Genomic DNA, 72,089 nt, shown 5'->3' with positions numbered 1-72,089 from the left:
AAACATCATTTCTTTTGAATTGATTCAGTTCATCATGCATGGCCATTATCCAGAATTCATCTTTTAATGCATGTTCCACACATAATGGTTCAATTTGAGAAACAAATGCCATATCATCACTTAGAAGATTAAAAGAGTGTCTAGTAGAAACTCCCTTATTTATATCTCCAAGAATGTTATCCAGAGATAGATCTTTGGGTTTCCTCCATTCTTTGGGTAGTGATGTGTCTTCAGATGGTGTTTTCTGCTGTAGTTCCAGTTTTTCTTCTTCTTGTGTAATACTGTCACCTATCTCATCTTCATCATTAAGAGATTTTCCTTTTTCAAGGATGTTAGTTTCATCAAAAGTAACATGTATAGATTCTTCAACAGATAAGGTACTTTTGTTAAAGACTCTATATGCTTTGCTAATTGCAGAATATCCAATAAAAACTCCTTCATCAGCCTTAGCATCAAATTTTCCAAGAGTGTCTTTTCCATTATTCAGAACAAAACACTTACAGCCAAACACTTTAAAATGTGAAATGTCAGGCTTTCTTCCTTTGTAAAGCTCATATGGTGTTTTCTTTAACATAGGTCTAATCAAGATTCTATTTAGAACATAGCATGCAGTGCTTACTGCATCAGCCCAAAAGTATTTTGGTAAACCATTTTCATTTAACATGGCTCTTGCTAGCTCTATTAGAGATCTATTTTTCCTCTCTACAACTCCATTTTGTTGAGGAGTTCTAGGGACAAAAAAATTGTGATTAATACCATTTTCTTCACAAAAAGTTTGAAAAGATTCATTTTGAAATTCACCACCATGATCACTTCGCAAAGATTTAATTTTCAAGTCCTTTTCATTCTGAATTCTTTTTGAAATGATTCTAAAGGCTTTAAAAGCATTGTCTTTATGGGATATAAATGCAACCCATGTGAATCTGGAGTAGTCATCAATGAGAACTAAAGCATAAGTGTTTCCACCTAGACTTTTGGTTCTTGATGGTCCAAAGAGATCCATGTGCAAAAGTTCCAGCGGTCTAGAGGTTGACATAACTTTCTTTGATTTAAAAGAAGCTCTAGTCTGCTTTCCCTTTTGACATGCATCACAAAGTCCTTGTTTAGAGAACTTGATCTTTGGAAGACCACTAACAAGATCTTTAGATGCAAGTCTATTTAACTGATCTGCATTTATATGTGCAATGCGTCTATGCCATAACCATGTTATATTATCATGTGATGTGAGACAAGAATTGGATGATGAATGCTCTAAGTCTAAGATGTATATGTTATTGACTCTTTTTCCTATAAGCAGGACTTCATTTGATTCCTTATCACAAACCATACATCATTGATTATTAAAAGAGATATTGTAATTTTTGTCACAAAGCTGGCTAATACTAAGCAGGTTATATTTGAGACCTTCTACATACAGGACATTTTCAATGAGAGTATTGGAATTGTTACCAACACTGCCTGAGCCTAGTATTCTGCCTTTGTTGTTATCTCCATATGTTACAGATCCTCCTTCTTTTTCCTGTAATGAGATAAATTTGCTTTTATCTCCTGTCATGTGTCTTGAGCAGCCGCTGTCTAAGTACCACATTGATTGCTTTGCTCTCAAGCACACCTGCAACACAAGTTATTCAATTTGATTTTGGTACCCAATGGATCTTGGGTCCTGGAGAATCAGTGAGTACATAATCTAATTTCTTAATCCATTTATATTTTCCACTAGGAATGCCAAATTTCCTTATCATGCATCTGTAGTAGTTATGACCAGATTTCATACAATAGTTACATGAGTGGGAATTAATGGATTTCATAACATTAACATTCTGTTTTTCTTTATCCTTTGCTTTTAATGCAGCATACAATGTTTCACAGTTCTCACATGGTGACTTTAGTTTAGAGATATCTGAAAGTAGTTTCCTGTTATCATTCTCTAAATCAGAAATTTTATCTCTCATGTGTGTCATTTTCTTTTTGTAAACATTATTTGATTTTTCTAATTTCTTTGCTTCAGCATACAGTTCAGCAAATGCATTTTGCAATTCATCATACGAGTCAATAGATGAGTCAGAATCATATACCTCATAATCTGAATTATGTTTGGTCATGAGACAGAGATTTGCTTCCTGATCCTCATCACTATCACTTGAAGTTGTTGAGGCATTCTCTTCCCATGCTATGTATGCTTTCTTTTTCTTTGATCTGAACTTTTGTTTCGTCTCCTCATTCTTTTTCAGGCTTGGACAGTCAGCTCTCATGTGTCCAGCTTTTCCACATTCAAAACATTTGAACTTTGGAGATGAGTTTTCATTCTTCTTGAAGGATTTCTTCTGACTGGAGAATCTCTTATTGTTGTTCTTCCTTCTCATGAATTTTCTGAAATTCTTCACCATTAGATTTAATTCTTCTTGTTCAGAACTTTCATTGCTGCTATCCTCTTCATCACTTGAGGATTCTTTTACCTTTAAGGCCAGACCTTTTGCCTTTTTATCTTTTTGTTCTTCATCAGCAATCCTTGACAGATCCATCTCATATTCTCTTAGCTTTCCAAATAACTCAGCACTTGTCATCTGAGCTAAGTTCTTTGACTCTGTAATTGCTGTGACAGTTGGTTGCCATCTTCTGTTTAGTGACTTCAGGATTTTGACATTTACTTCTTCTTCCACGAAGTCTTTCCCTAATCCTTTTAGGTGATTTATTATGTGAATGAACCTCTTTTGCATATCCATGACAGTTTCACCTTGATTCATTCTGAAGGTTTCATATTCCTGAATGAGTGTGTTCTTTCTAGCTCTTCTCACTTCTGGAGTTCCTTCATGTGTTACTTGGATTAAATCCCAAGCTTCCTTTGCTGTAGAACAAGCTGAAATTCTAAAAAATTCATCAGAATTTAGTGCAGAATGTATGATATTTAAAGCTTTTGCATCATTCTCTGCTCTTCTAATTTCACTTTGATCCCAGCTATCATATGGTTTCTCAATTTCTTTTCCTCCCTCTATCTTAGTGGGTATTTTGTAATCTGTGATTACAGCCTGCCAAATATTTCTATGAACAGATTCCATGAAAATTTTCATTCTAACTTTCCAAAAGGGATAGTTATCTCCACAAAACAATGGGGGTCTGTTTATAGAAGCACCTTCAGCAAACGGTAATTGATTACCAGCCATCTAACCTTTCTAAAGATCTAGTCTTGAATGTTTTACAAGATACAGCTCTGGTACCAATTGTTGGTCCCTACGGTTAGAATCTAGAAGGGGGGGGGGTTGAATAGATTCTATGTTAGTTTTCCTTTTCTTGTTTGCTTTCTAAATCTTTACCAAACAAATCTTGATTTAAAACAAACCTTTAAACATAAAAAGTAATTCAGAGTTATATATGCACAGCTTATCCAACAAGATTTGAATAACACAATTAATACAAGATATGTAAAGATTGAATTTATCAATTACCAAGAATCTTTAAAGTTCAGTTTCTGCAGATAATGTTTTTCTTCATACAACATTAATCAAGAAACTTATACAGAATGTAAAGAGTGTAAGAGTTAAGAAAATCATGCACCAAGATATATACTGGTTCAGCCATCCAAAGGCCTACATCCAGTTTCAGATTTAGATACACCTCTAAATCCAGTCAAATCCACTATTGATATTCTTTACATGCACCCTGCACAAGCAATATCCAATCAATGAATTTAACAAGCAAATCTTGACACCCACAAGATTAACAAACCATTTCTTGACTCCACAAGAAACATATAACCCAAGAATATTGATCCCACAATATCCTACTTGAGAAAAACCTATCTCAAGATTTCTCTTTACACAACTCTTCCAGAGATTCTCTAATCTCAAGAGTTAAAACCATTCAAACAATAACAAAAGATCAGAAACGAGTACACCTGTTCGTGTAGATATGATCTTCAACAACGTAAACCAGTTTAGAATGAATTTTCTATATGAACTTCATCTTCTTGAATTGATCTTGCACACTTCTTTTTCCAAAAGTTGATTTTCAGCAGATATGTTCTTTTTTTCTTTTTCAGAAAATCTTTTTCTCTTTTGCAGTAATGTGTATTCAAAAAAAAAGTCTCTCTTGTTCGTGTAAGTATTTCTCTTCTTTCCGTGTGTGAAAATTCTCTTTTAAAAGCTTCAGTTTTAATCTTATTTAAAGACAATTTTCATGTGCAAGGAAACAGTTATTTCAGTTATATTCATAACGGAGATAATCTATTACCTGTGATGGTAATCTATTACCACGAGTTAGAATAACTGAACTAATTATTTCAGCTCCTGTTTTAATCTATTACCTAACATGGTAACCGATTAACACGATGCCAAAATAACACAAAACTCACATTTGGAACAGAGGTAATCGATTACTTTAAAGAGATAATCGATTAACACGATCCTTTTTCCTCTTGAAATCATCAGAATCAGTTTGGTAATCTATTACCACACATGGTAATCGATTATTCCAGTATCAATCAGTTTTTCAACATGAGTCAGGTAATCTATTACCAGTTCAGGTAATTTATTCCTTAACTCAGAAAATTTCTGATGTTTTCAAGTTTTCATTTAAAGTCTCAAACACTCAGTAAATTAATACTTCATGTTCTCAACAATGAATGAAATAAGAAAAATGAGTATTATGATATTTTCACCTTCATGTTAATTACTAATTTTTAACACATAACAAACAAACACATACAAGCCTAATCTTTTAAACAATCAATACATTATCCTTTTGACATAGGCTTAAAATAAAAAGCAACATGAGCAAAACATCAAAACTAAAACTTCTAGGGAACATCTTCCAGATGTAGATTCTTCAATCTTCAACACATTAACCCTCACAGACATGGATGGAGAAGAACTTCGATACCCAGTCAATGCTGACGTGGTAAAGAAGTATTATGCTTGAAGACGTTGCTTGCATAAGCCCGCTAGGATGAAAACCCGAAAAGGGCGTCCTAGGCAAAAATTAGGGAAAAATAAAAGCCCGCCAGTACAAGGGTACTAGGAAAAACAAAGGCGAATCTATCCCCGCTAGGATACGTCCTAGGCAAAAGTTAGGGGCAAAAGAATAAGATACAAAAACAAAGCAAGTAACGATCACTTGAGTCGAAAACCGAAAGGCGGTTCAAGTGATTATCTTCTAGAAGCAAGCGTCTTGCAGCATCTACGCTCCTGGCTCAGACATCTCACCCGAAGCAATTAGGGGAGCGTAAAGAGCAACAATTACAGATATAATTGTTAAGCCCAATGTATATAGCCTACCCTGGCCAGCCATTCTTCAGAAATTCCTTCTGTATATCTTTCTGTAAAAACACTTGTGAATATCAATAAAATATCTATTCACTTTCTCTTCTCTCTTAACCATGTGATTATGCCTCTAAAATTGGTATTTCATAAAAATTGTACGAAATTCTTTTAATAATCAGTCAATAAAGAAAATTGGAGGGGTTCCTATAAAATCCATAATCTCCTGCATAAAAGGCTCACAAAAATATTCCCTCTCGTCGATGACAGAAATTCCTCCAAGAAAAGGAGGATAGGGAGAGCCATTCATTTTTCTAAAAAACATTAAATAATAAAACTTGCATTTGTGCATCACACACACATTAGTTGCACATTCAAAGACCTTATCATGAGGCAATCGCATAAAATAAAAAAATAGAAAAATTGCTTGTGTATGACAGCAGTCAACAAAAGCCGAAAAACGACAAAAAAGGCAAAAATACAGAAAAAGTCAAAATTCGACAAAAAAAGACAAAGATTCCGCATCATACAGAATAATTGAGCCTGGAGAGGCTTGCCGAAATAATACTCTCTCACAGAATAACTGAGCCTGGAGAGGCTTGCCGAAATAATACTCTCACAGAATAATTGAGCCTGGAGAGGCTTGCCGAAATAATACTCCCACAGAATAATTGAGCCTGGAGAGGCTTGCCGAAATAATACTCTCTCAGAATAACTGAGCCTGGAGAGGCTTGCCGAAATAATACTCCCTCATCAAAATAATTAAGCCTGGAGAGGCTCGCCGAAATAATACTCCCCAGAGATATTTCAAGCTTGCACTCACGGGCCAAATTCCCCAGTGAAAGCTATCAGAATACGATCAGCAAGATTCCCCAAAGGAGGTCTGATCATCCAAACAGAATATCCAAGTCGAAAGGATTTAAACTTCCTCATGGGAGATAGCTTTCCAACTCAAGCAGTGAAGCTAAGCCTGAAGAGGCTTTCTAAATAATACTCTGGGATACATAAGAACTTCAAATCCCCTGTCGCCTACCAAGAGGCACCCTTTCAAAAAAGCAAAATCACAAAAGATCAATAAAACATTCCCCAAGTGGAATTCGGCTCTCAGCCAAACGTCAAGCATCAAGATGATCTACCTAACAGAAGAGGCCAATCAAAATCAACATCCAGAATCCCCAGCGGATAACAGCCTACACAGAGGCAGCAAAAATCAGAAAATCCAAAAGAGATACCCGAATAAGGATAACCGGGATACTCCACCAACGTCAAAGGACGTCAGCCAAACATAAGGCATCGCTCAATTCAAGAAGAGCATCTGTGTCTACACCCCAAGGAGTCAGAAATTCCCCATGGGTACCAACTATGCAAATGCAAGTTGGGGCACAAGAACCTATGAATGACTGCACATCCCCTAGACGGATCCCTGCGTTATCCAGCCCTCAGTGGCACAAAATCAGAAAAACCATCGAAGCAGCATAGTGGACTGTGGAGACAAAAAATCATCTCAGATCCCTGGAGAGGGTAAACTCGCATTGCCGAAGTGATCAGAAGACACGGACGCAGACCCTGGAGAGGGCAAACTCAGTTGCCTAGGTCGTCAGAGACAACCGAAGCAAAGTCTGGAGAGACGGTACTCAAAGTCTGGAGAGACGGTACTCAAAGTCTGGAGAGACGGTACTCAAAGTCTGGAGAGACGGTACTCAGAGTCTGGAGAGACGGTACTCAGAGTCTGGAGAGACGATACTCAAAGTCTGGAGAGACGGTACTCAGAGTCTGGAGAGACGGTACTCAAAGTCTGGAGAGATGGTACTCAGAGTTTGGAGAGACGGTACTCAGAGTCTGGAGAGACGGTACTCAAAGTCTGGAGAGACGGTACTCAGAGTCTGGAGAGACGGTACTCAGAGTCTGGAGAGACGGTACTCAGAGTCTGGAGAGACGGTACTCAGAGTCTGGAGAGACGGTACTCAGAGTCTGGAGAGACGGTACTCAGAGTCTGGAGAGACGGTACTCAGAGTCTAGAGAGACGGTACTCAGAGTCTGGAGAGACGGTACTCAGAGTCTGGAGAGACGGTACTCAAAGTCTGGAGAGACGGTACTCAAAGTCTGGAGAGACGGTACTCAAAGTCTGGAGAGACGGTACTCAGAGTCTGGAGAGACGGTACTCAGAGTCTGGAGAGACGGTACTCAGAGTCTGGAGAGACGGTACTCAGAGTCTGGAGAGACGGTACTCAGAGTCTGGAGAGACGGTACTCAGAGTCTGGAGAGACGGTACTCAAAGTCTGGAGAGACAGTACTCAAAGTCTGGAGAGACGGTACTCAAAGTCTGGAGAGACGGTACTCAAAGTCTGGAGAAACGGTACTCAAAGTCTGGAGAGACGGTACTCAGAGTCTGGAGAGACGGTACTCAAAGTCTGGAGAGACGGTACTCAGAGTCTGGAGAGACGGTACTCAGAGTCTGGAGAGACGGTACTCAGAGTCTGGAGAGACGGTACTCAGAGTCTGGAGAGACGGTACTCAAGGTCTGGAGAGACGGTACTCAAAGTCTGGAGAGACGGTACTCAAGGTCTGGAGAGACAGTACTCAACCATCAGCGTCGTCAGAGGCACGTTGGTGTTCAACTTCCGGCTCGGGCGTCGAGTGAAGTTGACCCTGGAGAGGGTAAACTTAGCTACCAAGGTTGTCAGAAGCGCCGAGGTATGCAACAACCTGGAGAGGCTACTCAACAATTTTCCACCAGAAGACGCTACAAGTCAGAAGGTTGGCACATCACCCGGACAATTGGGTCAACTCCTTTACTTGTCAGCCGGTACACCAAAAGGTCGTCCGACTAAGTAAAGGGGGGGCAGCTGTAGACCCCTAAAATTGTCCGGGTCGAAAATAAAGCTTGAAGACTCTTGAGGACTAAAGGAAAGTCAGCCAGAAGGACTCATGGAAGGCCCTAGGAGGATTCTCTGTAGGTCTAGAGGTCTTGTAATAAGCTCAAAATAAGGAAGTGGAGGGAATGAAGCCCAATACGGCCTCCCAAAAGTTCAGTACGGCCGTATTGAACATTTTGAACTACAATACGGCCGCACTGAACTCAATACGGCCGGATTGAAGTTTCTGAACTTCACTACGGCCGCACTGAACTCAATACGGCCGGATTGAAGTTTCTGAACTTCACTACGACCGCACTGAACTCAATACGGCCGTATTGAGGTTTTTTGAACTTCAATACGGCCGTACTGAATTCAATACGGCCGTATTGTAGTTCAAAAACTCAATACGGGCCGTATTGACCCCCAGAGGCCGTACTGCGCCTCATCCCTATAAATATGACGTCAATTGGACGTCATTTGACACTTTTAGACTGAGTTTTAACCCTCTTCTTGAGTATTCTGGGTTTTTTTGAGCAGTGCTCTGCCTAGAAATCACTCGGAGAGTTGATCCGACAAAGTTCTCGAGTTCTGAGCTTTTTGCTTGAGTATCGAACTGAGTCGAAGGGAAATCCTCCGGATTTCCATAGTTAAAATTTTCTAGGAGGGAGCGAGCGGGCTTGTAGAGCGAGGGAACGCCACAAAGCTTCCCAGTTTTACTTGAATATAAAAGCACGCTTCAAAGGTTTCTTCTTAAGACCTTCCTTTTACTGCTTTCTGTGTGTATATTTAACTGTCATCATGTAGATAGTTAAGTTATAATTGTTTAGAATAAATAAGGGTAATTTAGTAATTTTGCACTATTATTTTTAGAAATAATCTGTCATAGGGAACCCGAAAGGGGCGCTGTGGGGTGCTAACACCTTCCCCACGCGTAACCGACTCCCTTACCCGACTCTGGTTGTCATGGCCGAAGTCGATTTTTGAATCGATTGCCTTAAACTTCTTTTTCCAATGTTTTGAGTAAAACATTGGTGGCGACTCCATGAACCCTTCCTTTTTATGAAAACCGCTAATCCATGGAGGGTCCCGCTTGGGATTAACATGGATTGGTGAGCCTTTTAATAAAATTGCTCGTTTGACAAGGTCTCAGTTTGAGAATAAGTCATTCTAGCAATCCATATTTTTAAACAAATAAAAGAGTCCAACCATCCTTCGCGAATGCCGAAAGCCCGTTTCGGGCCGGTGGCGACAGTAATCATAAAAAAGAAATAGATGAATCTCTAAGAGAAATTTGATACTAGGATAAATAACATCACAAAGCGAGACCATACATATCAAAACCATAACTTTGAGTAGAGCATTCCATACATCAAAACAATAACTTTGGATGAAAAATGTTTATTGAATTGAATTGAATTAGAAATGTATACCCCCTTAAGATCATGACTTTCTTTGTGGAGTTCTTAATGATTAGGAGACTCCTCAACAACCAACCAAGTGGTACTCTATCACAAAGGGAGAACATTTTTCATACTAGATGCAATGTTTCAAATAATGCATGTTCTCTCATTGTTGATAGTGGATCATGGTGCAATTGCTTCAGCACTAGGTTGGTTGAGAAGTTGGCCCTAACTACTAGTCTTCATCCTAAACCTTATCAACTTCATTGGCTTAAAGAGGATGGTGACTTAGTAGTTGACCAACAAGTAAAGGTCAAGCTTTCCATTGGGAAATATGAGGATGAGGTGCTATGTGATGTAGTACCAATGGAAGCTTGTCATATCTTATTAGGAAGGCCATGAAAATTTGATAAGAAAACCATGCATAATGGCTTTACTAATGAGATATCCTTTACTCATAAAGAAAAGAAATTTGTGTTTCATCCTCTTTCTCCTCAACAAGTGGCAGGGGACCAAGCACAAATGAAACTCAAAAGAGAAAGTGAGAAAAGACTTCAAAAAAAAAAAGAAATAGAGAAGAAAAAAAAAGTCCTTGAAAATTAGGAAAAAAGAGAAATCTAGGGAGAAAGGAGTCCCCTCCCTGTAGACACCCAATTTCGTCTGGGGGCATACAAACAACGAAATGGAATTTCATTATCAAAGAAATGGAGCTCCCAAGCGTGGAAATAACAGGACATGACATTAGAAGGCCTAAAAGCCCAAATAAGCTGGTTTTAGTAGCTAAGAATGGGCTGTTGCAAAACTGGAATGGGCCATTCCAAGTTCCTAAAAAGGCCTAAAACACTACTAATTTGGAACGGGCCGTTCCTAAACTGGAACGGCCGTTCCAAGTTCCTACAAAAGGGCTAAAACCTCAGTTTGGAACGGGTCGTTCTAAATTGGAACGGGTCATTCTAAGTTATTAAAAAGTCCTAGAAACCCTTGTTTGGAATGGTTGTTCCAGCGTAATCAGTTATGTGTTAAACTCATCTCTGGAATGGGCAATTCTAGATTAAGAACGGGTCGTTCCAGTTACAAAATTAACATGTAACGGTCAGATCCAGAACGGGCCGTTCTGATTTTGGAACGGGCCGTTCTGGCCACTTTCTGATGTTTATAAATAGCAGACTCAGTCATTATTTTCAGGACAAAATTTCGTCCAAGACTCCTTAGAGCTCAAAATTTCTCCCTTTCTCTCTCTTTTTGTATTTCTTGAGATTTTTTGTGAGGCATATTGTAGTGTGAAAGGTTTCCACACAGCACTTAAAAGATCTCCATATTTGAAGATTCAGTAAAGCTCGTTTAAGAAGTATTTCACTCAATTCTCTTCTCTTTTCTCTATTCCCTCATCTTAAATATCGTTATAATAAAAGCAACCATGTAGACATTTTAGGATCAATCGCGTAATTTAAATTTATAGCATGTAAATAAATATTAATAAAGGGGATTAACATTTAATTTATTAATTCTTATCACGTTAACTTCATCATAGGGTATCGATTAAGGGCGTTGTAGGGGTGTTTAATACCTTCCCTATACATAACTGACCCCGAACCCAATTCCAGTTATCAAGGCCATTATTAAATTTTTAAAAAACTTTTCTTTTTCCAATGTTTTGAGTAAAACATTGGTGGCGACTCCATGAACTCATTTTTAGAAACCATTAATTAAGGATTAGTCTGGTGTCCGGGCATTACTTAATTGATGAGATCTTTAAAAGGATGTCTAAACCATAGGTCATGAGATCGGAAATTTTTGGATTGTGACACTCCCTAAAAGTTGTTGATCAAGGAAAAGAAATTTCAAAACAAAATCTCTTGATCAAACAACCCTCTTTTATCCTATTGTGCACAGGGACTCTCACTTGCACTACCACATCTAGTGGACATGAGACTCTACCAAAGGGGGTCAAAATTCTTTTAAAGGAATTTGATGATCTATTTCCTCCCGAGGGTCCAATGGGCCTTCCTCCTTTAAGAGGAATAAAACATCAAATTGATTTGGTGCCTAGGGCTAGCCTACCCAATAGGCCAACCTATAGGACCTACCCGAATTGATGATCTATCAAGGCCATTATTGGATTTTTAAAAACCTTTTCTTTTTCTAATGTTTTGAGTAAAACATTGGTGGCGACTCCATGAACTCATTTTTAAAAACCATTAATTAAGGATTAGTCTGGTGTCCGAGCATTCCTTAATTGATGAGATCTTTAAAAGGATATCTAAACCATAGGTCGTGAGATCGGAAATTTTCAGGTTGCGACAAATAGTGACTCCATTGGGGAAGTTTAAAGAGGGTCAGGCCCAAATGTATGATGAAATTAGCATAATAACAATTATATTTTAAATATCTTATCCCCTTCACTTCTTTTTTTTACTTGTATGGCTTTAATATCTGTATGTTTGTTTAAATTTTTCATTTGTTTGAAATAACAATTGTACACAAACCATAGCACACAACAATCCCCCTAAACCTAGGGGCATCAGGGTATTAAACATAGGGAGTGGTTGATGTACGACCGGCCCAAGTTTGGCCTTGGAGCTTGCGAGCCTTGTCAAAAATCACACTCAAGGTAATAACTGGTTACTCCAGCCTGAAATACTACGACAGGCCTTAGAATTTTCCAGGTGATGGCGATAGAGATACTAGGTCCCTATAATAGGGGCACCTTGGGGGTCTTAAGACTAGTGAGATTACAACTATCCTATACAATGCACTTTTCTTAACAGGGACCACAGACCAAGGATTTGGACGTGACTGTTCATGGGTTACTTTGTATGAGCATATGTTTGTTTCATTTTGTTTATTTAAACCATTCATTTTTATTTTTTTTTATATAATTCCCCTGATGGAGGAGGCCCATGGGCCAAAGGCCCAACTACTAGGGCTATGGCCAAGAGGATACATGAAGAATGGGCCCATGCTCAAGAGAAGCCCATAGTACTCTTCAGTTGGGCTTTGACTCAAGCCCAAGTAGATTAGGTTGTAGAATAGGTTTAGGCCTTTGGGCTTGTATTGTATTTTTGGGCCTTGTATTTCGGCCACCTAGGTTAGGATTTTCATTTCATGGCAATGTGAATTTAGGGTTAATCTAGGTTAGCATGTGCATGTTCATTTGCATGTAACTAGTATGCCATTTAGTATGCATTTCGGCCATGGGCACACATGCACATGGTGTTACCGAAATGATGCTCAAATGGATACCAAATTACATCCAAATGAGAGGCGCACATGGTGGTGACCGGTTGGCACCAAAATTTGAATTTAAACATTCAAATTTTGGCGCCTAAGGTTAAGTTAAACCATACCATGGTTTAAGTTAACCTTGGGTCAAGCCAAACTTGTTCATCACACTAGCATCCCTATATATTCACTTTGGTCGGATTGTGTAGCCACTTTTGGATGATATATGAGAATTTCCTTCTTGTGCAAATTCTCCACCGAAAGTCACTCTCATAGCCTCTCTTCCTCTCTACTTGAGCTTCTCTCTTTGTAGAGTTAGGAACCCTAGCCTTCTATCTGGAATTGGAAGGTTAACCTTGGCTACTCTTGCTTCTTCTCCTAGCTTCAAGTCCTTGCATCCATCTCAAGGATCCGAGAAGAAGTTTCTTGTGAAGCATCATGGAGTTTTCACCATTGAAGACTTCATCAAGTGGTATCTAGAGCTGGTTCTTCAAGAGATAAGTCTCTTATCTTTTGATTGATTGTGTTGATTCGTTTAATTTTTGTGTCATTGTCTTGATTGAGTTTCTTCCTTCCTAGATCTAATTTTTGTGCCTTAAAATTGATAGATCTAGTTTTCGGTTGCTTGAATGATTCATAAAATGCTTTTTGATTGTGTTGCTATCCTATGAATCATGTTCTAAAATGTGCCTTAGGAATTTCAGCTTATGTGCTTTTATTTCTTTGAGTCTTGAGTCAAATTATTTTTCGGTCATACGCTTGTTTGAGTCTTTTAATTTTTGAATCCTATGTCTAGAGTAATGTTTAGTCCTTTGTATGTTTTAACTTCTTAGCTATGCTTGTTTTACTATTTTGTGTCAATTGATTTGAATTTGTGGACTTGGCCGAATCCATTTGATTTTAATTGTGCTTCATAATTTTTTGATTTTCATTTGAGTTCATGAACTACTACTAGATCATTAGCAGTTTTCTTAGCTTTAGGTTTCATTTGAGTCAATTTGTCTTCTAAAATTTTTTCTTGTGTCAATCCGTGAGTTTAATTTTTGGAAATCATAAATTGGTTGCTGGAAAATTGTCTGGATAATTTGAATTCAAATTTTAGAGATAAAATCGTGACATGTGAAGTAAGGAAAACAAATGGAAAAAGCATGTGCAAGTGCATCACATTTTGACCTAATTTGAATTTCATTTGTTTTCAAATTTTAAACCGGTTTTGGTGCAACTTGTGGAAGTGGCTGAGAGTTATTTGATTTCAAAATTCAAAAGATAAAAGGCATCTCCTAGTTAAAAAAAAATCAAATCAAAAAAATCAAAAGAAAATTCAAAAAGAAATTTGATATAAATATATATATATATATATATATATATATATATATATATGCAAACCTAATTTCAAGTAAAAGCCAAAAAGGAGATTGTATTATTTGTTAGTGCTTCTCAATTTCCTATGTGTAATATGAAGTGAGTGACATGATTTTCAGCTTTAATTCTTGAGTCATTTTTTATTTGTCATTCTAAATCTAGAACCTATCTAGGAGCATTCTTTCTTGTGCTAGCCTTATTGTCTTCATTGTTCATCTAACTCTTCTACTCTTCTACTCTATTCTTTGTCTTGGAGTTCACTAAAGTGTCTTGGCTGTTTGTGCTTGACATTGAATTCAAAGTGTGTCCTAGTGTTGACCTAACAAATTTCTTTGAAGCTAGTTCTACAAGGGTCATCAAAAGAGAACTAAGATAGAGTTGAGGAAAGGTGACAAGTGGAGGAAGCTTTTGGTTGGCTACTAAACAAATCATCAAACACTTCAAACACCTGGAAATTTGTGGCTGCTGCACCTTACTCAAAGTTGTGGAGTTCAACTTGGAAGAGCTTCAAAATTGTGTTGTTTTAAAAAAAAAAAAAAAAACAGGGCACTAGAGACGGAATTAGAGACGGAATTTCCGTCACTAAATTGTTTTCCCTTGCAAAATTGGTTTCTAATTCCATCCCTAGTTTCGGTGGCTGTTTTGTTTAATTGTTAAGCCACTTGATTAATTTTCTGTTTTAGCATTTGATCTTTAATTGTAAATTGGCCATTTGGAGTGTCTTAGAAGTGTCTTTGGTACACAACCATCTCTCCGTAGAACCCTAATTTGCGCTAGTCTTGGTGGAAGTGGTCCTTGATTGGTCTTTGGTACCTCTCAAGCTTTCACCTTAGGAATCCGTATAGATAGCTTTTAAATTTTGCAATTTACTTTTTCCATCATTACTTGCTTCGTCTACATTAATCATCACATCAAAAATCACAAAAATATTTTCATTGAAAATGGTTTTAGGTGAGGATTAACTACAAGGGGGATTAGTAATTTTTACTTGAAGAGGCTTGGTTATTAAGTGGCTCTTAGTAGCTCACCTCCCTCCAAAGTTTAATTTGTATACTTAGTCCTCCAAGTACTTAGTTTAAACCTTCAAAAATTGCTTTCAAAAAGACTTTCATAAAAGAAAAACTTTCACCTATAATGGAAGAATTTTCTACTCCTCAAAGTGATAGTGATTAAAGTACCTACAAAGACATTTCAAAGGTGGTACATGAATTAAGATCACTAAAAGTTTGGAGAGAGCAAGAGGCCAAACAAAGACTTAAAGAAAAACTTGAAAAAGAGGCCCAACTTGCACTCTTGGAAGAGGAAATTCAACTATTAAAGGAAAAGGAAGAAAAATTACACAATAAACACCGAAGTAGGCATGGAAGTTCTCAATTCCATAGTTCAGCCCTAGGAGAGTCCATGCATGATGATAGCCTAGCCTTAGGAGATCATTTTAAACAACTTACTAGAAGAACCCATAGGACCCCCAAAGTTAGGGAATCCAAAGTGGATCTCCCTTATTTTCATGGAAAAGATGATGTGGAGGGGTACCTTGATTGGGAAATGAAGGTTGAACAAATCTTCACTTGCCATCAAGTGAGTGAATAAAGAAAAGTGTCTCTTGCCACCTTAAGTTTCCAAGGCCACGCCATGTATTGGATGACATCCCTTGTTAGGGATATGCGCCTTCATAATGACCCTCCAATTCAATATTGGAATGAGTTAAGAAGTGCTTTGAGGAGGAGACACATTCCCTCATATTACACTAGGGAGCTTCTCAATAAGCTCCAAAGACTCCATCAAAGGAACATGAGTGTTGAGGAATATAAACAAACAATGGAGTTATATTTGATGAGGGCTGGAATTAGAGAAGAGGAAGACATTACCATTGCTAGATTTTTGAGTGGTCTCACTTTGGAGATAAGAGATAAGGTTGAGCTTGAACACCAAGTTTTGAGGAAAACTTTCAAAGAAAGCTCATACTCATCTTCTTATTCCAAGAAATACTACAAGAGGGAGGGTAAAAATTTTGAAAAGAAAAATACTTTTGACTCCTCCAAAAGTCTAGACAAAGGTAAAGAAAAAGAAAAAGAAAAGAAATACACCTCACATACTAGCACCAAGTCTAGTGAGATAAAGTGCTTTAAATGTCTTGGGAGAGGTCACATTGCTTCTCAATGCCCTAACAAGAAGGTTATGATATTGAGGGGCCAAGACATTTATAGTAGCCAAGATGAAGCTACTACTTCCTCATCTTCAAGTGAAGATGAAGAAGAAACAAGTGAGGAAGAATCATGTGAGGTCACTTACCCTTACAATGGGGAACTTCTTATGATAAGAAGGGTCCTCAATAACCAACCTAGTGATACACAATCCCAAAGAGAGAACATTTTTCACACAAGGTGTAATATTTCAAATAAAGCTTGTTCTCTAATTGTGGATAGTGGATCTTGGTGCAATTGTTGTAGCACTATGATGGTTGAAAAGTTGGGATTAACTACCACACCCCATCCAAAACCTTATCAACTTCTTGGCTCAATGATGATGGGGATATGGTGGTTAACCAACAAGTGGAAGTAGAGTTTTCCATTGGGAACTATCAAGATAAAGTTAAATGTGATGTAGTTCCCATGGAAGCTTGTCATATTTTGTTGGGAAGGCCATGGCAATTTGATAAACAAACACATCATGATGGCTTAACTAACAAAATAAATTTCACTCATAAGGGTAAGAAATTTGTGCTTCATCCTCTAACACCTTCACAAGTGGTAGAAGATCAAGTGCAAATGAATACCAAACGTGATCAAGAAAAAGGAGAGGAAAAAAAAAGGAAAGTCAAAAAAAAAACCTCTAAAAATTAGAAACCAAGAGGAATCTAGAGAGACTAGTGTTCCCTCTCTAGAGATAGTTCAAGAAGAGAAACTTGAAACAAAAACTTTACAAAAAAACATTTCTCTTACTTGAACCATCTTCTTATATCCTCATGTGTAGAGGAACAGTCACATGCACTGTCACCAAATCTTTGGAAACTTCTCTACCTCTTGAGATCCAAAATCTTTTGATTGAATTTGATGATGTATTTCCTAGTGAAGGACCTATGGGACTTCCACCTTTTAGGGGAATAGAGCATCAAATATATTTTGTGCCTAGAGCTAGTCTACCTAATAGACCAGCTTATAGGACAAATCCTCGAGAAAAAAAAGAGATAGAGAAACAAGTACAAGATTTGTTGGATAAGGGTTGGATTCAAAAAAGTCTAAGCCCTTGTGATGTGCCTGTTTTATTGGTGCCAAAAAAAGATGGGAAATGGAGGATGTGTTGTGATTGTAGAGCCATCAACAACATCACCATTAAATATAGGCACCCAATTCCTAGGCTTGATGACATGCTTGATGAATTGCATGGGTCATCCATATTTTCCAAAATAGATCCTAAAAGTGGATATCACCAAATTCGGATTAAGGAAGGTGATGAGTGGAAAACTGCTTTTAAGACTAAGTTTGGATTATATGAATGGTTAGTAATGCCATTTGGGCTTACTAATGCACCTAGCACATTCATGAGGCTGATGAATCATGTCCTTAGGGATTGTATTGGTAGATTTGTAGTTGTTTATTTTGATGATATTTTAATCTATAGCAAAAGTCTAAGTGATCATGTGGAAAAGGATGTGGTCTTTCTTTGGCAAGAAAAACATAATTTAGCATTCCAAGAACTTAAGCAAAAACTCACTCAAGCACTTATTCTAGCTCTCCCTGATTTTAACAAAACCTTTGAGCTAGAATGTGATGCTTCAGGTCTTGGCATAGGAGCTTTGTTGTTACAAGGTGGCCACCCCATAGCCTATTTCAGTGGAAAACTTCATGGGGCTACCTTGAACTACCCAACCTATGACAAGGAGTTGTATGCTTTGGTTTGAGCCCTTCAAACTTGGGAACATTATCTTGTAACCAAGGAATTTGTTATTCATAGTGATCATTAATCACTTAAATACTTGAAGGGCCAAGGTAAGCTAAACAAAAGGCATGCAAAGTGGGTTGAGTACCTAGAACAATTTCCTTATGTCATCAAGTACAAAAAGGGATCAACAAATATAATAGCTGATGCTTTATCAAGAAGACATGTTTTGTTAAACATCCTAGGTTCTCAAATACTAGGGTTTGATGACATAAAGGAATTGTATGAGAAAGATCCTGATTTTGCTAACTTTTATCTATTATGTATTCAAAAGCCTTATCAAGGTTACTATATTTCTGAGGGGTTTCTTTTTAAAGAAAACAAACTTTGTATTCCCCAAGGATCTATTAGGAAACTCTTGGTAAAGGAGAGCCATGAGGGTGGGCTCATGGGGCATTTTGGGATTGAGAAGACTCTTTTACTTTTGAAAGAGAAATTATTTTGGCCTCATATGAAAATAGATGTTCAAAGGTTTTGTAATAGATGTATAGCTTGTCTTCAAGCTAAATCTACTACAAAACCTCATGGACTATACACCCCCTTGCCAATATCCAATGCTCCTTGGGTAGACATTTCCATGGATTTTACCCTTGGTTTGCCTAGAACCCAAAGAGGAAAGGATTCCATCTTTGTGGTAGTTGACCGTTTTAGTAAAATGGCACACTTTATTCCATGCCACAAAGCGGATGATGCAAGCAATATTGCTAAATTATTCTTTCAAGAAGTAGTGAGACTTCATGGGTTACCTAAGACTATAGTTTCGGATAGAGATGTTTGTCGGTAATTAGACTGTACACCAAACCTATTTTCGGTAGGGGTGTGCAAAAAATGCAAATTGATCCAAACTGATCCATAACCGATCCAATCCGTATTGAAAAATTTGATCCATTTTGAAAAAAAATCCAAACCGAACCAGTTTATAAAACTGGTTCAGTTATCCGATCCATTTTTACAAAGTGAATCGGTTCAGTTTAGTTTGGTTTTTTACAAAAACCGATCCATATATGAATCAAAAGTAGATAACTGCAGCGCACCGAACCGATCCATATTTTAAAAAAAAACCAAACAGATCCACTTTATAAAAAATGGATTGGTTAACCGAAAAAAACTGATCCATGAACACCCCTAATTTTTGATCTTGTTGTTGGAATAGGCTAGTCCAATTTAATTTTCAAAACAATTGTAATAATACAAAATTACACTTCAAAACAAATGTTGCCAAATAGTTCCCCCAAAATGATATTTTTAATTTAAATAATACTAAAAAAAATATTTCCACTTGTAGCAAAAATGACCCCACATTATTTTGCCAACTGTCACTCTTTTTCTTCGAGGAAGAAATTCAACTCCCACCTCCACTTTTTTTTTCCTATTTGGAAACCAGTTTAGAAGTATGTGGCATAAACCCAACTTTCTCAATGTAGTTTTATTTTATATTTAAATAATTAATTATATAATATAATTATTTTAAGTAACTTGTTAATTAATTAATAATTAAAATCAATTATTAATTAATTTAACTAACTTATTTATAATTTTTTAATCAATAACTTCGATATTAGTACCACGAGTCTAATAGTTCTTAAGCACACAACTTTGATAACTATACAAATTTTCATTTATATTTACATTTAAATGAGACTGAGTAACATTAATAAACAATTATTAGAGATGAAAATAGATCAGATCTTAAACAAGGACCTATGACATAATCTTTTTAAAGTCTAACCTAATTTGTTTAATGAAAATGTCAAGTTTATATTTTTAAAAAAGTTTATTTATATAAAAAGGAAACTTAGACTTATAGAAAAATTTGTTAAGCCTAATAGATTGGTCTATTTATTTATATAATATAATAAAATTTATATATATATATATAATTAAAAATATAAATAAATAAATAAATTTATAAAACAATTAATATTTAAATTATTTTTATACAATTATTTTTTCATTATAGGTTTATGGTATATGTTGTTATATTTAATTTAATTAATAATATTATATTATATTTTCATTACTAACATTTCAATTTTGATTAATAAATAACAATTAACTATATAATTAATTAATTTTAATTAATTAGTTAATGAATAATTAATAAGTTATTTATAATTAATAATTAATTAATTAATACTGACATTTCAATTTTGATTAATAAATTACTATTAACTATCTAATTAATTAATTTTAGTTATTAGTTAATTAATAATTAATAAATTATTTATAATGGTAAATTACACTCTCTTCCCTTAAAAGATATAAATATTTTGTTTTTCTCTTCTCTTACGTTGAAAATTACAGTTCTCTCCAACAAATTCTAATATATAATACTTTATCTATTTTTTTAAATTTTACATTAATTTTCTTTACAAAAAAGATGTTATCATCAAAACACCCTTTACACCAACATCTTCTCATAAAAGTAAATATTGCATCACATTCTTTCCTTTTTTAAAATAAATATTTTTTCATAATAAATTTAAATATGTTACACTTTAACAATTTATCTCTTGATTTACATATTTAATTATTATTTTTAAAATGATTATAAATTTTACTAAAATTAATTATATATTTTCAAAAATACTTTTCATTATTATTTTTACAAAAAAAAAATTAATTTATAAATCAAAATAAAAATAATATATATAATAAAATTAAATATAAATATTAAGATAGTATTTAATTTATTGTTATAAACATTTTAAAAAATAGTATTTTCATTATATAGTATTAATTATATATATTAAATCTAATATATAAGTATTAAGATATTATTTAATTGATGTTACTAATAAAATATTTTAATAATAAATAAATAAACTAGTGTTTATGATAAAGCATTATTATACTTAATGAATATAATGTTAAAATATGTATAATATATAATTTTTAAATAAATATATTTGATAAAATATAATTATTAAAATATTTAATAATTATATACATATATATATATGTTAATTTATATTATATATATTAACATATAAATATAAAAGTATAACTATATAATTTCTATTTTTATTTATTATTTTTTTAATTAACTTAAATTTAATTACATATTTATAATTTTGTAATCAAGTGAATGAATGACAATCAAATAAAATTATTTTAAAATATAATTTGATTAAAATTATATATTTTTTATGATAATTATATTAAAATGATAATTTTTATAAATAATTAAATTAAAATTATATTTTAAAATCTCATAATGAGTATTTTTTGGTGACATTAAATTAATATATAGGAGAGTGATAATATAGTTTTTATATTTTTAAGGGATAAAAATATAATTAATTTTGTATTTTAACAAATGGATGGTTAATAATATAATACTTACATTTCTTATGGAAAGAGAATGTAATTTATATTAATAACATAAAGTTAAATAAACTAAATTATATATTTTAATATAAAAGGATAGTATAATACTCTTGTCTCCTAATGGAAGGTAATGTAATTTATTCTATTTATAATAAATTTATAATCAATTATTAATAATTATTTAAAACTAATATTTGTTTTAATTATTAATTAATCAATTAATTAAGAATTTATTTATAATAAGTATATAATTAATTATTTAAATATACAAAAAAATAAAAGTGGAAAACAAAAAAAACAACCACGTTGAAAAATTGGGTTTGGGCTGGTAGGTGTTCATGGGATGTTTTTACCCATGTCCTTACTTGGCTGAAGTTTTATAGGATTCATTTTGTAAATCTAACTCGACCCAATCAATATTTGAGAGAAGATTGCATCAGCTCGGCTTATTGTCAGAATTTATTATTCTAAACACTATATATGATAAATTGTAGAGTTAAATAAATATATAAATAGAATAAATATATATTTTAGGATAAACGATATCAACATGAATATTATGTCTTGTTGTTAATTAAAAGGATATTTATGAAGTTAATATAAGATTTATTATTAATACATAATTAATTTTAAAAAAAAATTAAAAAGAATATATAACAATAGTTCGAGTTGGGATGGGTCAAAGTACAATCTCAATTCGTCCTCAAAATACACTTGATCCAACATTTTAAACTATAATCTATCGAAAGTCTTTTCGAGTGAGGCCAGATTGGTGGGATGGGATGGATCATGAAGACTTCTAATTTGGAAAACCCGACTTCTAAATGGGATTCAAAAGAATAGAGTAGTCAAAAGTTGAAGGATATGATTTCTTAGAAGAAAAAAAAAGATAGTAGGTGGAGAAATATTGTTTCTTTTAGTATTATTTAAATAAATAAGGAAAAAAACTACAACAAACTTGTCACGTGAGTGAAATTATAATTAAATTTGAATGATTAGATTAGAATATGTTCTTACCGGAGATCGGTTGTAGGGGATGATCTGCTGGGTAAGATTGGTGAGCCTCCTTTACTGGGCACGCTTGCTGTTCCAAGGTGGGGGTGGTACCTGCAAAAGAGACTCCGATGCTAAAGTTAGTGTTTGTGAGTGTATAGGTTTCGTATAAGTAATGCACGTACCTTAGTGTGAATTAGGGTTTCATTGGGCCTTGGGCCTGAGATCAGTTATGTTCTATTTGGACGTCGGGCTGACGTCGCCTAGCGTGTGTCCGAGGTCCTTCTACACTGAGATGCCAAGCTCGAGCTCAGAATAGCGGTACGGATAGTACACTAACCCCCCGAGCTCCGAAGACCGTGGGTCGAGGAGTTAAGACTAAGCTCGTCAAGGGGTCGTGACCCTTCGCGTACGCCTGTCTGTCAAGATGCCATGTTTGAACAGTTCGTCTCCAACAATTACGAACTTAGCCGACCTTACCCTCATCTTCCGAGCTTCATCATTATCCTCGGGTAAAACTCCTGCCTTTAAGTAGTTCAAAATGTCTGTTATCCATCCCTGTTCTTCGTTGTCGCTGGTGTTGACGATCTTGTCGTCTAAGCTGGGCGAATGCAAGGTTTCTTGGATGATGGTCCGATGCTGTCCAGGGCGTTTGGTACTAGCGAGCTTTGACAGGAGGTCGGCTCTGGTATTTTGCTATCGCGGTACATGATGCATAGTGAACTCGTGATAGACCATGGGCCAAGGGCCTAGTTACCAGAGCTATGGCCAGAAGAATACAAGAAGAGTTGGACCTCTTGAAGACTAGTGGGCTTGTCAAGCCCAAGGTATTCTTCACTTGGACTACTCTATCATAAAGAGAAGGCCTAGTTCTACTTGTGAATATTGTATAGTTTGTACATAGTCTCTTGTATAGGTTATTTTCGCCTTTGTATTTGTGAGGCACTTTACTTGCTTTTCTAGTATTTGTATATTGATTTTAAGGTAGGCTACTTGGAGAGTTTAACTCCATTTAACCTCCCTAGTTGATACATTCATTTTGTATTTTTTCAGTAGGGAAAAAGGGGTGGCATTTAGCAAAGCTAGGGAGTGTGTTTAGAAATTGGGCCTGAGTTGGGCCTAGGCAAAATTTTGCATATTGGACTCATTTTACTCCTAATTTTTCATAGATTTGATTTAGCTAGGTCTCATCATCATTTGATGAACCTAACTAAACCAAATCAACAATTTTTGAAATAATTCAAAGGAGAAAATGGAGCCATGGCCGCCTAGCTCACTTACCTCTCCTTGGCCGAAATTTATATGCTACACTTCTTGGTTTTTGAAGCTTCTCCTCCAAGTTTCTAAACCTTGGTAGGTTTGGCTGACCTTACCATGGTTCTTAAGTGAACCATGGTCAAGGTTAGCTTCTCCTACAAGTTTTAGAAACCATGGATGGTTAGCTACACCTTACCATGGTTCCTACTGAACCATGGTTAAGGTTAGCTTCTCCTAGAAGCTACCTCTCCCTATATATTTGTAAAACCTTCTCTTGTATTCACTTTTGGACATTTATGAGAAAAAGAATTCAGAATTCTCTCTCATTTTCAAGAGTCAAATTCGTGAGAACCTAGTTCCTAGCTTCTCCCTCAAGGTTCCTTCTCCTAGAAGCTTGGTTCCTCAAGCTTCTTCATTTCTCTAAGAGGTGACTGAACCTCCCTAGGTGCTTCTCCTCCATTGGAGATTGCTTCATGGAGCTTCAAATGTTGTTTTGAAGATTTACCTCAAGAGTATTTCGGTCCTATGCATGGAAGCTTGGATGAAAAACAATCTTCACCAAGGAGTTCCATCATTTTTGGTATCTAGAGCCTAGTGCTCTTGAGGTTTTGTGTTCTAACTTTTTCTAAGTGAATCCGTGTTGTATCTTCCTTCTCCTATGTCTAAATATGTGTTTGCTGCATGGATCTAAATTTTCTAAAATTTTTGCATAGATCCTATATGTCACATAAGAAGTAAGTTGATTCATGTTCTTGCTTGTTTCCTAATCCGTGAATCAATTGTGTTGGCTTTAGGTTCTCTTTGCTTGTGCGTTTTGTTTTTGTTGAGTATCTCCATTCATTCACATGTGTCCGTGATTGGACAACATTCATTTTACATTAGATTTGTTTTTGAATCAATTGTTTTGTCCTAGAAGTCATGTGTAGTCCTTTTACATGTTGAAACTTCCTAGACTAGCTTGTTTGACCTAATTTTCTTTGTCTTATTTGTGTCTGAAATTTTTGTGTACTTTTCTTATTGAATCTGAACCTTCCTATATGTGTTTTTTTTTTTTTTACATATTTGTGTTCATAATTTTCTATTAGTTCTAGCAAATTTCCTAGAGTTAGGTTTCTATTTTGACTTGTTAAAAGTTTTTTAGAAGAACATCCTTGGCCTGGTATGTCCTGCTAAGCTGCTCCACCATGAGTTTTGAGTCGCTGTTGCAACTCACTCTTCGTGCTCTGAGGTCGCAAGCCAGCCTTAGCCCTACGAGAAGCGCCTCAAATTCTGCCTGGTTGTTGGTCACCTTGAAGCTAAACTTGAGGGATTGCTCCAAAGTGACTTGATTCGATCCTTCCAAGATGATACCTGCACCACAACCCTTAGAGTTGGAGGACCCATCAACATGTAAAGTCCATACCTGCGGTTCATCGACTGAGGTTGGCGTTAGTTCGGCTACGAAGTCGGCTAGGCATTGAGCTTTCAGAGCGCCACGACTTTCGTATTGGATGCCGAACTCAGACAATTCTACCGATCATGCTATCATCCGCTCGGCGAGCTCTAGCTTTCTCAGGATTTGTTTGATTGGGTAGTCGGTCTTGACGACTACCTGGTGGCTCCGAAAGTAAGGTCGGAGATGCCGAGTTGCGGTGACAAGCGCTAGTGCGAGCTTTTCAACTGTCTGGTACCGTTTCTCCGTGTCTTGGAGAACTCGGCTGATAAAATAGACTAGCGTTTGCATTTTTTAGTGCTCTTGCACTATAACTGCGCTGGTCGCGCCTTCTACCACAGCCAGATAGAGAAGGAGGTCGGCCTGGTGATCCATCCTCTGAAGGATTCGCGGAGTCGTGAGGAAATCTTTGAAGCTCTTGAAGGCCTCTTCGCACTGATCCGTCCACTCGAAATTTTTTGGCTTTCATAGTAGAGTGAAGATGGGCCCTGCTTTCTCCGCGAGCTTGGGGATAAAACGGGACAGGGAAACCAACCTTCCTGCCAGGCGTTGGACTTCCTTCACCGTTTAAGGACTCTGCATCTGGATGATGTCTTTGTACTTCTCTGGGTTGGCCTCAATCCCCTTGCTGGTGATCATGAAGCCAAGGAATTTACCTCCCTGGACGCCGAAGACGCACTTCTCTGGGTTGAGACCATGTTGTGTCTCATGATCTGGCTGAACACCTCGGCTAGGTCGGCAGTATGATCCTCGGCCGAGGTAGTTTTGACCACCATGTCGTCAACGTAGACTTCCATGTTCCGCCCGATCTGCTGGTGGAAAACCTTGTCCATCAGCCGCTGGTAAGTGGCCCTTCTATTTTTGAGACCGAATGGCATCACCTGGTAGTAGAAGTTGGCGTGGTCGGTGATGAACGACGTGTGCACCTCGTCTGGTGGGTACATCATGATCTGGTTGTACCTTGAATAAGCATCGAGAAAGCTGAGGAGGGCGTGCCCGGATGCTCTATCGACCAGTCTGTCGATACTCGGTAGGGGATACGAGTCCTTGGGGCATGCTTTGTTCATATCAGTGTAGTCGACGCACATGCGCCACTTCCCTGAGCTCTTCTTCACCAAGACCACGTTTGCCAGCCACGTGGTGTGCCTGACCTCACTGATGAAGCCTGCGTTTAGTAGCTTTTGCATCTTGGTGATGATGGCCTCCCGCCTTTCACCACCGACCTTCCTCTTCCTCTAGGCGACTGTCTTCGCCTCCTTGTGAATTGCCAACCTGTGACAGATGAAGTTAGCATCTATACCTGGCATGTCGGTGCTGAACCATGCAAAGAGGTCGGCGTTCTTGGAGATTTCAGCTTCGAGCTGTCGCCGTAACTCCGGGTTCAGCTGCCTGCTGACTTTCGTGCATTGCCCAGGAAGTTTTCCGATCTGGAGGTCATCGAGCTCGTTGATGGGGCTCGGTCGTTCATCATGGGAGTCCGACCTTGGATCCAGGTCCGTGATATCCACGTGGGTGATGTGAGCCACTATGGGGGGATCACTTCGGCAACGCTCGTCGAATGAAGAGACTTTCAGACTTTCGGCGCAACATTGCCGAGCTGTCTTTTGATTTGCCTTAACGGAGAAAATCTTGCCATCACTCCCTAGAAATTTCATAGTGAGGTGTGGGGTAGACACCACTTCTCCGAGTTGGTTCAACGTCGGCCATCCAATAATTATGTTGTAGGACGTGTTGGCTTCCACGAGGAGGTATCGGACCATAATCCTCCTTGTGTCGGGAGAGGTTCCGAAGGTTTTCAGCAGGTCCACGTATTCTCAAGTGTGTACTCGCTCACTTGCAAATCCCACTAGTGGTTCTGTGTGAGGTTGGATAAGGGAGTGAGGGATGTCTAACCTGAGGAACGTCGGCCAATATAGGACGTCAGTCGAGCTGCCTTGGTCGATCAACGTCTTGTGGACTTCCCAGTTAGCGGAGTGGACCTTGTTGATGCTGCGCAAATGTCGTTTTCGCGCCGAGCTGCTAGAGCCTCCCCCTGCAAAACCACCTGCAATTGTGTTGATGACGCCCCGCAAGGGGGGCGACCCTGTTACCAGACTTACCTCGGCCTGCACTGCGCCACCAGTGTTTTGCTGGGATCCAGAGGGATGGTCTCTGTGGGCGCCTGTGCTACGACCTCGCCCTCATCCTCGCCCGTTGTAGCCTCCTCGGTGACCTTGCTGCCGTTGTACATACTGCCCGAGGTGTCTTGCTTGGACGAGCTCTTCTATACGATCTCGGAGTGTATGACATTCCTCGGTGGTGTGACCGTGGTTCCTGTGGTACTGGTAGTGCTTTGTCCTGTCCGCGTTATTGGGACTGTGCCCAGGTGGTGGCAAAGTGAGCAGGTTGCTGTTGCTGGCCTCCTCCAGAATGTGTACTCGGGTTGCACTCAGGGGGTGTAAAATTCGTATCTCCCCCCTTTGTTTGCCCTAGCAGACTTTTTGAACTGGCTGTCATTGTTGACCTTCGTCTTGTCCTTGTGACCATGGTCTGGCTTCGCTTGTGACTTGCCACGAACCTGGTCACGAAAAGCTGAGTGCTCTTCCATCTGGATGTACCCGACAGCTCGGGCACGGAGCTCATCCATGTCGCAAGGAGCTTCTCGACACAGGCTGTCGACAAACGGTCCTGGCTTGAGTGCCATGAGCATGGCGTGTAAGGCGACCTCGGGATTCAAATTTCGAATTTTCATCGAGATGCTGCCAAAGCATTCCATGAATGTCCGTAGTGGTTTATCGTCGTTCTTTCTGAGACTGGCCAGAGTAGTTGACGTGATGTGATGAGGTCGGCTCGTTGCATACTGCGCCGTGAACCGTCTGACCAGAGTGTCGAAGTTGTCGATCGACTCAGCCGGTAATTGGGTGTACCAATTGAGGGTGGCTCCCTTGAGCGAGGTCGAAAAAACCCTACACAGAACAGCATCATCATTAGTGTATAGGTTTACCTGTGTGACGTATAAGTCAATGTGTTCATCTGGATCCGTTGTGCCGTCATAGCGATCGATGTGGAGGGGCTTCCAGCCGAAAGGCAGAGGTGTCTCCATGATGTCGTCCACAAAAGGATGGCGGCGAATGCTCGTCTGATTTCCAAGAGCCTAAGCCGGAGCATTGCTGACTCCATGGGCCGACCGATTGGTCGGTCCATGCGACCGATGTGAGGCGGGCTTGGGAGTTGGTGCCCTAGGTGCAGTCGGTGGTTGCGAAACCGAGTGCTCCTCTTCCTCGTGTTGGTTGCTCGGCGGAGGGGGCTGATCAAAAAGGCGTCAAGGAAGCTGGGCGCGAATACGCTTCTTCTCGGTGCGCAGCACTACTAGGTCAGCCTCATTCGCGGTACGCAGCGCCGCCAGGTTAGTTTTGTGTTGGCACGGATGATTTGCAGATCGGCGATGTGTTGTTGCCGTAGTTGCTTGACCTGTTCGATCAGCCTTCTCAAAGCTGCTTTGTTGTCTATGCTTGTCGTGCGATCTGCATCGTCTGTTGCGCATCTACTATGGCTTCGGGTGAATACCATAAGCGTGGCCGATAAGAGCTGTCTTGATCGGCCCCACGGTGGGTGCCAAATGTTCTTACCGGAGATCGGTTGTAGGGGATGATTGCTGGGTAAGATTGGTGAGCCTCCTTTACTGGGTACGCTTGTTGTTCCAAGGTGGGGGTGGTACCTGCAAAAGAGACTCTGATGCTAAAGTTAGTGTTTGTGAGTGTATAGGTCTCCTATAAGTAATGCACGTACCTTAGTGTGAATTAGGGTTTCATTGGGCCATGGGCCTGAGATCAGTTATGTTATATTTGGACGTCGGGTTGACATCTCTTAGCGCGTGTCCGAGGTCCTTTCGCGCTGAGATGCCGAGCTCGAGCTCGGCATAGCGGTACGGATAGTACAGAATAAAATAAAATTTAATGATTATTGATGGAAACATGCCAAAGCTAAGGAAACCAAGAGGTGATACATTAAATGAACCAAGAGGAATGAGATGATTTTGAAGACCTTTCTGTTCTTACCAGAATCAGTTCAGTCCTTCAAGTCAGATTGATCATCTTTTCTATCTTGGTCTCACAAGAGATCATGAGAGATTAGTCGTCAAGATTGGTCGCCCTTCTCCAAGCGTCTCGGATGTACCTCCAAAAAGGAATCTGATGATCAAGTTAGTTATCTGAGATTGTCCAATGAAATGTATATATTTTTGCCTGCTATTTTCTGTTTTCATTCTCTGTATAACCGTCATTATTATCGTTAAATTAACCACTTGATGTTGTGATTTAAGCTTGGGCAGGCCAAGTTGGTTCGAGTTCGGTCGCCATTTGACCGAGGTTGGTAAATAAGCCCCCCAAGCTCTAAGCGATGTAAAAGTGATAGAGGTTAAACAAGAGATGCGTATAATGAAGTTAGCCATAAATTAAGTTTTATTTAGTGTAACGAATATTAAGGTATTTATTGTAACTTACTTAATATTATTATTTAATATTTTGAATATCAAAAGACATAATGATTAATAACACATCCGTTCACCTGGTCGCGTTTCGCTGTAAAATGGCTGAATCTTTTAAAGGTGGTGTTTCATTTTTCGAGGTAGCAACCCTTCATTAATGGGTGCGTCTTTTGAAATGCCCTGCAAGATATTTATATATAGGTGTCAATGAAAGCATCATTATTGTCTCTATTAAACTGCCGTCCTTGTAAAATTTCTAGTTCCCTCCATTGTTGTTCGTCGTGTTGGTTCTCTCCATTGTCAAGGCTTGGAAAGTTGCAATCGCATGGCTTCAAATCTCGTTCATCTCGTTTATTATATATATGTTGTTAAGTATGATAGTAGGTTTAAAAGTTTGATGGAGGTGAGTGTATTGCAACATAGTTTGAGGTTTTGTCCCCCCTTTTTCAGAGCAGATTATTATTGAACCTTGTTCCCAAGATGAATGGGTGTTCTTTAATCATTCAAACTCGCCCCCTTGCACCTATATGTACTAATGTCTTTTTAAGGATTTAGGTGTTTTAATTCCTTTTACCCCTTTCGAGTGTGAGTTTTTAAAGAAAATCAACATAGCTCCTAGTCAGTTGCACCCAAATAGCTGGGGTTTTCTTCGTGCCTTCCAAGTATTATGCTCAGTTTTAGACATTAAATTAAGTTTGGCAAAGTTTATGTATTTTTACAAGTTGAAGCTTGGTTGTGTTCCATATATGAAGATTCGAACTCAAATTCCATTTTTCATTGTAATGGTGAACCGAAGTTCCCTTTATATTGGCAATCTCAACTTGTGAAATTTTTCGAAGGACATAGAAAAATTACAATTATTACCTCGACCCTTAAAAAGAAAAACTATCATAGCACTTTCTAAATAAAAAATCCTCGAGATGAATTGGAAAGTAAGTAATGGTAAAGTTGTTTGAAGTTGAAGGGAAAAAACAAAGAACCAAGGACCGAGTTGAGGGTGGCAAACAAGCATCTGATAGATGACTGGTGCGGGGCCAAATTGCCAAGGTGAAATGGCTGCGAATGTTTCTAGTGTCTCAAAGTCCAATGTTGGTCACGTAGATACGAACATGGAAAACATCAGTGATCTTCGCCAAGGAAAGGTAAGTACTAATTGTACTTTGAGTGCCTTGGTAAGTTTAAAAAAGGATATAATTTCTAATTTATTATCAACTATTCCAGATATTGCAATTGAAGGAGACGATTATTGTTGCTGGAGAATTCGAGAATTTAGTGTCAAGTTTACAAGAGTCAATTGCTCAACTCGGATTTTCATCTCCTTCGACGCAAGTATGGCCATCTCAAGTCGAGCAATATTCTTAACCCAGAACATTGCATCAGAGGTATGACCCCAATCACCCTCTTGGAAGGTTGGATCATATAAGTATGTCTCCTAACGTTACCTCACTGTGGAATGCCAAGCTAACCGCGAAAGCCTTCTACAAAAAGGATCTTGCTTATATTATCGATAAAGCAATGATCGAAAAAGTTAGGCCCATGCAAGGGTTGGGTTCTGTACAAGTGTTTTTATAAAGATCTGTATCTGTGTTTTGGCCACAGAGATTCATGTTATTGCTAAACATAAAAGGGGGTTTTCCAAAGCACTTCGGCAAATTAAGGTAGTTGCACCAGAGGTTGATCTTCAAGAGCTTCATGTTGACAAGGATGTGCTTGATGGCAAATTAATCAACGAGGATGACTTGCTAGAAGATGTGAGTAGCGAAGAGGGAAGCAATGATCATGTAGTGAAGGAAAAAATATGATTTAATTTTATGCCCTTTTCTTTTCTTTTTATAACATTTTGGATTTTGCTAGGAATTATTTTTTGTAAGATTGGGAATGTTCCAAACCTATTCACCAACTTTTCATGATAATATAATGGTGTTTCATTTTGTGTTTATTTGACAAATATCCCCAATTACTTATAAGAGGGAGTGATAAAACATTGAATCGACTTCACAGTGTGATTCAGGCTTACTCTTTGGCCAATAAAGAGAAAAGTAGAAATTTTGTTGACTAATAGTTGATTAAGAAGTTAGCTTAAACTTGGCTAATTTGCTCAAACTTGGCCGATTTATAGTTGATTAAGAGGTTGGCTCAAACTTGGCCAATGGGCTGAGACTTGACCAATTTATAATTGTTTGAGAGATTGGAATTTGATGGTCGACTTCGACCTTATTTCCAAAGTCATCAGATAGTGATAAAAACTAATTATCCTATCAAGCAGATACTACAAAAGTCAGATTTAGCAGGTCGAATGACAACTTGGTTAATTGAGTTATCCGAGTATGGAATCAGGTATGATAGTCAGGGGCCATTGTAAGCCCAATGCCTCACTGATTTTGTTGCTGAACTCACATCTGCTATTGCCACAGAAGATCAATCATGGATTTTACATGTTGACGGATTGTCTAACATTAAAGGCAGTGGTGCGGGAATCATCCTTGAAGGCCTCAACAAGATGATGCTTGAGCTCGCCATCAAGTTTGATTTCCAAGGCACCAATAACCAAGCTGAATATGAAGCTCTGTTAGCAGGTTTGAGATTGGCTCAAATTTAGCCAAGTTATAAATCAATAACAAAGTGGGTTCAAATTTAGCCAAGTTATAAATCAATAACGAAGTTGGCTCAAATTTGGCCAAGTTATAAATCAATAACGAAGTTGGCTCAAATTTTGCCAAAGTTGGCTTAGATTTGGCCAATTATGAATTAATAATGCTAGCAATCTGATTTATTTGCTTAACGTATGAAAATTGACAAAGTATGAACTTTGTATAGATGTGTTTTCATATAGTTGATTAGGAGATTGACTCAAACTTAGCCAATTTATAGTTGATTAGGAGGTTGGCTCAAACTTGGCCAAATTATAGCTGATTAGGAGGTTGGCTCAAACTTGGCCAACTTGTAGTTGATTAGGAGGTTATTGGCTCAAACTTGACCAACTTATAGTTGTGATCATATGTGGGATGACTGATGTGGGTATGCTCAGATTGATCAGTCCGAATAGGCTTCGACGGATATGTGGGATCTGGAGAAGAATGATCGTTTTCTATTTTTATTTTTTATAGTTGATTAGGAGGTTGGCTCAAACTTGGCCAACATATAGTTGATTAGGAGATTGGCTCAAACTTGGCCAATTTATAGTGGATTAGGAGGTTGGCTCAAACTTGGCCAACTTATAGCTAATTAGGAGGTTGGCTCAAACTTGGCCAACTTATAGTTGATTAGGAGGTTGGCTCAAACTTGGCCAACTTATAGTTGATCAAGAGGTTGGCTCAAACTTGGCTCAAAGTGGTAACAAATGGTTAAATGAAAATATATACGCACATGCATAGGTCCATATATATATATATATATATATATTATGATTAGAGAAGTGGTATGCATATATATATAAGTGTGTGTATCAATTTACATCTCTTTTCAGACTCAAGGTATGCCTCATTAAAACGTCTTCAACCAAAACCCTTATTTTTTAATACTTAGGAAAACAGACTGAAGTAGGAAAAAGAGTACATTACCTGAGTTTACATATTTAGCTATAATAAAATTTCAAGTGAGTAGCATTCCAAGTTCTTGGTAGAACTTTACCACCCAACTCGGCATTTATTGGGTTGTGCACCGGCAGAGGTAAAGATATCAAATCTACATGGTTAGCCGCCTCAAGAATATTGACGTGGGGTGCATTTAATGGGGTATAAAAGTCATACCTCATACCTCATACATGACGAGATCTTTTAAGCTTGTGATCGGTGTGTGGTTTTGCCTTATCTTTGGTGCTTGACTCCTCCTTGGGATTCATGTTGTTTCAAACTTGGTTCCTAACTTCGGCATGTTCCTCCATCTAAATGTATCCGACAGCACGTGCCTTGAGTTCATCCATGTTGGCTGGCTGGCATCGGCAAAGGTTATCCACAAAGGGTCTAGATTTTAGAGCCATGAGCATGGAGTGCAAAGCGACTTCAGGATTAAGGTTACGAATTTTTTTAGAGATGCTAGCAAAGTGCTCCATAAATTTTTGTAGGCATTCATCATCTTGTTGTCGTAGGTTGGAAAGGGTGCCCGATGTAATGTGATGGAAAGGTCTACTTGTAGTGTATTGGGCTGTGAATAGACGAACCAATGTGTTGAAGTTGTCCACTAATCTTGGTGGCACTTGAGTACCATCGTACCACTCAAAGTCTATAGGGTTGTGAATAGATGAACCAATATGTTGAAGTTGTCCACCAATCTTGGTGGCAGTTGAGTACCATTGTACATCTCAAAGTCTATAGCTTACCACCCGACAGGAAGGGGGACTTCCATAATACCATCTAGAAAGGGATGTCGACGGGTATTATGATCATGTTCGCGATGAAATTAGCCATGGGTGTACAGATGATTAAATTGGTAAGTGGGAGGGCGCCTGGAGTGGTAAGTTGGGTCCAAAGAAGAATGATAGTCCTCTTCGACTTGGGGGATGTAACTTGTTTGGTTGGGCAATTGGGATCCAATGGTACCATTTTCAGCCCTTAACCGTTGGAGATCGGCCTCATGTTGTTTGCGCATGACTTTCATAGTTATGGCATTTTGTTGACACATGAGTTCGATGGGATACAGCCTCAGTTGTATGGCGAATCTGGCTTCGAGTTAAATGTTGAGATTTCTGTTGAAGTACTTTTGTTATAATTGTAAATCAGTTTAATTCTATCAACGGTCTCAAACACGGCAAGTATACCGGCCGTTCAAGTAGTAAAATTATCGTATCCACAGGGATTAGAAGGTAACATAAGCATTTATTGACTATTCGTGACTAAAGAATGATTCCAATTTCATAGTTTGTCATGTGAATTCAAGGTTGTGACTATTGGAATGTTAAACTACAAAAATAGTTGATTGTGAGTGGAAAAGGTAAGAAATGGTATAATGGTATTGTGAGGTTGTGGGGGTCAGACTTCATCAAACGTTACACTAATGAATCCTTAATCTCTTGTTACATACATTGCTCAGTCAACCCATAAGTTTACTCAAACCTAATCCCTTAGAGCAAGAGCCTAGGTGTGGATTTGAATATCAATCCCTTGAGTACCCAATATCTACACCCGCATAACGGGCTAGGATTTAAGACTACTAATGGGTCAAGCTCTATCCCTAGATACAATCCCCACTAGGCATATGTTTCAGAACTAGTTTCAATGGTATTTCCCAATACTCAATGGAACCTTAAATCATGCAAAGGGTGATCAATCCAAAGCAAGCATTAAACATAGAAACATACACAACAAAGAATGAAACAACACATATATATATCATTAAATACGTAAGGATTACAATAGAGTACGTTGGTTACATCTAACCCCACAAAAATGGGTAGAACCACTCAACAATTAGGGTAAATACAAAATAGAGATTGAGGGAGAAGTGAAGAACCGAAGGAAGGATTCACACACGAACGATCCCAAGCCATCGGAATCCCTTCCGCAGCTTCTGGAGGCGCTCCTGCGTGAATGAGGGATAAACCCTCGAAAATGGCTTCAAATACGAGCTTGGGGAGATCTGATTAGGGTTTCGCGCCCGGCGCATAATTCTTCGCGCCCGGTGCAGGTCCTTCCAGAGAAGTCAAGCACTCTCTGTCTCAAAACAAGCCCGGCGTAATTCCTTTTGCGCTCGGCACAATATAACTTGCAGAGATGAGATACTCTGTTTCGGTCATGCCCGGCGCGGGTCATCTTGCGCCCGGCGCAGTCACTCTTCTCTACTCCGTAGCTTCTTTAGTTTCCAATCCTATGGGTCTTCAATCCTCAAGTCTCTAGCTCAATACCTGCACAAAAATGAGGTGTATTAAGGTATTGTTAGCTAAATTTGGGTTAGTTATATCTGCACACAAAATGAACCAAAAAGAGAACAATTATATTGCAATGGTTCAGAGGATGAGTGGAATTTTTCAATAAGTCTCATCCAAAAAGAGGTAAAATTGAGACTTAACATTAAAACCATAAGGTTATCGGAGGAAAGTTTTGCAAACCTTCATTCTAGCGCCAAGATGTTCTTACCAAAATCAAGTCGGTCCTTCAAGTCAAATTAATCATCTTCTCTATCTTGGTCTCACAAGAGATCATGAGAGATTAGTTTCCCTTCTCCAAGTGTCTCGGATGTACTTCCAAAAAGGACTCCGTCGATCAAGTTAGTTATCTGAGATTGTCCAATGAAATGTATATATTTTTACCTGCTATTGTTTGTTTTCCTTCTTTGTATAATCGTCATTATTACCATTAAATTAACCACTTGATGTTGTGATTTAAGCTTGGGCAAGCCAAGTTGGTTCGAGCTCGGTCGCCATTTGACCGAGGTTGGTACACTTTCAAATGTTTGTAAATATGTCTAGGTTTATTTTGCCTTTGTATTTGTAAGGCACTTTGTTTCCTTTTTATAGATCATTGTATACTGAATTTAGAGTAGGTTCTTTGGAGACTTTTACTCCATTTGAACTTGTATTAAAGGTCATTCATTTTTACTTTTTCAGTAGTAGAAGTGGGGTGGCAAATAGCAAGGCTTAAGGGTGTGTTTAACAATTGGGCCAAAATTGGGCCTAGGCCAAATTTTACATATTAGACTTGTTTTGCTCCATATTTTTCAAGGAGTTGATTTAGCTAGGTCTCACCATCATTGGATGAACCTAGCTAAACCAAATCCAAAATCTTTGAAATAAATCAAGTGGAGAAACAAGCCCAAGGCAGCCTAGCTCTCTCATTTGGCTAGATTGCTTCATGAACCTTGGAGCCTTAGGAAGCTTGTGCTACAAGATTCTAACTTAGCTTGCTTCCCAAGCAAGCTAAGATAGAAGCTTGCTCCACAAGCCTCCTAAACTAGAGTGGACGGTCAAGTTAAGCCAACCATGGTTCACTTGAACCATGGTTAAGCTTAGCTTCCTCCACAAGCTTCCTACTTCTATATATTCCTAAACCTCTCATTTGTAGACACTTTTGATGAATGAAATCAACAATTCTTCTTAGAATTCTCTCTTCTCAAAGTCACCAAAACCATGGAGTTTCTTCTCCCTAGGTTTTCTCTCAAAGGTTCTTCAACCTTTGAATAAAAGTTCCTCAAGCTTCTTCATCTTCTTGGAGTGGCCGAATCTCCTAAGTTCTTCTCCACGATTGAAAAATTATTCAAGGTGTTTCAAGCTTCAAATCCGAGTCTTCTCAAGAGTGAAAAGGTCTTGGACGGATCGAATCTTGAAGAACAACAATCCTCTTCAAGTTTCTTCCATCAATTATATACATCGTTCATTTAAAAAATAATAATTTAATGTGGAGACAGTCATACCATTAATGTGTATGATAATTTTTATGATGGGTAAAAATGACTTTTTACGTCGATTTTAGATCTGTTATAGATTTCAATGACTTTGAAAGTATTGTTTTTTATACCGGTCATAAAAATAACCACATAGAAGATCTTAACTTTCTATGTCGATTATGAAAATAACTAATATAAAACTCTTATTTTTTAGGTTAAAAAATTCTTCTCTACTACACCTTTTTCTCTTTTATCATATCTCTTCGCATTCTGCCACCACATCATTATTTCCTTCTTGTTGTCACATCTCTTCATGTGCTTGTCATCCCACTCTTTCTCTTTTGTCGCATCTCTTCACATTTTGTCGCAACGCTTGTTTTTTTCTTTCATTGCATTTCGCTGTCATGCTCTTTTTCTTTCGCAACATCTCTCTCTCTCTCTCTCTCTCTTCGGACCAACAATAACAAACAACACCAACATCATACATGAAAATGCACAAAATAGATAAGAAAACGAGAATAAACCTACGAACACAAGAACGAATGAACAGTTGCGAGAATGAGAATGAAAAGGAAAAGAGTACAAAAACGAACAAAGGATTTCACTGGAAATCACCTCAACGATTGTTGGTGTTGCCAAAAGTTGCCCCAACAATGTACAAATGTTTGTCGTTGGAACCGTCTTTGTTGCCTCAACAAAGGTGAAGATGAAATAGTGAAGCGCATACTAGGTTCACACTCTAAGTGTAAGTAATAAGAAAAGATTATATGACTGGTGACGATTTACCCATCATAGAATGTTTCTTTCTATGACAGGTAAGTCAACACTCGTTATAGAGAGGTCGGAGTCAAAGAATGAGTAATACATTCTACGATGGGTGTTGACTTACCTGCCATAAAATATTCTTTTTATGACGGATAGGTTAACATTTGTCATAAAATGTGTTAAGTCAAAAGATGATCTTGGATCCCTTGAGATTAGAGTTTTAATGCTAATAAACAAAACGTTTTTATAAGAGAAATGTCTAAAAACAACTTCTTCGAAAATATCTTTGAAAATACTTATTAGACGAAGTGTAAGACGTAGATCGTCTATAAGAAAATGTAAATCAGATGAAACATACAATATATCTCATATACATTAAATTCTTATTATTATTGAGACTAGCGAAAAAAATTTCTTGAGTATTTCATTCCTTAACATATTGAACTAAAAGATTATCTTGAATCTCATAAATCTGTTAAAGAAAGCAAAATCATACTTTTTGTCAAGACCAAGAATAAATATCCCTAAAATCATAGAGAAATGTAAATAAAGTCACTATTGTTGCACTACGTTGATATTGCTTCTACAAGCTTTATTTAGCATATAAAATTGATAAGTAGTCTCCTTAAATATATAAGAGGTATTATTTGGTGAAATACATTTAATGTTTGCATTAAATGAGTCAAACGGCTACCTGCCATCACAAAGAAATATGATGAAGACAGACAAAACAAATTTGTTAACTAGACTCAAAGTGTTACAACAGTTATCTTCTAGAAACTATTGAATAAGAAGATTCAAAGCTCAAGAAAAAATAAATAGATACATATATAAAAAAGAAAGAATAGACATATAAATACACTTGTACATAAACATGCTCTCTATAAATTTATTCTTTCTTGTAAACATTCATTACTCTATACAGTTGTATAATGTCTAAGTAAGACAAACACAACACTTGTGTAACCTTCATAATCATTGTTATAAAGTTAAACCCGGCGAAGCTTGTCTGCAAATGAATACTTGTTTTAAGCCTAGAGAGGTTAGGTTGTAAAAGAATATTTAATTGTTAAGCTCAAAGAAACTTGTCTAAAAAAATACTTGTTTTGAGCTTGAAGAAGCTCGACTATAAAAGAATATTTGGTTGTTAAGTCCGAATAAATTTATTGTTAAAAGAATACTTGGATACTTGCTTGAAGAAGCAAGTTAAATAATACTTACGATTGAGCCACAAGTGGCTTGTTGAAAAAAATACTTGTATCTTTGTCTAAAGATAGTGAAACTCAATCTCGTTAGATTGAGAACTAGATGTAGTTTCAGTGGTTAAGATAAATCAGTATAAAGATACCCAGTGTTCCATCTGACTACTCTTTGTGCTTCATTTGACTAGAGTTATACTTCACTATAAAAAACGTGCGAGTTTTGATACATATTATTCAACCTCTCTTCTAGTGTTTATTTTTTTCTTTATAGAATATTTTAACATATTTACAAGTATTTTTCCGTGTCACATTTTTTGTCGTGTGGATAAAACTCAACATAAAAAAGTACATCAAAAAATTTTATATATTACCAAATAAATATTTTCAATATATATTACCAAATCTGGTATTAATATATTTATAACCGTCAACACATTAATTACTTAACGTTAGATTTATTGATTACACGTAAAAAAGAAAAAAAAAATGAGCAGACTAGTTATAAGAAAGATTAACTAAACAGAATATTTATTTCTTCATCTAACATACAACGACCAAGCCAAACCAAAGCGGTGTACGTTTTACATTGACCACATACATAAATAGATCAACACATTATTTCATTAGTACATCATAATAGAAGGGAAAGAAGGGACTCTGGTCCTCACTACCATAGTACCATACACCTGCTGCAATAAATAAAAGATAGAGCAAATCAAACGTTACTCGTTAATCGTTATAATAAAATGAAAATCTAGAGAGCAAGACACGCGAGCAGATCAGAACAAAATCAAAGTTTCGCTCACATAGACAATTTGAACAATGCCTTATAATATACAAATACTAAAAATAAATAAATAAATTAGCGTTTAACAATTTTATTCCTTATGAGAAAGGGAAATGCATAGTATAATCCCATAATGACAAAATTTATTCTAGTTTATGCTATAAAAAAAAACCACGTACAAAGGCAGAGATAATGTCTCGCTCGTTGCCATCTCAAAAGTCAAAAGAAATAAAACCATTAATTGACCCAATAACAACATTGTAAACATCAGAGTAAATCATTGATTAAATGAGCAAGTTTAATATGAAAAACACTTTTTTTTCTTCTTTTATCTCATGGCTATTTATGAGTTTACTAGATTAAAAACTAATTTTTGTTATAATAATATAATTTTTACTAATTTTACAAATTTTTACGTACATACAACAGAAATGTACACATATATTCACCGCTAACTTGATCATCTACGTATTGTGTGAACGATGAAACACAAACATTTACCTTAACATATTAAGATTTAATCACTGTCGCTGCTGCTGCTGTCATGACCATGATGCTCATGTCCATGCTCGTGCTTCTTCTTCTTCTCCTTCTTCTTTTTCTCACCCTTGTGTTCTCCATCACCATGGATCTTGTCCTTCACCTTGTCCATAAAACCCTCCTTGTGCTCCCCATGATGTTCCCCTTTGTGTTCACCATGGTGTTCCCCTTTGTGTTCTCCTTTGTGATGCTCCCCTTTGTGCTCCTCATTCTTGTGCCCATGGAAGGTCTCCTCAATCTTGTGGATGATCCCAGACATTGTTTCAGACTCTCTTAATTTTCACAATGCTTGCCTTTTGCTTCGGTTTGTTTGTGATGAGATGTGAGGGAGAGAGCATGTGAATAGAGTCTTTTTATAAGCTTAGAAATGAGGATAATGTCAAAATATTATCTCACTTTGGCTTAAATTACGGACATGACCACGTGTACGTCAACGCGGAATTATTAATTACTTTTTTATAATAATAAATTAAAAAAGATTATTATAGAAAGAAAAAAAATGGTATCTATTTTGTGGGGGAAAAGTCTTTATTTTGTTCGTTTCTCTAAGTGTGACGCGTGAACGGATGAAAGATGCCGACATCGTTCTCTTGGGGGACTCGGTGTGCATTGGCTCCATTCTCGATTTCTCATCTATTATATTTTTCAGTGTTTTAATCTTACTAAAAGTATTTATTATTTTAAAATTCAGAAATTATTTATTCTTTAATTATTGGTTTTATTCAGTAATATATCTCTAAATATTTATCTGAGTTTATAGTTATATTTAACTTTTTAATAAAAATGATTTTATTCAAAAAAAATATTATCAAAGAAATAATTTGTGCAATTAATGATTTTCTTAATGAATATATATATACAGAGAAATAATGAGATGGAGACAGTAATTTATATATTATTTTTACAGAGAAATAATGAGATGGAGACAGTAATTTATTAGCTTAATTTAATTATTTATAGTTGATGGGCTAGCTTATCTATTTAAAAAAAATCACAAATTTATAAATAATAAATTAATTTAACAGGTATAATTTTTGTATAAAATATTACTTATAAGATAATTATATTAATATTTATTAACATGCATATAAAATTAACATGTATTTGATATTTGATTTATATATAGTACAAATTATATATTTACACTATAATTATATTAATAATTGGATTCCTTTACAAACTTTCATACTTTCGATGGTTCCCGTGATAGCTATTTCTGGGTGCATATCCATTCGAGAATAAGGTGCTTTGCCAAAGTAATACTTTAACCAGATTCCCATGATAACATAATTTCATACTTTTCACACTGGGATTGATATTTACAGCATTTAATCCGTTCATGAATTGTCTTTTTCGCACATATAGTTAACGGTGTAAATTTGTATCGAGAATAGAATAGAATTCGGGAATTTCGAATTCGGTAACTGTTTACAAAATTCTATCAAATTTGTTTTATTCGCAATACTTGTAAACTCAAATGTTATGGTGGTTCTTTTCTATTGAACAAGTAATAAATTTTTTAATTCAGAAAGATTTTATGTTTAACACACTGTTAGCACCAAAAAAGAGAACTTGGAGATACTCGAAATATATAGGAGTTCACGAAATCTTAGGTGATCGGAAAATAACAAAGAAATTTCTAAAGTAGAGACATACGAAGTACAAGGAGAACCAGGAAATACTCGAAGACATATTTCATAAAATACTCGAAATCCTTGGACCTTGAAGCTGCTACTCATGAAAAGGCTTCACAGCTTCGCAACCTCTCAAAGAAGAATCAGGAAACATCAAGTATACTTTTCGTGGATCACTCGAAATCCCAGGGATCCAGACATGCATGAGTATACATCGCAACCTCTCATAATGAAGAACTTAGGAGAGACACGATTAAGAGAGGTCGAAGTAAATCGAGGGGATAAGTATCAAGACTGCAGAACGGTTTGGGGGAGTTATAAGCGGTTCCAGAAGTTATCAAAAGACATGCCCAAAAATGAGCCACGATGTGAAGGTTTAGAGCAGTTACGCATTTGGGGCACGTCAGATACAGTTATCTTGATTCCCCAAATCTCTATAAATAGACGAGCCAGGCTCGTAGAAAGGGGTCAGAAATCTCACACCCACATCACCTCACAAGCACTCTTCGCCTGCACATATGGCTCACGTGCACGAGAAGGTTGGGTACGATTTCTCGACCACCCTTTCTTTTTCCTTTTTAGTGTAGCATAGTGTAGCGTAGTGTAGTCTTCTAAATCCTTTTCATTATCCTTATGAATTGTAATTCTGTTAACATAGAATGAAGGATATGATTTCTGCAGTCAATATACATGTTGTTTATTCGATGCACATCAACGTTCACATGCATGAAATTGATTGTATGATTAGCATCGATATTCTGTTATGCTAAAATTGCACCCCAATTAATTAACTCCACATGCTGTTTGTATGGTTCATCGCTGAAAAGTCGCAAAATCTGTCATGTCACACATCCCTACATTGAAATCGTGCTAGTTTGAATAAAAAGAACCTACGAACGAAATTCTCCACAAACAAATTGGCATGCCCGGTGGGACACGTTTGATTGAGTATATTGAACTAACTAAACTAGTTTTAGGAGTGTTTACATTTTTATGAGACTTAGAAGTGGTAGAACTATGTCTATATCCGGCAGAAGAGATGCGCATAATGAAGAACAGGGTAATGGAGAAAATCGGAATACAAATCAAGAAAATGTGGCAAATGAGACTAAGGGGGCAATGTCTCCACCTCTTGTAAGTGTTCCGAACACCGCGGGATTTCTGAATGCGTCACAAGAAATGGTGAACGTTACCGGCGAATACCCATGGGGATGCCTCCGAATTGGAGAAGTACCCAGCCCATGAGCGTAGAAATGCCAATACCATATTATGGGCAAAATTCTCAAATGCAAATATCATCATATGGGTATAATGCAGCCCCAAATGGGATGTGCTTTATCATGCACAACCCTCACCAGCATGTTGGTGTTAGAAAAGAATGGCACAATCCAAGAGGGGGGTGAATTGGATCCTATGACCCTTTAAAAAATTTCAGAGTATTTAGGATCTTTATTTCACTTAAACTTTTCTAAGACTGAATTTTCAAATGAAGCTTCTTTAAAGACTTGTTATGGAAGAATGAATTCTATATGCTTTCTTGATTACAAAATAATGAGGTTCAAATGTAATGCTCTAATTCAGATTAAACCATCAATATTCACACACACATGTTAATCAATAATTATCTTCTTTAATATCCAACCAAGATATTACTTAAAGTAAAAGATAAAGGTAGAAGAAGATTGCACAAGTCTTTTATACTGGTTCAGCCACTCCACATGTGACCTACATCCAGTCCTCAATCAGCACCTGATCAAGATTTGTTCCACTATCTCACTGAAGAAGGATTACAAGCACACCACACATGCATATACTTCAACACTGAAGATAACCACTTTCTTGACCCCAAGAAAGCACCCCTTGTAGAAACCCACTACAAGAAACCTTACCACTTGAGAAACCCTTCTCAAGATTTTACAAATATTCACAAAGAATCAAGGAACGAATTCACCTGGAATTCAGAAGCAAATCTTAATCTTCCCCTTTCAAGAATGTGATGATGATGATGATCTTTTCAAAGTTTTTCACAAATGTTTTTCTTCTTGGATTCACAAAGAAAACTCTCCAAGATGGTCACAAAGACTCCACAAAAACGCTTTTCTCAATTTGATTATCAGTTCTAACTCATGTCTCAAGTTTCTAAAAGCTTAAACTATTTATAAAAGTCTCAAACCCAGATTGATGGAAACTTGTTTGGAGAATCCGGATTGATGTGAATCCTCTTCAAGTTCCTCCCTAGATCTTCGGCTCCTTGATCCTTCCTAAGCTTGGCTAAGGTCTCCTATGGAGGAGGAGGCCTTAGAACCACCAAGGTTTGGTGGAGAACTCTCCCAAGAGGCGCCACTCCTTGATGAAGAGATAAGCCTCTTCAACTCTTGCCGAACTCTTCTAGTGAAGGGATAAGAGAATTGGATGAATATCAAAGAGGTTTAGGGACTTTTAGAAGAGAGAAATCTCAACTATATTTCAGAAATGAAATCTCAATACATCCAAAAGTGTTTTACAATGAAGGAAAAATGAAAATATAGGAGTAGGAAGCTTGGAGAGCAAGCTAGCCTTAACCATGGTTCACTAGGAACCAAGGTAAGGTCTAGCTAACCATCCAAGGTCAAGAGGCTTGAAGGTCAAGCTTCTTACTTAGCTTGCTTGGTAAGCTTGCTAAGGAGAAGCTTGTGCTTCAAGCTTCCAAGCTTGAGAAGAACCAAGCTATTCGGCCAAGTGTGAACACAAGTGTGAACACATCTAGGTGGGCGGCTCTTTGGACTTATTTTACTCCAACCGGTTTTGAAATGGTTAATTTGGTTTAGTTAGGTTCATTCAATGTGAATGGAACCTAGCTAAATCAAATCTATGAAAAATTAGGAGTAAAATGAGTCCAATATGTAAATTTTAGCCTAAGACCACCTTTTGGCTAAATTGCTAGTAACACTCTTTAGCTTGCTAATGGCACTCTCTAGCTTGCTAATGCCACTCCCAATCCTACTACTAGAAAACTAAGAAAAGAATGTATTTCTAGGTTAGGTTAAATGGAGTCATAGTGCTCAAGTAACCTACCCTAGAAACAATATACAATAGCTACTAAAAGGAGAAAAGTGCCTCACAAATACAAAGGCAAAAATATACCTATACAAGTATCTACCATATACAAAGTACAAGAAATCAACTATACAAGTATGTACAATGGAGACTCCTTAGATCAACCTTCACCCTTCTTGGTCTTACCTCTTCCAAAGGGATCCTTGGGGATTAGATTTCCATCACAAATAATCGATTATTTTAAAGAATAATCGATTATTTTGTTCTTCAGGTTTCCTGGAAACCAACCAAGAACAATATAATCGATTATTTTGCTGGATAATCGATTATTCCAGAGAGTCATTTCTGGGATAATCGATTATTTTGGCAAATAATCGATTATTGCAGCAAGGCATCTCATTTTGTCTGTTGCTGGAATAATCAATTATATTTAACGATAATCGATTATTTTGAGTTAGTTTTTAAAACTTCGTTTTAAGTCTCAAAATAAATTTCCAATCTTTTAACTCATCATCATACACTCTCTACTTAGCTTAGATATAGATTTTGCTCATGCACACAACATACACAACAAACTAAATCATTCAAAACAATTTATACACTAATCACTATTACATAACATTTTCTTTAACATTTTCTTTGACTTTGTTTTTGTGCTTCTAAGTTGTTGTTGTTGTTGTTGTTTGTAGTTTCCCTTGACACACATCTTGTGATCATCAAAACTCCTTTATGCTTCAAGCTCCTCTAAGCTCAACAATCTCCCCCTTTTTGATGATGACAACCCATGACTCAAATCATAATAGTCCAAGCTATTGTGCTTCAACCTTTCCAACCATTGTGCCTTTAATTCCAACATTCAAAACCTGCACAATACACACACACAAGCACAATACCTGCAAAAACAACAACTATACACACACAACTATACATACACAACCTTTTCTCCCCCTTTGGCATTATCAAAAACAAATCAAGTTATGTTTCACAATATAAGCCATATGCATAGATTCAATCTTTGTGAACAGCAATATCCAAGTCAGAATTCTTTGTTCAGCAATCCAAACTGATTACAAGCTATAAACCACAATTCAGAATAATTCAATCCAAAACCATCAGCAAAATCACAACTATCATCTATACGCAAAACAGAGTATTATAAGCATCAATCAACCATGACTCAATTTGCTCATAAGACATCAAATTTCAAAAATAGAACATCCACACATATGCTCAAACCCAGAGCATTATAGCATCAGCCAAGCAAAACAGAATATGATGCCACAGCTAAATCAACAAATTAGCAAAATAAACTCCAAATTTCACCAGAATTCAAATTGTTCAATAACAAAAAGCATTAAAATTGTTCAGAAATTTAAACATTACAACCAAATCGAAAATAATTGTTCAAAAACAGAATTTAAAATCCTAATTAAAACTAATTATCAGAAACATAACAGAAATCAATCTTCATCCTCCGGTATGCCAAGGTGAGTCTTGAGCAGCTTCACCTCATGATCAAGCTCATCAAACCTGTCAAGAATACTAGAAAACAAAGATTCATGTCTTCTCGACATTTCCATCACCGCATCAAGTTTATTTATAATGATTTGCTCAAACGGTGAAAACGATTTTGGCTCTGCTTCTGGCTCCCTGCCAGGTTCAACTTCCACCTATGGTGGCTGATCCTCATCATGGGACGGAACACCGTCTTCATCAGTTTTCGGTTCAGGAGTCGGGGGTACATCTCCTTTAAACACCCATTTGTCTTCCTGTTTAAGCATCCCCATGTGATGCAAGGAAGATTTTTCTATCTTGTTTGAAGCATGTAAAACAATTTTTCTTTCCCCTGTTAAATCCACACCTGCATTTTCAAAAATCTTTGACAATAAGAAAGCATATGGAATTGGTCCATCTTCCTTCCGCCTAGCTTTCCACATACAATCATTAACGACTGACACCCAATCAATCTTAATTTTCTTCTTAATCACATGCATAAGTAAAATGTCATCCCTTGACATTTGAGCATGGTTATGTAAGCGAGGCTTCAACATCCAAGCAATGATAAAAGAAATTAAGCGGGAATTCTTTTTCATACCTCCCGCCAGAAACTTCTCATAGTTGGTGTTCACCGGGTTCCTTTGACAGTCCTGGAAGGTAGTCAGCTCTTCAAAATCTCCAAAATTGAAGGGTTGGGGTTTCTCTCGTCCAGAACCACTCAGCCCCGCAACAGCCTTCAATGTTGGCCCGTCCAACTTAATCATCTTTCCTTTCACCACCGATTGCATGATGCCCTCATTGCTTGTGGCAAAACAGAGAAATAACCTGATCAGCTCAGGATAATAAGGGCCCTCCATTTTCAAAAACTTGCCCAGTTCTTGGTGTTCTAGAAGGGTTGGGAAACTGAAACCCTCATTCTTAAACCATTCAAGCTTAAGAGTCTTCGGAGGAATGATTATCCGGCCAACGTACCAGTCAAAGTAGTATTCCTGAGTCTTCTCATCTAGAAACCACTTTGAAATCAGTTGCCCAGAGGGTAGAGGACGTATGCTCCCCCTCACTTCAAGCTTTTTAGGACTCTTTGATGAAGATGCCATGAGTGGGTATTGAAGAAGAAGAAGAATGAGAGAAAATGAGAGAATTGAGAGAGTTAGGGTTTCTGGGTTTGAGAGAAAATGAGGGAAAATGATAGAAGAAAAGTTGTGAGAGATGTTTTATGCCCTAGCACGTTTTGAGTGAGAGAGGTTTTAAGAGTAATGGGTGGTTTTAAGAGTTGGCGCGTAGATAACCGTTCAAACGCTTCAGGAATTTCAAAAATCGCCCAGATAATCGATTATTTATGCAAATAATCGATTATTTGCATCAGCAAAAACCCTTTAAAAACGTAATCTGATATGGATAATCGATTATTTTCAAGATAATCGATTATTACAGAGAGTAGTTTCTCCTAACTTCGCCCAGATAATCGATTATTTCCCAAGATAATCGATTATTCCAGTGGCCTTTCAGATTCCTCTTCTCAGATAATCGATTATTTTCCTAAATAATCGATTATAACAATGACTCTTTAGATTCTTCTTACCAGATAATCGATTATTCCCAAAATAATCGATTATTCCCAAAATAATCGATTATTCCAGTGGCTCTTTGAATTCTTCATGTCTCAGATAATCGATTATTACCAAAATAATCGATTATTATCATGGGTTTACTTAACATAATCGATTATATCTTAAGATAATCGATTATTCTAGAGAAGATTTGCTTCACAGCAATTTTAACCTTTCAAATTACACCAAGTCAAATTTGCCACTTGAATACACTCTTATATATATATATATATATGTATCACTGCATCCTACATATCTAACTATCACTCTCAAAGCATAATCAATTCAAAAATGATTCATTGATTATCCCTAATTCAATTCTCAATTGGTTGAATCTTTCCCTTGTAGAGGTTTTGTAAAAATATCAGTTAATTGTTTGCTAGTCTCTACAAACTCTACAACACAATCATTCCTTTGAACATGATCTCTCAAAAAGTGGTGTCTTATCTCAATATATTTTGTCCTAGAGTGCAAAATTGGGTTTTTGGTCAAATTTATTGCACTTGTGTTGTTACACCTCAAAGGAATTTTATTCATCTCAACTCCATAATCTCTTAATTGTTGTTTCATCCAAAGAATTTGAGCACAACAAACATTATATCAGGCCTACTTGCTGTCAAGTACAAGAGTGATCCAATAATGCCTCTATACTTTGAACTATCAACAGCTATTCCTTTCTCATCCAAGTCAAGATTGCAATTGTTTGATATAGGTGTGGCAGCCTCCTTACACCTTTCCATACCAAACTTTTTCAGAAGTTCATTGCAATATTTGCTTTGACTTATGAATATTCCATCATGCATTTGTTTGATTTGCAACCCCAAAAAGAATGTGAGCTCTCCTATCATTGACATTTCAAATTCTCCTTGCATAGTTTTAGAAAATTCTTTGCATAGAGAGGTATTTGTAGATCCAAATACAATATCATCCACATAGATTTGTACATACATTGTATCATTTCTAAACTTCTTGACAAACAATGTATTATCCACCTTCCCTCTTTCATAGTCATTCTCAATCAAAAATTTTCTTAACCTGTCATACCATGATCTAGGAGCTTGCTTCAAGCCATAGAGTGCCTTTTTGAGCTTGTACACATGATTAGATTCTTAAAGTCCACAAAGCCTGGTGGTTGTTCCACATACACTTCCTCTTGTATCAACCCATTGAGGAAAGCACTTTTCACATCCATTTGATAAAGCTTGAAATTCTTTATAGAAGAATAAGCAAGAAGTAATCTAATGGTTTCTATCCTTGCTACAGGGGCAAAAGTCTCATCATAGTGAATCCCCTCTTCTTGATTATACCCCTTAGCCACTAGTCTTGCCTTATTTCTTAGAATTATCCCAGATTCATCAAGCTTATTTCTAAAAACCCACTTGGTTCCAATAATTGGATAATCTTTTGGTAATGGCACTAAATCCCATACTTCATTCCTTTCAAACTGATTTAGTTCCTCTTACACGGCCATTAACCAATGTTCATCTTTTAGTGCTTCATCAATGCTCTTAGGTTCAACTTGTGACACAAATGCCATAGTATTGCAAATATTTTTAATGACACTCCTAGTTGAAACTCCCTTACCAATATTTCCAAATATGTTATCCATTGATAAGTCTCTAGAAGTTTTCCATTCTTTGGGCAATTGTTCACTTGTTTCCCTTGCTTTCTCATGTGATTCACTCTCCTTAGGCTCTTCATTTGGTTCATTCTCCAGTAGGGGTTGATCAAGAAACTCAGTTAAATCTTCAATTTCAATTTGCCTTGTCTCTTGTTTATTAGACTCATCAAATACCACATGGACAGATTCTTCTACAACTAGAGTTCTCTTATTATAAATTCTATAAGCTTTGCTATTTGTTGAGTATCCTAGAAAGATTGCTTCATCAGCCTTTGCATCAAATTTTCCAAGTTGCTCTTTCCCATTGTTCAGCACATAGCACTTACATCCAAACACTCTAAAATATGAAATGTTAGGCTTCCTTCCATTGTAGATTTCATAGGGTGTTTTCTTTAATATAGGCCGGATTATAACTTTGTTTAACACATGACATGCTGTGTTAATAGCATCAGCCCAAAAATATTTTTGGTAATTTTGTTTCATTCAACATTGTCCTAGCAAGTTCTTCTAGAGACCTATTTTTCCTATCAACAACCCCATTTTGTTGAGGTGACCTAGGTGCTGAGAAATTATGGTTTATACCATGTTCCTCACAGAATTTTTGAAAAATTATTTTTTGAAACTCACCTCCATGGTCACTTCTTATAGAGGTAATGTTTGAACACTTCTCATTTTGAACAAGCTTGGCAAATTTTCTAAAGGAATTAAAAGCATCATTTTTGTTTGCAAGAAACATGACCCATGTGTATCTTGAGTAGTCATCAACAATTACTAAACCATAGTAGTTTCCACCTAAGCTCGTGGTTCTTGAAGGACCAAACAAATCCATGTGAAATAATTGCAAAGGTCTATGTGGAAATCTGATTTTTGCTTTTAAAGCTAGCCTTCACTTGCTTGCCCTTTTGACAAGCATCACATAGTTTGTCCTTACCAAACTTGAGTTTAGGTAGACCAATCACTAATTCTTTCCTACTCAACTTATTCAAATGATCCATATGAATATGTGCAGCTCTCCTATGCCAAAGCCATATGTTTTCTTCTTGAGTAATTAAGCACTTAGTGTTTGAAATTGCTATAGAGTGTTCTAAGTCAAGCATGTATATATTGTCAATCCTTTTTCCTATGAATCTGATTTCTTTAGTATTTTTATCACATATCAAGCAACATGTATTATCAAATTCAATTCTAAAACCTTTATCACTTAGTTGACTTATACTCAGCAAATTATGTTTCAAACCATCAACAAGCAATACATTCTCAATCAATGTTTGAGAGGAGGGATTACCAACATTGCCATGGCCAAGAATTTTCCCTTTGTTGTTGTCACCATAGGTAACATACCCTTCATTCTTCAATTTCAGACTTGAGAATTTTGAAAGATCTCCAGTCATATGCCTTGAGCAGCCACTATCAAGATACCAAAGTAAATTCTTGGCCCTCAAGCATTCCTACAACAAAGATTCAGAGAAAAAATTTAGGTACCCATGTGAAGGGTCCTTGTAGGTTAGTTCTCATCCTTTGACTCTTTTTAACCCAAACCATCTCTCCATTTGGAACTCCATATTTCCTAGAATAGCAGTTCCTTATTGTATGGCCTCTTTTACAGCAATAAAACAAGTTGTTTGTGTAGAGAAATTGCTTTTAAATTTTCTAAGATTTTGGTTTTTCTTAAAAGCTTCTTTCTTTGACTTAAATAGCATGCTTATGCTTTGATTAAAACCAAGTCCACTCCTATCAAAAGTGTTTCTTTGTTTTCCCAAAAGAATATTTAAGTTTGCATTTCCATTAGTGAACTTTGCAAGAGTAAATTTTAAATCAGCATTTTCTTTTTCAAAAGTCTTGCAATTTTCACAAACAACTTTTGAGGAGGTGGGGTTTTCACAATGAGTTTCACTAAAGTTGAACATAGTTTGAAGATTTTCATGCTCATGCTTCAAATCCTCAAGCTCTTGTTCAGCTTTAATTAAAGCATTTTCATACCATTTCAACTTGTTTTTCAGCTTTGAATTTAAGGCATATAATTTGACAGCCTCTTCATGGATTTGTATAAAAGCTTCTTGGAGTTGATCATAGTCTGGATTTGATTCAAGGTCAGAGTCACTTACAATTGTGTCTTGGTCAGTTCTAGCCATCAAGCACAAGTTGTTCTCCTCACATTCGGATTCATCACTTGTTGTGCTTCAGTCATTATCTTCCCAAGCAATGTAGGCTCTCTTCCCTTTTCCATTTCTCTTGCTTTTCTTCTCCTCTTGTTGCTTCTTCAAGAGGTTTGGACACTCATCTTTCATGTGTCCCGGTTTTCCATATTCAAAGCAATTGAAGGAGGATGTGCTTGCTTCCTCTTTCTTGTTTGTCTTCTTATTGAATTTGTAGGGGGAATTTTTCTTTCTCCTCATGAATTTTCTGAACTTCTTCACCAGCAAATTGAAGTTCTCAGTCTCGGAATCATCGGAGCTTGATTCTTCACACACCTCTTTTCCTTTGGCAGATTTCAAGGCTTTCAATGACACTCCTTTGCCTTTCTTATCCTGCTGCTCATGTTCATCAAATATGTGCAGCTTTTGCTCATGCTCTCTCAACTTCCCAAAGAGAGTAGCTAGCGTTAAGGAGGTCAAATCCTTTGATTCTTCAATGGCTGTCACCTTTGCTTGCCATGATCTGTCCAAGCATTGCAGCACTTTCAAATTCAGCTCTTGTTTCTCTAATTTCCTGCCAAGGTCAACAAGGTGATTTATCAAGTGTGTAAATCTCTTTTGAAAGTCAGAAATAGATTCACCATTTTTCATTCTAAACAGCTCATATTCTCTTATGAGAGTATGCTTTCTTGATCTTTTTACATCACTTGTTCCTTCATGAGTGACTTGCAAAGTATCCCACATTTCTTTAGCAGATATGCATTGTGAAATTCTAAAAAATTAATCAATAGACAATGCAGATGTTATGATGTTTTTGGCTCTTTTGTCATGTTGGGCTCTTTTCTTTTCCTCATCACTCCACTCACTCCAATGTTTTTCTTTAAGCTCATCACCATCTTTTTTCATAGGGATATAGGGTCCATTTTCTATTGCATCCCATACAGCAATATCAATAGCTTCAATGAAAATCCTCATCCTAATTTTCCAGTAGACATAGTTTTCACCATTGAAAACAGGAGGTCTATGAATAGACACACCCTCACCATAGGGTAGGTTGTTATTGGCCATTTTTGAAATCTTGAATAACTCTCAAGAACCTTGCTCTAGATACCAATTGTTAGAAAAGAATGGCACAATTCAAGAGGGGGGGTGAATTGGATTCTATGACACTTTAAAAAATTTCAGAGTATTTAGGATCTTTATTTCACTTAAACTTTTCTAAGACTGAATTTTCAAATGAAGCTTCTTTAAAGACTTGTTATGGAAGAATGAATTCTATATGCTTTTTTGATTACAAAATAATGAGGTTCAAATATAATGCTCTAATTCAGATTAAACCATCAATATTCACACACACATGTTAATCAAGAATTATCTTCTTTAATGTCCAACCAAGATATTACTTAAAGTAAAAGATAAAGGTAGAAGAAGATTGCAGAAGTCTTTTATACTAGTTCAGCCACTCCACATGTGACCTACATCCAGTCCTCAATCAACACCTGATCAAGATTTGTTCCACTATCTCAATGAAGAAGGTTTACAAGCACACCACACATGCATATACTTCAACACTAAAGATAACCACTTTCTTGACCCCAAGAAAACACCCCTTGTAGAAACCCACTACAAGAAACCTTACCACTTGAGAAACCCTTCTCAAGATTTAACAAATATTCATAAAGAATCAAGGATCGAATTCACCTGGAATTCAGAAGCAAATCTTAATCTTCCCCTTTCAAGAATGTGATGATGATGATCTTTTCAAAGTTTTTCACAAACATTTTTCTTCTTGGATTCACAAAGAAAACTCTCCAAGATGGTCACAAAGACTCCACAAAAACGCTTTTCTCAATTTGATTATCAGTTCTAACTCATGTCTCAAGTTTCTAAAAGTTTAAACTATTTATAAAAGTCTCAGACCCAGATAATCGATTATTTTAAAGAATAATCGATTATTTTGTTCTTCAGGTTTCTTGGAAACCAACCAAGAACAATATAATCTATTATTTTGCTGGATAATCGATTATTCCAGAGAGTCATTTCTGGGATAATCAATTATTTTGGCAAATAATCGATTATTGCAGCAAGGCATCTCATTTTGCCTGTTGCTGGAATAATCGATTATATTTAACGATAATCGATTATTTTGAGTTAGTTTTTAAAACTTCATTTTAAGTCTCAAATTAACTTTCCGATCTTTTAAATCATCATCATACACTCTCTACTTAGATTAGATATTGATTTTGCTCATGCACACAACATACACAACAAACTAAATCATTCAAAACAATTTATACACTAATCACTATTACATAACATTTTCTTTGACATTTTCTTTGACTTTGTTTTTGTGCTTCTAAGTTGTTGTTGTTTTTAGTTTCCCTTGACACACATCTTGTGATCATCAAAATTCCTTTATGCTTCAAGCTCCTCTAAGCTCAACAGTTGGCACAAGCCAAGAACAGTCGTTGGTTCAACAAAGTAATTATGTACCTACGGGTATAAGTAGTGAAGCCATGATATCTCTTCGACAACAAATGGAACATAATAACCACGATATGATAAATTTATTGTCTACACAAATGCACAACATACTCACACCCCTGTATGAGCTGATGAAAAAAATAGGAGATAAAATCAATGATAATCGGCCTTCAAGAGATACGAGTGTGAATTTGAATGGTATCGAAAATCTAACCATTAATGAAACAAATATTCCAGGGATTGTTAGACCTCAAATTCACCTCAATCAGGGGGGACCTTTGAGAAACATCGAGGAAAATTTGGATCATATAGTCGAGAGGATACTAAATCGGCACGATTTTGAAACGGGGCGAAATGAGCACCCCTACTTTGTATCTGCCTTTCCTGACTATATAACTCAATCTGAACTGCCCAGGGGGACAAAAGTCCCTAAATTCTAGAAACTCGCAGGGGAGTTAGGTGAATCTACCATAGAACATATAGCGAGATATTTAGTCGAGTTTGGAGACCTAGTGAGTAATGAATATCTGAAAATGAAATATTTTCCAAGTTCACTAACCAAACATGCTTTTACGTGGTTTACGACTTTGCCACCTAATTCGATTATTACCTAGGCACAACTGGAAAGGAGTTTCCATGAACATTTTTTTCAAGAGGAAACTAAGGTGAGCATAGTTGATCTGATGAATATAAAGAGGCAACATCATGAGACATTTGACGAATATTTGAATAGATTCAGGCAACTAAAGTCTCGATGTTAGACAAATATTCCTGAGCATGAGTTGGTAAAAATTGTAGCCACTGGATTAGATTTTTCGATTCGAAAGAAACTTGTGAATGAGAAACTGAGAGATATGGCTCAACTAGCAGAGAAAGTGAGACGAATTGAACAAATTCGAGCAGAAAAAGAAAGGTTGAGAAAATTCAATAAGTTTGTTCGAAAAAAAAAAAGTGGCATATCTAGACAACATGGACGTTAAAAATGATAATTTCGAGAGTCTAAATGAAGATATGGAAGTGAACTTAGCTGAATTACAACCTAGTCCAATTTATCAATGTCAATTATTAAAACCCGGGGAAAATAATACAGAGGCTGGTTCGAATAGGAAATATAGTTTCGATGTAATGAAAGCCGATAAGATCTTCAACATTTTATTAAAAGATAAGCAAATCACACTTCTGGAACATCATAAAATTCCTCCTTCTTCACTAACTCATTGAGTGGTGAAGCTAATGTAGAGAAGTTAGGAACAAAACGTCTATAAAAGCTTGCCAAACCATGGAAGCTCCTAATTTCACTTGCATTAGTAGGAATAGGCCATTCTTTAATAGCTTTGATTTTCTCAGGGTCTACATGAACTCCATTTTTACTCACTACAAATCCCAAGAATATAACATTATCCACACAAAAGGTACACTTGTCTACATTTTCAAAAAAGTGATTTTCTCTAAGCACAAGCAACACTTGCCTTAAGTGATCCACATGGTCACTTAGAATTTTTCTATAGATTAAAATATCATCAAAATAAACAACTACAAATTTACCAATGCAATCCCTAAGGACATGATTCATCAACCTCATGAATGTACTTGGTGCAGTAGTAAGCCCAAAAGGCATTACTAACCATTCATATAATCCAAATTTAGTTTTAAAAGCAGTTTTCCACTCATCACCTTCTTCAATACGAATTTGGTGATAACCACTCTTAAGATCTATTTTGGAAAATATGGATGAACCATGTAGTTCATCAAGCATGTCATCAAGCCTAGGAATTGGGTGCCTATATTTTATGGTGATGTTGTTGATGGCTATACAGTCACAACACATCCTCTATTTCCCATCTTTTTTTGGCACTAATAAAAAAGGCACAACAGAAGGGCTTATACTCTTTTGAACCCATCCCTTATCCAATAAGTCTTGTACTTGCTTCTCTATCTCTTTAGTTTCTTGTGGATTTGTCCTATAAGCTGGTCTATTAGGAAGACTAGCTACTGGGACAAAATCTATTTGATGTTCTATACCCCTAAAAGGTGGGAGACCATTGGGTCCCTCATTAGGGAATACATCATCAAATTCAACTAAAAGACTTTGAATATCAAGAGGTAGAGAAGTGTTTACATGACTTGTGGCAGTGCATATGAGTGTTCCTCTACAGATGAGGACATATGAAGATGGTTGAATCAAGAGAGATGTTTTTGACAAATTTTTAGTAGAATGATTTTCTCCTTGTTAAACTATCTCTAGAGCGGAAACACTAGACTTTCTAGAATCCTCTTGATTCCTAATTTTTAGGGTTTTTTTTAATCTCCCTTCTTTTTGTTTTTCAATTCCTTCTCTTGGTCACGTTTAGTCTTCATTTGTACTTGGTCCTCAGCCACTTGAGATGGTGAGAGATGATGAAGTACAAATTTTTTACCCTTATGTGTGAAGGTTAGGGGTGATCATCGGTCGGATACGATCGATTTTGGTCCAATATAATCTAAACCGATATAACCTACAAGTTACATTATTTAAACCCAAACCCGACCGTATGGTTTATCGGTTTAGATAAATTTTAATTTGAGCGGGTTTCAGTTTGGATGGGTGGTTTTTTACGGGTAAGAGTGTAATAGACTTTAAACTATTTAATTGGTTCAAATAAAGTTTTTTTGCATATCAACAGAAAAAATTAAAGATGCCTAACATCTACTAATTGAAACTCCAAACATATTATAATTATTTTTAAAATACTAAAATAAATAACATAAAAATAACTAATAAAGTCATCATTACATTCATATCATGCATCCACTGATCCACTGCAATTGTCAAGTATCAATTACTGAACTACATGCCCAATTGAATAGATTATTGGGCTAAAAACAACATTTTTTTGAATGCCCAATTGAATATATTAATAGGCCAAAAAATAACAGTTTTTGAAGGAAAATAAGACACACAATAGATCCCTCAAAAACAAAATACATAATATCTATATTTGGCTTAACATAACAATAGGAAGAAAAAGGCTAGCAATCCCAAATCATGCACAACAATGTTCAAGACATCCTTTGTACTTTGTAGAGCAAGCTTGGTGTCTCTGGAAACCTATTATAGTAACATTGTTTAAGTTAAAATGGAAAAATTGAAGTAAATTAGTCACAATTTTAAAAGATTGAAGAAATGAATTAGGTTATGGTAGAATATGGGCACTTACAGTAAAGATGTTGGTAGAAATACAACCTTCTAAGACTACCATTCATTGAAAGATAGATATGAATTCATCAATACATATCTGCACAAAAATGAACACCAATTCACTTATACATATATGCACAAAAATGAACAATTATATAATAATTATATTCTATATAGAGATAAATTATTAGGAAGTTATAATTCAATTGTTATGTGAACAATTGTATAAATAACTTGTGGTATATATATATATATATATATATATATATATTATAAAATAAAAGAGAGTACAAGCAGAATAGTAAACCAATGGGACAGGGAAAGCACAAAGCTTAATAAGATCCAAGAATGCTGTAATTCATGCAAATTGGCAAGACATGTTTCCTACAAGTAAAAAGGGTAATGGTCAAGAAAAAATTCAATAAAAAAATTTAATAAATAGACAACAATATAGTAATATGATAAATTAGTAAGGAAATACTTTTGAAAACTAACCAAACTAAGATAAGCAATTTAGAAGGATCTATTATGCATTTTGAGAAGTGCAATGATACCACCCAAATGATGATTCTCTGCCAATTATTTGCTAACACATTAAGTCGTCATTATATAATATGGTACATATCTTGAAAATGAAGGAATAAAAAATTTCTTACCAAAAAATGTAATTGAGTAGTACTGTTATACCAAAAAAATAGTAATGACTCCATATATCTTTAGTGGATGCAGACCAAAATAAGCAAAAAATAACGTCAAGGGACCTATATAGAAAAAAAAATAACAAACAAGTACATAAGTAAATATTTAACTAAAATAAAAAAGCAAGAAAATAACAAAATAAATAAATGAATATACTTTCAGCTAGTAACCACTGGCTATGATTGAGATGATGATCCAACTCCACCATCTTCAATCCCAACCCTTGATGCTACAACTCCAGCTCCTTGGGATCTAGTAGTTCCCTTTTGAAATTCTTAGGAACATGACAGAAAAAAAACTAAAAATTAACAAATAATAAAATAAAAATATTATAAATGATAGTGGGAAAAGAATAAATGTTACCTATTACAATATTTTCAGAGCTTTCTAATTCTTCAACTGGATTAACCTATTTAAATTGCAACAAACAAGGTCTCAACCAATTTTGGTAGCAGATTAATGCCACAACCATTTCTGGGTTGAGGGAGCTTCTAAAGGTATCTAATACTCTTCCACCAGTACTAAATACGCTTTCAGATGCCACTGTTGACACAGGGGTGGCAAAAACATCTTTGGCCATATTTGAAAATATTGGGAGGCGAGATGAATTTTGTTTCCACCATAAAAGTAACTCAAAATTATCATCAGCATCAACATTTGCCTCAGCCAAATAAGTCTCAAGCTCATTTTTTTGATCAAGATAACTTTTTTCTTTCAAATGTGCCTTAAAGGCATATTTCCTAGCCATATGGCAAGGAATTTCAATAGAATTTGTTATTCCTCCAGTTGAACAATTACCAAATTGTTCAGCACCTGACTGTGTTTGTTTATGATGTTGCTCATGGGCAGCAACATACCAATTATACATCCTTGTTAGATTTTGTTTGACAGAAGTAGAGAGGTTATTTGCAAACTGATGGTCATACTTATACATGTCATTAAAGGACCATTCAACATACTTAAACTTATATCGAGGGTCCAAGATGACACCAAAATACAACAATTGATTAGTATTCAATGCATTGCCCCAATACTTGTCATATTTTCTTCTCATTTCCCAACCTCTAGTCTGAAAATCAGAATTATTCTCCATACAAGCCTTTTCAATCTCACAAGATATTGTTGCTAATTGATGGAATGCTATATGGATGGTCACATGTAAAGATGATGAAAAAATTTTGGTGGCCTCATAAAATATTTTAAGAAATTTAACAAAATCTCTTGCTTTATCCCAATGTTCAGTAGTAGGAGGTCCAGCAAGTCCAAAATAGTCCAAATAACTTGAGTCCTCAAACTCAAGCTTTTCAAAGGCAAGCTGAAATTTTTCTACTACTTCTAACATGATGTAAGTAGAATTCCATCTCGTCAGAACATCAAGGCAAACTAGATTACGAGATGAAATACCAGCAAAATCAATGCATTCTTTAAACTTGGCTTGCCTTTGAGGCGAAGACCTCACAAACCTTACTGCATTGCGGATGCTAGCAATTGAATCTGTCAACTCTCTTAAACCATCATTTACTACTAAGTTCAAAATGTGAGCACAACATCGCATGTGGAAAAACTCTCCATCAAGAACTAACCCACCCATGTTTTTAAACCTTTTCTTCAAGTAAGAAACAGCCACATCATTTGCAGTTGCATTATCAAGTGTGATTGTGCATATATTTCTTAGACCCTATTCCTTCAAGGCCTCCTCAATCTGTTTTCCTATGGTCTCCCCTTTATGGTTTGCCACTAAAGAGAAACTTATGATTCTCTTTTGGTATTTCCACTCATTGTCTATAAAATGGGCAGTGAGGGCTAAATAATTTAGATTTTGAATAGAGGTCCAACAATCACTAGTCAAAGCAACCCTACTACAATTAGACTTAAAGAATGCCTTCAACCGTAATTTTTCATCTAAATATAGTTGAAAGCAATCTCGAGCCACTGTATGCCTTGAAACAACAGTAAATTAGGGTTGTAATTGTTTGCACAGATATTTAAAACCTTCTCCTTCAACTACCTTAAATGGTTTTTCATCTACAATGACAAAGGTAGCTAAAGCTTTCCTACAAGCCTCAACATTGAACCTATGGCTAGCTGGTACTAAATTAGATTTTTCCCCATTCTTTCCAAGACCAAAGGTAAGCACTGTTTGACTAGGATCGTGACAAAGAGACCCAACATATTTTGGACATTTTGTAAGATGGTGGAGCTTATTAGATGTGCCATATATTTTGGGATCACATAAATACCTGTGGTTACAGTATTTACAAGCTGTTGTGGGTTCTTTAACTTCAGTTTCAGGCAATACTATAAAGTGTTCCCACACAATTGATGTCTTTCGTGGGCCATTAGCATTGGGTTTCCTCTTCTTAGATTTTGATGGAAGAGGATGACTTGGGTTAAGTCCTGCAACTTCGGTTGGAGCTGTAGTATGAGGTTGAGGGGGATTATTAGTTTCAGCAGTAGCTTGAATTAGATTATCAGTCGTAGCTGGCAGGTTCTGACAAGACTGCTTCATCACTAATTTAATGAAGAAGCCTTGGTCAATAACTTCCAACTACAACTTTTTTTTTATTAAATTGTTATAGTGAATTCTTTATTTAGTGTTAAAATTGTATGACTTTTTAATTTATGAAAAAGACTCCATGAGAAGTAGGGAATGATTAAACTTATTAGAAAATATACATATAAAAAAATAACATCTACACATAAGTAGAACTGAAATAATAGTAGAACATGCAGAACAAAGGATCATAGTCCTATCAAATGAAATAACAATTAAACATGCAAAATAAGGGAACATTATGCTATATAAGTTAAATCACAAAATAGTTAACAAGTATAACTGCACTACAGGCTAGATCATAAAATATAAAATCACTATATACAAAAAAAAATGCTAATATAATTAAATATTCTTAAAAGTTAAATTTATAAAATTCTAAAAATAATTACCTTTTCTTCTTAACTTTTTAATAGCTCGTTTATGAGACTATTTCACTGGATTAGCCCTTCCTTATCCTCTGTGCCTATGCAGGAAAGACAAAGAACATATGGTTAGCTTCAAAACTCATTATCAAAAACCAAAAATAAAAAAAAGCTCAAAAGGTTCTAATCATGTTTCATGATTCTCGCTAACTCAACTATTACCGACTTACCGTAATGTAGTGTTATTCTCAAAAGGTATGGCTCTACTCTCATGTGCAATAGATTTCAACCACCAAAAGCCGACCTAATAACATTCAAAATAAATAAACCAGAAACACGATTCAACATCAAAAGTGCAATTATTTAAAGATGCAAAGTTAGAAACAAACAATCAAACATGTTCTTGCTCAACAAAAAATACCTTTTCATTTTTTAGTGAGATACTAAGACGAGGTCATGATTTGCTACATCTTATCGGTGAAGCAATCGCATGGACTCACTGAGACATTCAAGGATAACGATTTTGTGAAACGAAGTAGAGCGAAACCCTAGAGCTCTCGGGATAGAAGGGAAGCGGTGCGGCGCTAGGGTTTCAGAACAAATGAATTAAGGTGCAGCACTAGGTTAATAAGTTACTAAATTTGGGTTGGGTCTCAATTCATTATTATTTTGGGCTCGAATTTTTCATTGGGCTTTTTTGTTTACACGGTCGGGTTTGGTTTTTTATGGGTTAAAAAACTCAAACCGTGCCCGACCAAAATTACCCATTTTAACCCATTTTTTTAACCCGTTTAAACCAAAAATACGTTTGAACCCACCCATTTTTATTCCTTTTTTTTCGGTTCTTTCGGTTACGGGTCAGTATGGGAATGTTGCTCACCCCTAGTGAAGGTTATCTTGTTAGTAAGGCCATCATGAGTTGTTTGCTTGTCAAATTGTCATGGCCTTCCTAACAAAATATGGCAAGCCTCCATTGTCGCCACCGGCCCGAAACGGGCTTTCGGCATTCGCGAAGGATGGTTGGACTCGTTTATTCGTTTAAAAATGTGGATTGCTAGAATGACTTATTCTCAAACTGAGACCTCGTCAAACGAGCAATTTTATTAAAAGGCTCACCAATCCATGTTAATCCCAAGCGGGACCCTCCATGGATTAGCGGTTTTCGTAAAAGGAGGGTTCTTTGGAGTCGCCACCAATGTTTTACTCAAAACATTGGAAAAAGGGATAAGGCAATTGATTCAAAAATCGACTTCGGCCATTACAACCAGAGTCGGGTAAGGGAGTCGGTTACGCGTGAGGAAGGTGTTAGCACCCCACAGCGCCCCTTTCGGGTTCCCTATGACAGATTATTTCTAAAATAACAATATAAAATTACTAAATTACCCCTATTTATTATAAGCAATTATACTTTAGATATCTACATGATGACAATTTTTAATATGCACACAGAAAGCAGTAAAAGGAAGGATTTAAGAAGAAACCTTTGAAGCGTGCTTTTATATATTTCGAGTAAAACTGGGAAGCTTTTTGGCGTTCCCTCGCTCTACAAGCCCGCTCGCTCCCTCCTATAAAATTTTAACTATGGAAATCCGGAGGATTTCCCTTCGACTAGGTTCGATCCTCAAGCAAAATGGCTCGGGGCTCAAGAACTTCGTCGGATCAACTCTCCGAGTGATTTCTAGGGCAGAACACTGCTCAAAAACCCCAGAATACTCAAGGAGAGGGTTAAAACTATGTTCAAAAGTGTCAAATGACGTCCAATTGACGTCATATTTATAGGGAACAGGCCCAATACGGGCTATGGAATCAATACGGCCGTATTGAAATTTTTGAACTTCAATACGGCCGTATTGAAATTCAGAAATTTCAATACGGCCGTATTGAGTTCACTGCGGCTGTATTGAAGCTTCAATACGGCCGTATTGATTTCAGTACGGCCGTATTGAAGTTTCAGAAACTTCAATACGGCCGTATTGAGTTCACTGCGGCCGTATTGAAGCCTCAATACGGCCGTATTAAGTTCAGTACGGCCGTATTGGGCTTCATTCCCTCCACTTCCTTATTTTAAGCTATTCTAAGACCTCTAGACCTACAGAGAACCCTCCTAGGGCTTTCCAGGAGTCCTTCTGGCTGATCTTCCTTCAGTCTTCGAGAGTCTTCAAGCTTTATTTTCGACCCGGACAATTTTAGGGGTCTACAGCTGCCCCCCCTTTACTTAGTCAAACGGTCTTTTTAGTGTGTCGATTGACAAGTAAAGGAGTTGACCCAATTGTCCGGGTAATACGCCAACCTTCTGACTTGTAGTGTCTTCTGGTGGAAAATTGTTGAGTAGCCTCTCCAGGTTGAGTATTAGTCGTCGCCTCTCCAGGCTCATTGCATACCTCGGTGCTCTGGACATCTGGGTAGCTGAGTATTGCCTCTCCAGGCTTGTGCATACCTCGGTGCTCTGGACATCTGGGTAGCTGAGTATCGCCTCTCCAGGCTTGTGCATACCTCGGTGCTCTGGACATCTGGGTAGCTGAGTATCGCCTCTCCAGGCTTTGTGCGTACCTCGGTGCTCTGGACATCTGGGTAGCTGAGTATTGCCTTTTAGGCTTGTGCATACCTCGGTGCTCTGGGCATCTGGGTAGCTGAGTACCGCCTCTCCAGGCTTGTGCATACCTCGGTGCTCTGGACATCTGGGTAGCTGAGTATTGCCTCTCCAGGCTTTGTGCATACCTCGGTGCTCTGGACATCTGGGTAGCTAAGTATTGCCTTTTAGGCTTTGAGATGATTTTGTCTCCACAGTCCACGATGCTGCTTCGACGGTTTTTTCTGATTTTGTGCCACTGAGGGCTGGATAACGCAGGGATCCGTCTAGGGGATGTGCAGTCATTCACAGGTTCCTGTGCCCCAACTTGCATTGCATTGTTGGCGCCCATTGAGGAATTTCTATTTCCTTGGGGTGTAGACACGAAGATGCTCTTTCTGAGATGAGCAGTGCCTTATGATTGGCTGACGTCCTTTGGACGTTGGTGGAGTATCCCGGTTATCCTTATTCGGGTAACTCTTTTTAATTTTTGGATTTTGTTGCCTCTGTGTAGGCTGTTATCCGCCAGGGGATTTTGTCATTGGTTGTGATTGGCCTCTTCTGTTAGGCAGATCATCTTGATGTTCAATGATAGGCTGAGAGCCGGATTCCGCTTGGGGAATGATTATTGATCTTTTCGATTTTTTCTCTTTTTTGAAAGAGTGCCTCTGAATAGGCGACTGGGGATTTGAAGTTCAGTGTTCGGCTGAGTGCCAAATTCCGCTTGGGGAATGGTTATTGATGTTTTTTTTGATTTTTCTCCTTTTGCAGGGATGCCTCTGAGTAGGCGACTGGGGAATGTGGGATCTTATGTATCCCAGAGTATTATTTAGGAAGCCTCTGCAGGCTTAGCCTCACTCAGCGCTTGAGTCAGAGAGCTATCTTCCACTGAGGAAGTTTTAAGTCCTTTGACTAGATATACTGCTTGGGTGATCGTGCTTCCATTGGGAATGTCGTCGATCTTGCTTTGATAGCTCTCGCTGGGGATTCGTTCCGTGAGCTTGAGTTGAGGTTTCTCTGGGGAGTATTATTTCTGCGAGCCTCTCCAGGCTCAATTATTCTTTGATGTGGAGTATTATTTTGGCGAGCCTCTCCAGGCTCAGTTATTCTGAATGAGTATTGTTTCGGCAAGCCTCTCCAGGCTCAGTTATTTCTGAGAGAGTATTATTTCAGTAAGCCTCTCCAGGCTCAGTTATTCTGAGAGAGTATTATTTCGGCAAGCCTCTCCAGGCTCAATTATTCTGTGAGGCGATTGATCTTTTGCCTTTTTGTCGAATTTTGACTTTTCTGTATTTTGCCTTTTTTGTCATTTTTTGGCTTTTTCTGTATTTTCGCCTTTTTTGTTGATTTGCGGCTTTTTCTGTTGACCGCTGCCATACACAAGCAATTTTTCTATTTTTTCTATTTTATGCAATTGCCTCATGCTAAGGTCTTTGAATGTGCAACTAATGTGTGTGATGCACAAATGCAAGTTTGTTTATTAATGCTTTTTAGAAACATGAATGGCTCTCCCTATCCTCCTCTTCTTGGAGGAATTTCTGTCATCGACGTGAGGGAATATTTTCGTGAGCCTTTTATGCAGGAGATTATGGATTTTATAGGAATCCCTCCAATTTTCTTTATTGACCAATTATTAAAGGAATTTCGTACAATTTTTATGAAATACCAATTTAGAGGCATAATCACATGGTCAAGAGAGAAGAGAAATGAATAGATATTTTATTGATATTCACAAATGTTTTTACAGAAAGATTTGCAAAGGGAATTTCTGAAGAATGGCTGGCCAGGGTAGGCTATATACATTGGGCTTAACAATTATATCTGTAATTGTTGCTCTTTATGTTCCCCTAATTGCTTCGGCCTGAGCCAGGAGTGTAGATGCTGCAAGACGCTTGCTTCTAGAAGATAATCACTTGAACCGCCTTTCGGTTTTCGATTCAAGCGATCGTTGCTTGCTTTGCTTTTACATCTTATTCTTTTCCCCCTAACTTTTGCCTAGGACGTATCCTAGCGGGGATAGTTTTGCCTTTGTTTTGCCTAGTACCCTTGTACTGGCGGGCTTTTTATTTTGCCCTAACTTTTGCCTAGGACGCCCTTTTTGGGTTTTCATCCTAGCGGGCCTATGCAAGCAACGTCTTCAAGCATAGTACTTCTTTACCACGTCAGCGTTGACTGGGTATCGAAGTTCTTCTCCATCCATGTCTATGAGGATTAATGCTCCTTTTGAGAAAGCTCGCTTTACCACGTACGGTCCTTCGTGATTTGGGGCCCACTTTCCGATTTTGTCCTTTTGAGTTGGTAGTAATTTCTTCATTACCAACTCTCCCTCATGGTAGACTCGAGGGTGGACTTTCTTGTCAAAAGCCTTTTTGATCTTCCTTTGATAGGCTTGACCATGGCATATGGCGTTCAGCCGTTTCTCTTGGATAAGGTTCAACCGGTCGTATCGGCTTTGAACCCTTTCTGCCTCGGAAAGTTTTGCTTCCATGATCACCCTTATATAAGGTTTTTCGACTTCGACGGGTAGAACTGCCTCCTGAAGTCCTATAACCATGAAGAGCAAAGGGTAATATCTCGTGTCAGTCTTTAAATGAGACAACCATCTTTTGCACTATTTTCTTGATGTTCTTTTTGGTTGCCTCGACTGCCCCATTCATCTTTGGCCGATATGGGGAAGAGTTGTGGTGTTGGATCTTGAATTCTTGGCTCAGTTCTTCCACCATTTTGTTGTTCAGATTAGATCCATTATCAGTGATGATTTATTTCTCCATGCTTCCACTAGATTATTCTAAAATCTTTTGGGACAAGAGAGAAAAGAAGGGAAAGATATTTTTATTCTGAAGTTTGTGTTTTAGAGGGGATTTATTTTTCAAAAATGGTTTTTGTAAGAATGGTTAGCCGAGGTAGGCTTATGTGTTTAGGCTTGTTTGATTAAACATTCATGAAGTTAATCAAATCTTGTTATTGACGTTGTGATTTGACAACTTGGATAACTTCCCTTGAACCTTTCTTTTTGAATTCGGTTCATGGTACCATCATGGATTTCTTTCGTTTTTTGATTGTCCTTATTTTTGTCTAAAACACCCTTTTGTGGCGTTTTAGCGGACCTTTGCTTTTATTCATTTTAGTAACCCTAACTTTTGCCTAGGTCACCCTTTTGTGGGATTCCTAGCGGGTTCTTCGCTCTTATTTTTGCGCAGCCCCTTTTTTTGGGTTTCCTGCCGAGCTTTTTTGTTTTTAGGATTTCTTTTTATCCATGATGGCACTTGTCGAGGCCAAGGGAAGGTGCTCCAAGTTGTCACACACACTTCCACATAAAAATGATGCGGGTTTATTATTATTAAGATGATTTTAACCTCATTCATGTTTATTCAAACAGGGTTAAAAAAATGTGGTTTAGAATTTTATTATAAGCAAGAAAAGAAGTAATGAGAAAGAATGATTTTATTATAATCATAGTGGAAACATGTGTCCTTATTTCATCACTGATATGGGTCCCAATATTGACCTCTTTTATCTCTCGGCCCCGCCCCAAATTTACGGTCTCCAATTTCTCTTGACACAGTTGGAGTAGACGAGTTTCTTGATCTAGCGGTCTTTGCAGATCCGGAGAGATGGTCTCCTCATCACTGTCCAACTCAACCCATTCATCCTCAACTTTTGGATCCCGGTCAGAGCGAACAATTACAGACATAATTATTTTATTGGTTCTGTTTAGGTTTAGAATTTATTAATGTTAATGAGGAAAGAGAGAAAAGAACAAAAGAGAGAGTGATATGTGAAAAATGCCTCTTTATTGATATATGTATGTAAAACTGTACAAAACCCTTATTTACATGAAAAGGTACTCATGATCTAGGGTACTGATCACGAGTCCCTAAGAGAAAAGAAAAATATGGAGGGGCCCTATTGTGGCTTGCCATTCTCTACTCCTGCTTTGGTAGAGGATTCTTGCTCACATCGGGTGCTGTCGAATCGAAAGTGACCCACCCAGCATCAATAAGGTCTTGGACCTTATATTTGAGAACTCTACAGTCCTCCGTTGAATGCCCCGATGCCCCCGAGTGGTATAGACATTTATCTTGTGGTTTGTACCACTCGGGGTAAGGTGGATCCTTATCCTTTAGTGGAACGTAAGCTAGAAGATGAGCTTCTACTAGCTTCGGCAGGAGGTCGCTATATGTGGTCGGAAGCTTATCAAACTTCCTCACAGGCTTGTATTGCGACTTTCCCGACTTCGAAGTGGAAGAAGATGGAGAAATGGTTACAGCGTTGACTCCTCCCTCTTTCTTCTTCCCGAAGATCTTCTTAGCCTCGAATGATTGGGAAGACTTAGCTAGCTTCCCACTTTTCAATCCTTGTTCCACCCTTTCCCCAATGGTGATGATGTCCGAGAAGAGTGTCGTTGTGTTCCCTATCATCTTGTCATAATAGGGACCAGTCAACGAATTGATGAATATGGACACCGTCTCCTTGTCCGACAGCGGGGGCTCTATCTGTGCCGCCAACTCCCTCCATCGTTGGGCGTACGCCTTGAAAGATTCATCATTATTCTTGCTCAAGGCTTGAAGATCAGACCTATCGGGTGTTAGGTCGATGTTGTATTTATAGCGCTTGAGAAAGGCGTCGGCCAACTGTACTAGATTTCCATCTAGCTGCATATACCAGTTGAGCGCGGTATCAGCTAAGCTCTCTTGGAAGCAATGGATCAAGAGCTTTTCATTTGTGGCATATGCAGCCATCTTTCGGCAGTACATGGTGAGATGACTCTTGGGGCAAGTCGATCCCACGTATTTTGGGAAATCTGGCACTTTAAATTTAGGAGGGAATTGAATGTCCCTCACTAGGCACATGTCGGCGGCATCTTTGATGTCAAAATCATGCCCCTCCATAGCCCTCAACCGATCCTCTAGGGCGTGGAATTGTTCTTTTGAAACCTCGGGCTCTTTGATCATAATTCCAGCCCCAATAGGTATAGCGTGTGGAGGCTCTTCCTCGTGCTCTCCCTCCTCTCCATGATGGGACTCATGGTCACTGTGGTGTGATCCATGTATATTGTGATGACGCATGAGCTCCATCATTTGCGCCATTTGTTCTTTGAGCTGAGAGAGCTCGGTTGTGAGCTTCTTATTTTGCTCCTCCAGCGCTTCCATCTTCTTGATTTTCTGTGCGCGTGTGAGGACAGAGAGATGACCAGCCACTTTCTAAAAATGAATATTTAATCTAATTAATTTATGGAATGAATACGCTCTTGACATGAGCTTGATAACCCTCCATTTTTAAGGCGCTGCCTTTTTAAAACAGAATGTTATCACCCTCCTTGACTTATGATCTCTCCTCAACGGAGAATCTCGATAATTATGGGTCTCTTTTACTCATGTCAAGAGGTATTGGTGAACCTAAAATGCATGGTCTATGAGGATGCATGATGTCTTATTGGTAATGATGTACATGCTCCTCACTTTTATTATATTTCCACACATGGTCTTTCCTCTCATGTCATGGTATTTTCATGCATGGGGATTATTCTTTAGACCTTATCACGAGGTTTATTATTAATGCACAAACAATGTCACATAAACCTATACACAAACAATTCACTCATCCACGAACAGTCACGAGCGAATCACGAGGTAGGGGTATCCTGCAGAAAGGTGCATATTCAAGGTGGTTCTAACTGTTCTCACCGGTCTGAGGCCCCCAAGGTGCCCCCATTATAGGGACCCAATTCCTCTCGTCGTAAGTCGATGGAAAGTTCCAACGCACTGTCGGACTCAAGTTCATGGTTATCACCTTGAGTGATGTTTTCCGACAACGGTCTACGGGCACCTATAGACCCATTCGACAACCGGCCGTACTAACATCCACTCCCTATGGTTAATCACTCATGCCCCCGGGTATAGAGGGAACTGTTGTGTGCAAAGGTTTGTGTGCAGTTTTTATTTCAAACAATTGCGTAAATTTAAAAATACAACAGTTATTAAAGCCAAATAGATAAACATGTTATCATACAAGTGAGGGGTAATAAAGTAATTTTTAACTATTATTTGTTAAAAATAATCTGTCACTAAATGGGACTGACCCTCGTAGCTTCCCCAGTGAAGTCACCATCTGTCGCCACCGGCCCGAAACGGGCTTTCGGCATTCGCGAAGGATGGTTGGACTCGTTTATTCGTTTAAAAATGTGGATTGCTAGAATGACTTATTCTCAAACTGAGACCTCGTCAAACGAGCAATTTTATTAAAAGGCTCACCAATCCATGTTAATCCCAAGCGGGACCCTCCATGGATTAGCGGTTTTCGTAAAAGGAGGGTTCTTTGGAGTCGCCACCAATGTTTTACTCAAAACATTGGAAAAAGGGATAAGGCAATCGATTCAAAAATCGACTTCGGCCATTACAACCAGAGTCGGGTAAGGGAGTCGGTTACGCGTGAGGAAGGTGTTAGCACCCCACAGCGCCCCTTTCGGGTTCCCTATGACAGATTATTTCTAAAATAACAATATAAAATTACTAAATTACCCCTATTTATTATAAGCAATTATACTTTAGATATCTACATGATGACAATTTTTAATATGCACACAGAAAGCAGTAAAAGGAAGGATTTAAGAAGAAACCTTTGAAGCGTGCTTTTATATATTTCGAGTAAAACTGGGAAGCTTTTTGGCGTTCCCTCGCTCTACAAGCCCGCTCGCTCCCTCCTATAAAATTTTAACTATGGAAATCCGGAGGATTTCCCTTCGACTAGGTTCGATCCTCAAGCAAAATGGCTCGGGGCTCAAGAACTTCGTCGGATCAACTCTCCGAGTGATTTCTAGGGCAGAACACTGCTCAAAAACCCCAGAATACTCAAGGAGAGGGTTAAAACTATGTTCAAAAGTGTCAAATGACGTCCAATTGACGTCATATTTATAGGGAACAGGCCCAATACGGGCTATGGAATCAATACGGCCGTATTGAAATTTTTGAACTTCAATACGGCCGTATTGAGTTCAATACGGCCGTATTGAAATTCAGAAATTTCAATACGGCCGTATTGAGTTCACTGCGGCTGTATTGAAGCTTCAATACGGCCGTATTGATTTCAGTACGGCCGTATTGAAGTTTCAGAAACTTCAATACGGCCGTATTGAGTTCACTGCGGCCGTATTGAAGCCTCAATACGGCCGTATTAAGTTCAGTACGGCCGTATTGGGCTTCATTCCCTCCACTTCCTTATTTTAAGCTATTCTAAGACCTCTAGACCTACAGAGAACCCTCCTAGGGCTTTCCAGGAGTCCTTCTGGCTGATCTTCCTTCAGTCTTCGAGAGTCTTCAAGCTATATTTCCGACCCGGACAATTTTAGGGGTCTACATCCATGGGAACTACATCACATTTAACTTTATCTTTATAATTCCCAATAGAAAACTCTACCTCCACTTGTTGATTAAACACCATATCCCCATCATCATTGAGCCAATGAAGTTGATAAGGTTTGGGTGGGGTGGGGTAGTTAAACCCAACTTATCAACCATCCTAGTGCTATAACAATTGCACCAAGAACCACTATCCACAATGAGAGAACAAGCCTTATTTGAAATATTACATCTTGTATGAAATATATTCTCCCTTTGTGAATTTGTATCACTAGGTTGGTTGCTGAGGAGCCTTCTTACCATAAGAAGTTCCCCATCATAAGGGTATGTGACCTCACATTTTTCGTCCTCACTTGTTTCTTCTTCATCCTCACTTGAAGATGGAGAAGTAGTAGCCTCATCTTGGCTATTATAAATGTCTTGGCCCCTTAAAATCATAACCTTTTTGTTAGGGCATTGAGAAGCAATGTGGCCTCTCCCAAGACATTTAAAACATTTTATCTCACTAGACTTAGTGCTAGTGTGTGAGGTGTATTTTCCTTTTTGTTTTTCTTTTTCCTTACCCTTGTCTACGTTATTGGAGGAATCAAAGGTTGTTTTCTTTTCAAAAAAATTTTCCTCCCTCTTGTGATCCTTCTTGTAATAAGAAGATGAGTAAGAGCTTTCCTTCTTGAAATTTTTTCTCAAAATTTGTTGTTTAACCTTGATGCAAAGTTGAATTAAATCATTTAAATCTCTATATGGTAAAAGCTCCACTTTATCCCTTATTTCCAAGTTAAGACCACTCATAAACCTAGCACTGGAGATTTTCTTCTTTCCTAATCCCAACCCTCATCATATATAACTCCATGGTTCGTTTATACTCTTCAACACTCATGTGTCTTTGTTGGAGTCTTTGGAGCTTATTAATAAGCTCCCTAGTATAATATGAGGGTATGTGTCTCCTCCTTAATGCACTCCTCAATTTATTCCAATATTGAATTGGAGGATCATTATGGAGACGCCTATCCTTAATAAGGGATGTCCACCAATACATGGCGTGACTTTGAAAGCTCAAAGTGGCAAGAGACACCTTTCTCTCTTCACTTACTTTATGGCAAGCAAAGATTTGTTCAACCTTTATTTCCCAATCAAGGTACCCTTCAACATCATCTTTTCCATGAAAATAAGGGAGACCCACCTTGGGTTCCTTTACTTTGGATGCCCTATGAGACCTTCTAGGGGGTGG

At 37.2% G+C, this 72,089-nt stretch overlaps 1 protein-coding gene and 1 long non-coding RNA gene across 4 annotated transcripts; both read right to left on the bottom strand.

Annotated features, from left to right (window-relative positions):
- Positions 1-39,305: 39,305 nt before the first annotated feature.
- LOC109802356 (protein SRC1) lies at positions 39,306-40,465 on the bottom strand. 2 transcript variants are annotated; one of them, XM_020363692.3, is made up of 2 exons: positions 40,083-40,465; positions 39,306-39,483 (listed from the first exon to the last, which is right to left on the bottom strand). In XM_020363692.3, exon 1 carries the CDS (start codon positions 40,378-40,380, stop codon positions 40,099-40,101), a length of 282 nt encoding a protein of 93 aa, XP_020219281.1. In that variant the 5' UTR covers positions 40,381-40,465; the 3' UTR covers positions 39,306-39,483; positions 40,083-40,098. The 2 variants fall into 2 exon arrangements, with proteins under 2 accessions (XP_020219281.1, XP_020219282.1); XM_020363693.3 differs by having other exon boundaries at positions 39,306-39,480.
- A 16,424-nt stretch (positions 40,466-56,889) lies between these two features.
- On the bottom strand, positions 56,890-61,314 carry LOC109794424 (uncharacterized). 2 transcript variants are annotated; one of them, XR_014428366.1, is made up of 6 exons: positions 61,165-61,314; positions 60,962-61,035; positions 58,172-58,289; positions 57,973-58,077; positions 57,336-57,902; positions 56,890-57,226 (listed from the first exon to the last, which is right to left on the bottom strand). It is a non-coding gene; the product is annotated as an uncharacterized LOC109794424 (long non-coding RNA). The 2 variants fall into 2 exon arrangements; XR_014428365.1 differs by having other exon boundaries at positions 57,336-57,888.
- Between the last annotated feature and the right edge of the window lie 10,775 nt (positions 61,315-72,089).

The sequence above is a fragment of the Cajanus cajan genome, chromosome 1 (assembly GCF_000230855.2).
Source record: "Cajanus cajan strain Asha chromosome 1, NIPB_CcT2T_4, whole genome shotgun sequence".
Taxonomy (NCBI): domain Eukaryota; kingdom Viridiplantae; phylum Streptophyta; class Magnoliopsida; order Fabales; family Fabaceae; genus Cajanus; species Cajanus cajan.
The sequence above is the reverse complement of the archived record's forward strand: the minus strand, read 5'-3'. Positions and strand labels throughout refer to the sequence as shown.

What these genes read in the sequence shown, in the direction of transcription:
- LOC109802356 (XM_020363692.3), bottom strand. Translation starts at nt 40,380, where the DNA reads ATGTCTGGGATCATCCACAAGATTGAGGAGACCTTCCATGGGCACAAG.